Source organism: Megalops cyprinoides, chromosome 11 (assembly GCF_013368585.1).
Source record: "Megalops cyprinoides isolate fMegCyp1 chromosome 11, fMegCyp1.pri, whole genome shotgun sequence".
Classification (NCBI taxonomy): domain Eukaryota; kingdom Metazoa; phylum Chordata; class Actinopteri; order Elopiformes; family Megalopidae; genus Megalops; species Megalops cyprinoides.
Genome location: NC_050593.1, coordinates 32,934,116 through 32,999,675, shown reverse-complemented (window position 1 = coordinate 32,999,675; position 65,560 = coordinate 32,934,116). Strand labels below are relative to the sequence as shown.

Genomic DNA, 65,560 nt, shown 5'->3' with positions numbered 1-65,560 from the left:
ATGCACTAAAATGAAGATCCATCTGCGTGTCATATACATACTGTGAGATGCCTGCCGTAACACCCCACTTGTCCTGGCCTTTAGCCCACATGTCCGTCTTTTCTACATTTACTGCGATCACAGGCATACTGATCAACACAGCCATGTGGGTTTAAGAATTTCTGAAACTGATGGAATGTCTTCCTCGTAAAATCCGGAATGTCGGACTGGGAGAGAAAACTGATTTCCCCAGGGAGTCTCTTGACAGCCAATCCTTTAAATATCCCCAGCGTGAAGCAAACTGGATTCTGTTGTTTCCTGGGTAACCTGACATTCCTTCTCACCATCGTGCGAACGGCACGCACCCCTATTCCCCGCAAATTCCAGTCGTGATGGAGCTGTCTGGCCCATCAGGACGGGATTAACTACCAGCTGTCTGACGGCAGTGACACAGTCCTCACACACCAGGACCGGGGGAATGTGTGTGCATGGAGACTGGGAAAGAGCAAACGGGTCATTGTATGCAACAGTTCTCATCCCAGTAAATCCAACACTGTTCCACTTTCCCATCATCACTGCGGTACTCTTGAAAGATCGCACAACTTCATTCCTACTTTTTCTTACAACCCATTTTATATCTGAGACATTTTCACAGAATTAGTGGTTATTTGCACAACCCAGACAAAGGAGTATTGTAACTAAGCCAAGAGATGTGTCCCCTGTTCTCAATTCACTCTGTGCTTGAACCTCTACTCTATACATCTGCACTGAGCAAAATTTACATTTATTCATTTGGCAGACACTTTTATCCAAAGCGATTTACATAGGTTATAGTTCTTTACAATGTTATCCATTTATACAGCCGGATATTTACTGAGGCAACTGTGGGTTAAGTACCTTGCCCAAAGATACAGCAGCAATGTCCCAGCAGGGATAGAACCGGCAACCTTTTGGTTACAAGTCCTGCTCCTTAACCACTATGCTACACTGCCTCCCCCCAAAATGAATTCAAACTGAGCATGACCGCTTGCTATTCATTGTATTTACCTTACAAGAAGCAACTCCTGTCCAGTATCTTTTTAATCGTGTCAAAACCCATTTCTCCTGCCCCATATCTGTTTGCCAAACATTTAGCGTTGCTGTCTCCAACATTTACCTCAGTCTTGAAGGAGAGAGCCCGTAACCCTAAACTCTACTCTGTCCTAGAACTTGGGGAGACAAACAGGTACTTATGTGCCTCTATATTTTCATTTTAAAATGAGGGTACACAAACTATTTCAAAAATGAGCACTCCTCCTGTCTAAAAGCAGCGCATTCTCTTGTGTAAGGCACTGCATCTAAAAGCATGTAAATAGGCTAGAAGCTAGAAGCAGCGGCTCCAGCCTTGAGGTCATATTTCCGACACTGAGGCTGGAAGAAAGAGGGAGAACACTGCAGACACAAAGGGAGAACAGACCATGTAATCAATCTCACATGAGCGCGATAAACCCGGAGGGAGACAGTTACGTCAGAGCCGCCACACTGCTGCCTCTCAAACCCTCCGCCCTGCCTCCACCAGATGGCATATGTTGACAGTCGATAGTTGTGTACGTCTGTCTAAAAGTTTGTGGAACCAATGTACAACTGTACATATTTTCTGCTTCTTCTCAGAAGTAATTTCTTAACTGTTAGTGTGTCGGACAATCGCCCTACCACATGCAAAGTAAACTCACAGTAGTTTCTGTTTCCAGAGTGTCACCTTTTTAGGTGGTTCTGGCACAAAAGACTTGCTATTTGCAATACACAGGGGTAGCTCAATGACCATAGCAACAGTAACTATTTAACTTCAGGCAACATGTTTAAGCTGAACGATTTCCTCTAGCTGTGAGTATTTTGCAAACTCGGGGAAAGTTACTGCGCGATCTGTCAGAACAGAAGACAATGACCCTGTGGTGCATTTGGGGACGCTCCAAGGTCTTTGCACAAACTGTGTTGTGAGAGCGCCCTCTAAAGGAAGGACCCTATAATGCATGTAAATGTCTCTTTCCAGCATTGTATGACAGAACGAGGGGCAAATGAAAGGGCAGCCGAATGTAAGCTGTTTTTCATATTTAATATATTTGTGTATGGATGTGTGTCTGTGTGGTCAGACCAAATGCATGAGTGAGAATCATTTTCATGCACCCCAGAAAAAAATGTAATGAATACATAAATACTTTGATGTATTGGTCGCTGAATCAGCATGGAGACATTTGATTCTCGCCAAGTTTGCGAGGTACTAGCTATATAGCTGAGCTCAGCTTGCCACAGAAAAAAAACATATCTGTGCTCACTTCAGACACAAATTTATCTAATGTGATCACATCTGTCTTTCATTCCTGCTTCCCACCCTATCTGTAAAACTATACATCGTCCTGACACTCTAGCGTCAGATCGTTTGCTGGGGTGATGATTCACTGGTCACCTCCCTTAGTCTCCTCTACTGTACAGGCAGCAACAGACTAAGGAAACACTGCATATTTCCTGCTTTTTTTTTTCCAAATTTATCTACTTTAACTAAGAAGCATTTAGTTTTACTGTTAATCTCTTATCCCACTTTTCCCCCCACATTAGACTTTTGATTTGCAGAGCACCGAGGTATGTGTTCCATGTTCCCAGTGACTTCAGTCCAACAATGAGAGCAACCTGAGATTTCACAGCCCATAGGGAACTGCTGTATGGCTCAGCGTGCCATTATATAGGCAGGTAGACCTATTTTTACAGTACAGTTAATTTTACAGTACTTTTTAAAGTAACCCTTGCTCTTGCACAGTTGAGGACTGGCAGTATTAGGCTTTATGTCATTAAGGAGTGCTAACTAAAACCTGTTCAAAACTGAGCTAGATAAGTGAGTCAAAATGTAGACATCTGTGGTTTCCCAGGGTGTATCATCACTTGGTGAATAAAGTAAGACTTGCAGTGTTATATAGGACTCTTACGTCTTGATAACCTATGCAGGCAATGTCAGTAATGGCTCGGAATTGAGCAGGCATCCACGTTGTCACAAACAGGTTGGCAACATTTAGTTTGTATTCTTTCAGGTGTTGCTTTCTGTGTCATTTCACTGTACACATTATCCCCCAGGGGGAGGAAAAAGTACCTACAGTCCCTCCTGTTTAGGTGCAGTTCAAAACTGAGGCTCTAACTGCCTCTCAGCTGGACCAATGTGGATTCCTCTGTGGGCGTGAGCTGGAACCAATGAGAAAGTGGATTTGGTGTGGGTAGAGCCCTTGGTTGGCTCTAGCCTCACTGAGTGCAGCAGAACTCTGTGGAAAGGCCTCTTCAGTGAAGATGCATGATCAGACCAAGTCCCACTCTTAAATGAGCTAGGATCACTGGAGTCGCCAGGATCACTGTGTAGCCTACTCCTTTTGTGCTCTGAAATCATTATTCTCTGTGTCATTCCGAAGACACACTTCAATCAAAGAAAACATCAAAGTTCTATAAAATATACCTGTAAATATATTTTAATATTTGAAAGCTTCTTCATTTTTCTCTTCAATGCCATTTATTATAAAAAAATATATATATTCACTTTGACAAACGCATCACTCATCGGTATTGAAAAGTCATTTATCTGTTCAGGGGAGATAGGAGTAATGAATAGGGTGTCACTTAAGATAATACTCACTCAGATCATTTTTCTGGGAAGTCAGTGAATCAGGGATATCAGAAACAGCCCAAGCTTTCCAATGCCAGAATGTGGTAAAGGCCTTCTCACCCAGCATAACTACGAATGCATGAATTTCTCCCAAAGAGACAGGGCACAGCATTACTGGACAGCTCACTATTTGTGTAGGAGGTCTTGCTCTCAAAATGCACTGTACTGTTAACATACCTGTGAATGACGGGATTCATAGAAAGACTGAATTAACAACACAGTTCTGAATTTACTGCAAAAGCTACACATACAAAAATGTGTATGTGTGTATGAAGAGCAATGGGTTGAATCATGAACAACATCTGAACTTAATATAAGGCATTGTCTGAAACAGGACGGTGAATGAGTATGTTTCCTGATCAGTTTAACTATGATTAGTTCCACCTGTCTTATGCCAACCTCACCAATAACAGAAGAAACTCCATACGGAAGAATCACCGTTATGGCATAAGCATGTTTCCCAGCTCTCTCCTTCAGATCAGCCTGTCAGCTTATTAAACCACATATCCAGTCTACAACAGCATCACAGTATCCATGAAGATGCATATACAGGAGTATCACTGTACACCCTTCCAAGAAACTACAGGTGAGATATGGGGAGACATGCCTTCAACTCATGCCTTTGCTAATATTCATGCATGGACCTTAGAATGTTTTCTCATCTAGTATATTCTCTCTCCTTAGGATCAAGAAGCACCAGCCACCAGCCAAATCACCTTTTTGACTGACACTGTAATGCCCATTCCTGACCAACTGTTGATATGACGCAGGAGAAACTGAACATGTTTCTTTAGAACAGTAACAAATGCAAATGTATATTGATGTAAATGGAAATATTAGGTCTTGCCAGAATATATTGCCTTCAGAGTACTGTTCAAGGTTTATTTATTTATTTTGTCCCACGCAATTTCGTAGGAGTCGACAACTGCTGACAAAACACTACCCCTCAATCCAAAAACAGTATCATCATCACAGTTCGATATGTAGATAGTTTCTTCATACACCAATGAATATCCCCAATTCCCAACTGCGTTTATTCTGCTGAACATCGATGCCAGATTTCCTGTAGCAATTCCTCCATTACAGTTTTACAAGATTCCATTTCTGCAGAGACAGCGCCGTGTGTGCGCTCACTGATACCCACATCTTTCGGGCGTGTCAGAGATATTCTCCACTGGCCGTGTATTTATGCAAAAGTTTACATAATATGTTAGGTGTGAAGTCCAAGAGTTGGACTATGTTTCATTGTAATTATCAATCTAAACGATGTGCGTTCATCTGCATGAAACGCAAACTGACGTGGTGGTGTTATAATACCACCAGTTATATTAACGCGTGCCCCATATTATGGATCCCTAACTGGATCAAAAAATATTTCCCTGACTATAGTTCCGCGAATACCGTCCTGCGTTGCCTCACTCCAACTCTTTCCCTCATTCTTATGTTGCGGATCCGCACGTATGCCTAGCAGCTAAAGCGAATTTCTCTCGCGGCTCTGGTGGATGACGTAGCGGGTTACGTTTTCTGTGGATAAAAACTTTGTTGTTGTTCCGATTTCTTCCTAAAAAATCATGGAGCCTAGGAAACGGTATCGTTTTACTTTCTTGTGCACTATTATTGCTTTTGCGCTCTACTGTGAACATTGCTATGCAGGTGGTAAGTACCTCGTCGGTTGCTCGTCTTTATAAATAATATTCACAGATCTCGCTGCTGCGTTTGCAATATAACTACTGCTACCTTAGGTATAAAAGATAGGAATCCTCACTCGATCGAGTGCTTCCTATGTGTTGATTGCCAAATGTTCATCGGTGTGCATAGCTTTACGGCTACCATTTCAGTTCAAATGAGTATTTCGCTAAATAATGAATCTAGTTATAGTATTTGGAACAGTAGTTATGATTTTAGCGTGCTAACACCAGCTAGCTTTTAAAACGTCACGAGTGTTGTAACGCATCGTGTGTCAAGCGAAGAGTTTTGCATTTCGTAAACATGATAGGGAAGTTGATTAGCTGAAATTTCGTTTCATGTTTCACTTCTTAGCGTTGGATTATTGTGTAGTTTTGTTGTGTTTTGTGTCGATGTGAGGCATTTTCCGTCAAAACTTATAGTAAATACTACTTCCTCAGCAGGGGGAACATGTCCTGTTGCCCTTGGAGGTGGGGGGGTGTACATGGCTACGTTTGGAGAAGGAAAATGTTTTTTCCTCTTTTAATACAATACATTCTCCAACTATGATTTAGTTTTGATTGAACGAGATTGCAGACTGTAAATAGTAGTTCGACGGCGTGTTAAATTACTCAGTTGTTGGCTATGCGCAACAGGACCTACGCTAAAAAAGTTGGATTCGTGAATTTATGGCAAAGGCCAGCTACGTACTAAAATAAATAATGTAACCCAAATGTGCACACGCTGTTTTAAATGTATGGTTGTTAGGTACATCTTTGCCAGCTCTGATTTTTTTCATATGAAATACAGTCAGATTTTCTCAAAATCTGGTATACGATTCTGCCGCGAAATTGTACGTCTTTAGCGCTGGTAATACAGCTGTTTATATGTTGACAATATCCCTTACGTTTGTTTGTCGTGAAGATTAATTGAATTACAGTTTCCATTTTGGTAGGTTAATGTAGTCCTCAGTGATGTGGATTGGAGATTACATTTGTCAATGCGCAATGATTTTGAAACGGACGCACATTGACCAACAGAAATAATATTTTGTAACAAACCGTTTTATAAAGTTGCCTACTTTTGTGACAGCATTGCTGAGCAGTAATGGACAAGAAGAAACGCACCCACTGATTGGGGTTGGGAGTTGAGGGTTAGGGGTTGGGGGTTGTTGGGGGGTTACATTCTAGCCATATTTAATCCAAGTCACGTGATAATTTATTATTAGTCATATAGACATATTGACAGAGCCATAAAACATTTAATCATTGTATGGTTTTGCCAATCCATAATACAGTATACAGCTACAATCCAATATTACAGTATTTCGTGCTATGCCTTGCGATTACTGTGTTGAGCTTTAGAATAGCTCACACGTCAATACAATTTGTGAACTTTGGAAACATTGTGACCAGTTAAGTCGCCTTAGCATTTTTTTCCCCAGCTGAGTAGTGGTACTACCCAGTAGAGGTTTGTGTTTACCGCCTGATGCCATAATCTTGAACTACACGTTCGAGTTTTCTTCAGTTGTCCTTATTATCTCCTAATTATTCCAAACGCATGTGTAAGTGGAAACCTGGATAACCTGTTTCTACTCACTGTCTCTGTCTCTTCTTCCCTGGCGGTTGCGTTTAACAGACTGCCCCGCAGATGGACGCACATGGGTTCCGTTCGCCCAGAGCTGCTATCATTTCGTCCATGGAGAGGAGGATTTGGCGAAAAGCTACACATACGAGAGTGCGCGGGCCATGTGCCGGGGATATGGTACCGTGATGTTCCTAAAAGAGTTCTGAATTCATATGTTCACTCAGGCAGAGCATAATTTAATTAAGTAAAATAAGCTGATAGTTGTTACTGCACATTTATGTAATTTAAATGCACATTTCTTTTGCCCTGACTGGTTCTGCCGTTTCTGTATTTTCAAATAGGGGGTTTGAATTTTGAATGCAGTCGGTTTCTGGGTCAATCATTTTGTCTTGATACACTTAGCACTTTTGTGGTATCTATTTTTGAGGTTTTGAGTGACCTGTTCTAATTGTCTCCTTATTCTCCACAGAGCTTCTGAGCATTAGAAGTCCAGAAGAGAACAAATTCATTGTACAGTATAGCCCCCAGGTTTGGAAAGGCAACATTGATGTGTGGCTGGACATGTATTTTAATGCGGACAGTAAGTAAAATAGGATTTAAATAAACTCTAAAACCAACTTAGCGGTTTGTATGCATGTTGCTTTTTCAGTTACTTTATTGGTAAATGATATAAGTGGATTGCCCAGCCAGCTTCACAGTTTTTATTCTTGTTTAAATCATCTTTGTCCAAGTAAATGTCCCTTCCTCTGCTGGTGTATTGCTGTTGATAATCTCTAGGATGCCGGCCTGGTGAATAATGTTGATTAAAATGCATGTTGAAATGCACTGAAGGTCATTAACAGATTTATTCTGTAAATGCGTAAGAAATGGGCCAGGTCTCTGACACACTGCAGAGTGCGCCTGACAGTGTGGTGATTCACTGTGACTGAATGGAGTTGTGCTTGGAAAGAGGTACCAGCAGATTCAGTGGAACTTTTCCGTGACTGAAATAATGCAGCTTCCTTTTTCAAGCTTTACAACATCAGCATATCCTGTTTTTTTATAGGCAGTCAGGGTAGAGGAAGAGAAAATGTGGAGGTTAAAGTTTTGTAAATGGTGCCTGGCCACAATCTACTATCATGAAGATATTTTAGACAAATTAAATCACTGCAGATTTTCTCCTAGTGGGATTTTCACTCTTATGGCTGTCCACTGCTTAACTGAACACGTATAATCTTCCAAACTATCATTTGGTTTTAGCTGCATCAGTAATGGTGACAGGTAAATGATGGCCAGCAAACTCCCTTTGTAAAAAGACCTATACAAGTAAAACACAAAAGAGAAAACAGCGATATGCTTCCATTTTGATTTGAGACCAGCCAATAGAAATAGGCCAAATGTAACGACTTTGTACTATTGTAATGAGCTCATGCTAAAATTGCCGTAATGTAAGACGTTGTGCGTGGTACTTCACTTATATGCTATTACTCTGCTAAAGGCATTCACAGCTAAAACCTTTGCCCCCGTTTCTGGTGCGCAACACTGATAAGCGAAGAATAGATAACATGCTGTTTTTGCACACACCGCTGCATTTTTCTTGTCATGGTATCCAGTGCGCGGAGCGGCAGCGAGTCTCACTCTGTGTGTTGTCCCCCTCTTGCGCCTTCTTCGCGCGGTCAGACGAGACTTTGCTGTGGCACGACGACACCCAGCTGGACTTCGCGAACTGGCAGGATGACTCCATGCCCGCGGACACGGCCAGCATGGACATCTGCGCAGCCATGCACTCCAGCACAGGGAAGTGGATGCAGGTCAGCTGCGCAGAGGACACCGAGAATGGGGTCGTCTGCAAAACCTCCCAGAGTAAGGATCCCTCCCTCCCTGGCACTACCGCCCCCCAGGGTCGCCGCCCAGAGAAAACACAGAGGGGGGGGGGGGGGTTGATGGGCACACAAAACATCATATCATATAAAAAACGTAAAAATACTGTGTAGACATCTGGATATATGGAGACAACTGGGGGTTCGCTGAGGTCCGTCTGGGGACCTCAGCACCCCCATCGCATCACAAAAGGCCACTGTGTGCTTTCAGTATAAGCAGTGTATAGTAGGGGTCATACATTCCATCATATTTATATTGGGATATGGTCTCCTCAACTATGTAGTACCCCAAACAGACTTATTTACTGATGGTGTTTTTTTTTTAAGATGAATGTTAGTTTTAAAGTCAAAGGATTCAAATAGTGAGGTATACTTACTGCAGGAATACTGATAAAGTTTAAGGGTGTGTAATAATAACATGTAATCTGTCAAATGTGTAAACAGGTCCAAAGAAGCAACATTTCATATTAATGTATACCCTGTATAATAAGAGAATAGTTTTGTAACCTAATTTATTTCATTAGGCAAAAACAGGCTATCAGCAGTTGCATTTTTCCACGTCCCAAATCCCATTCGGACCTGGACTGACTTTTAAATGGACATGGCTTAGTAATTAATATTTATTCATTCTGAGACAGTCTTGTTTAGAGATTGCAAACACTATTAGCTGATATGGTCTGGGGGGTCTACAGATGTGTAAATATGCAATCATAAATCATAAGAGTAATATTACAGTCTAAATCTGTTCACATGGACGTGCTATGTTACAATAATATGTTCCTTTTTTTCTTCCAGAGCCAGACAAGAAAGAAAGTGGCAGTAAGTGAACCTAGTATTTGCATGTCTGCATATAATTACATTTATGGTATTTAGCAGATCCAGTGAAACTTACGTTGGTTACCGTTTTTTTTTACACTGTTATCCATTTATACAGCTGGATATTTACTGAGGCTATTGTGGGTTAAGTACCTTGGCCAAGGGTACAGCAGCAGTGCTGAAGCTGGGAATTGAACCAGCAACCTTTTGCTTATAAGTCCTACGCCTTAACCGCTATGCTGCACTGCCGCTCTAATTAATGTAATTGTATTAATTTTTGCAACCCAGAGAACGCAGTTAATATTGTGCCGTTTCCCCTGGTGTTTTTGCCACTCTAGGTAACAGTCCGCTGCTGTCAGCGCTGGTCATACTGAGCGTGCTTGTTATCCTGGGGCTCTCCGCCGTCGTCTGGTTCCTGCACCAGAGGCACGGCTCCGGCGGCTCCATGTTCACATCGTTCGAGTACCACCCTCCGTTCCGATCCCCCCTGACAGACGAGGCGGCGCTGGTGGGCGCCGAGGAGACGGAGGAGTTGCCATAGCGATGCTCCCCCCCCTCAGGCTCCGGGGTGCGTCGGCCACGCCCGTGACATCACAGGAAGTGCGGCACCACGATTCCATCACAGCTTTTGCAGATCAAATTGTTCCCTTTTTTGGGGGGAGGGTGTACTCAACATGATTCTCACTGAGGAAAGTGAACAAGCTCATTTCGGGTAGTGGATATCCCACAGCGGCTGCCCCCAAACCCTTCCGTCCGGGTTTTTCCTCAAGTGCTCCTATTTGGTCTTTCTGGGCAGTTTCTGCCCCTGCTTCGAGTTCTGAGCCTTGCTTTGCTCTTTGTATCCTAATCATGTACATCTGCGGGCTATGCATGAACATGCTGTTTCTTCCATGTAGTGTGATTTTGAGTTTGTTTACTGTACTTTGTATGGGAGAAATTGTAACAATGGCTGGATGCCCAAGTTAATCTTCAAAAACAGGTCTTTCATCTAGATCTTGGTGGGCCCATAACTCTTAAAGTGGAGCTGGGGGGTGGACCACATAAGCTTGATTAATTTTGGAGGTTTAGATACTCCTACTTCAGAGATGTGAACCATATTTACTCTCATACTGTTTCTTTTTTCTGTAGATCACTGTGTAAACTTTGAAGATCTGTCCCCCTTAAGTTTTTTGTTTTCCTTATGTAAATGCCTAAGGTGACTGCCTATGTACTAAGAAAGACTGTGGCAGGATGCTTTAAAATTATTTTTTAAATGGATCAATTTCAGATGAATGTATAATTGTGGGAAAATAGACAATTTTGTAAAAATACACATTCTTATTTCCCAGTGATTCACAAACACATAATAAGGTATACCAACAGGCAAGGAGCACTGAAAAACCTGGAGTCCAAACTAAAGACATTGAGAGGGGAAAAAAGCTCATGAACCATCAAAGGCTGAGTTAGGAGTAGTACATTAAGATTGAGGCTAGCTGTGTGTGCTCCCAGGTGGCTCAGTCAGTAGAAGCCCTTGACGTTCAAGTGCAAGGCTGAGCAATACAGCCTGGGTTTGACCCCAGCCTGGTCACTGGCCAACAACGACCGAGAGCCCATAGCGGTTGAAGAGAAACAGGGAAAAAGCATTGGGCATTCCAGTTTGAAGAAATAAAAATGAAGGCAGGTTGGAGAAATTCACCTCCACCTTACTAGGACACCAGTGTTCTCTCGGTTCCATTCATATCCTCCAGTTATCTTACACTTTGCTCGAGGAAAACTTATCTTGCTGTATAAGGATCCTCATGGGTGCCCTGGGTACTGAAATTGATTTGAGTTGATTGAAGGGTAATAATTAGGACACACCGTGTTAAAACTGTCTCTGGAGGGTTGTGTGTAAAGCCATATACATCATATGCACTTTATCCATTAAAAAAAACCAATTTGAATTCTGAACATCCATTAGAAGCATCTTGCACTAAGCACACCAGGATATTACAAAAATGGCATGCATGTTAAGCGTAAGAGAGTTGCTTTCCCAAAACGGATCATTTTGGTTTACACAAATGATGGATGAAACTGACCTGCATCCAATGGTAAATAAATGTAATTTCCTGTAAATGTGCCACTTCACCTCATTTTAACCCCCCCCCCCCCCATCCTGCTCAGGAAATGCAAATTTTTTGGTCAACATAAATAAAATATAGAGCAGAATTTCTCCACCTAAAATACAAGAAACAGAGTGTGAACCACCTTGGTCCATTACTGCAATCAGAGTTCATTAACAGACTGTACATCAAAATCTTTATTATAATTATTAAACAATGAAAACAACTTGATAGGCCAAACAATATTTTTTTTTGTAATGCAACATAAATGCAGATGAAATGATCAGTTCATTGCTCTAAACTCATTCTCTTCCACATCATTTTTTTTTTTAAACCCATCACAGAACATCATACTTTCAAAACACACCTCAAAGCCAATACATTGCACCTTTTTCTTTTTAAAAAAATGGTAAAGGGAACGATTAGTAGCTTCTGCAGTGCCACCCTAGAAAGGAGCTTCGTCCCTCTCCTATACAGGCAGAAACAAACAAACGGAGTGCCTTGCGTGATTCCAGCAGGACGTGAGAATAAGCCAGTGTGTCAAAGTCTGTTTCTGTCGCCACAACTCTACCACACTGAGTTACTCCAGCGAATTCTGCTCGATCTGGTATTTAAAGCACTTGTGGTATAAAAGTTCGACAGAATTCATTATTAATTGACCGAATAAGCAAGAGCATTCAAATAAAACGATTTGACACAGTACGTAGGAGAGAAAAAGCATTCCCCACGAGAAGTGTATATCCATAAAACATCCCTTAAGGCGAAAGTGTTTTGTTAAATACATGTTTGCCGCTGTTTTCCACTTGCTTCGCAGCCGCTGTACTTGGCGTACAGTAAAGGCACTGCCTCCGAAAACGTCTCGATAACGGGAAACGGTGGCATTCCCAGGGTCGCTCAATCCTCCTCCTCTTCGTCATCGTCCAGGTCACAGAAATCGATGGACGGCCGGCTGTCCCGCACCTGACCCTCCTCCTCGGACTCCCCGTAGGAGCCTGCGTGTGGCGGAGAGAGAGAAAGGGAAAACGGTTCACGTCTGAACTCATTTCACCGCCGAGTTAACCATTAACCACCCAGCCTTCTGTAACAAGACATCCTGATCATTGATTTTTTTAAAAAACTAATTTACACATGCCACCATTGTGCTCATGCCTTCTCTATGATGTTTATAAATACATGCCCTGGGTACAGGCAGCTAAAACAAATTTTGCCCTTTATCACGGCTTGCTGTTTTGTATGTAGTACCATCTTTACTTAATTACTCACTACAGCGGAATTACTGGTAATTATTACAAAACTGCACTCTTGCTAAAATGTTGCAATTTCCTGTCAAGCTCCTATCAGATCTCTTAAAGGCACCTTTTCTGTTTTGCATAATTAAAAAAAAAAATCTCCAGCTCCATTTTCTATATTTTCACATCTTCACTTTCCGTTCCCGTTAGGTTTTTGACGAAGACAGTGGGCCGGTTGCAGCTTTCCCAGAGCTGGGCATTAACACCTGAACCCTGAATACCAAACCAAACACGTTTTCACATCCGTCAGCTGCCACAGGCCGTGCCAGTCTGCTACAGCAGTAACACAGACCTGAGTGTCCCTCACTTGGGAGATAAAAATCTCCATTGCAGCATTAGGATACCAACTGAAACCTACTAGTGGAGGGATTGTATTAATATAAACCTTGCATTTCCCTTAAGGGAAATCACTTGCAGAGTCACACTTTCAAAGTGTAAGAAATCAGAACATTCCAGCCCATTTCATATATAGCACATTTACTGGCAATGATCTTCAATGATGTCTTTTTATTTGGCAGCTAAACATGACAGCTTAAGCCATGCTTCCCCTCAGTACTGTACTCCCCTAAGTTCTGTGTTGATTTAAATTTAGTGAACATCCCTCAGTAACATACTGATGCAGTATGTTAAGTGTGCTGGCCGCGAATTAGCTGAAAATTAGCATTGCAACCCTTTCACTGCAGTTGGTTTTGACTCTGGCTGCACCTGAGGGTTAACAGGTTGTTTTGTGAAACACAGTTAATTCGCAGCTGCATGAGAAATCTCAGGTGTTTGCTGCAACCAAGCCAATGGGCTCTGGCTCTAATGGAAGCTGCGAGAATGTATCAGGAGCAATTTCCCCCTCAAGTGGCAAACTTAAAAACGTACATTTGAGCTGACTGCTGGCTCATACGACCTGACAGTGAGATTTTGACAGCACAAGATCAGCACCCAAAAGGAAATCAAAACGTACTTTCAAGATCGTCCATGTGCTCGTGAAGGGTTCTCGCCAGGCTGAGAAACTGGGCGGGAGAAGGGAGAATGTTTTAAGCCACATTTCTGCGTTAAAACATTTTACAATTCATGCATCGAGTCGATTTAAAAAAAAACTTAGAGTTTGCACGTGCACAAGTACTCTACGGAATGAAAGACTTAGTGCAGTTTCATGGCGTGAAACGGGCTTACCCCAGCGTCCGTGGCTGCTCCCAGCACGTCAGAGAACCTCTGCTCACACAGGTGGAGGAGCACCACCAGGTACAGGCCGCAGCTGATGAATTCATACTCCGACTGGGGGGGGGGGGGCGGGGGGGATGTGAACAAACCACCAAGATCGTTAACAGCTCACCTGAGGGAGCTCACTCCAACATCCCATCAGCCTGTGTAATCTAACCACGCTACCCTTAGCATGGTAATTACCACTGCAGGAGTAGCAGGTGTCATCAAGATTGAAATGCTAAACAAGGAAACATTCAAAAAATCTGATATTGCTCAAGGCCGTGGACTGTAAGGAGAATACCATGTGGGAGAGGTCATGCAAATACGCCTCAACTCTCTGCCTTTACCCATCCATTTCTGATCTCAACCTCAACTTTAGCACAACGCAGTACATGTTAAATTGTTCTATTGTGTTGGAAATCGCTCTGGATCCTGGAAGAGCGTCTGCTAAATGAACGTAATGTGATGTGATGTGATGTGATCTGACAGCTGCTCCTCACCCTTTCATGCGTCCTGTAGAGCTCATTGATATCAAAGTTTTCAATGTTGAGATGCAGCTTCTCCTTGCACATCTCGCAGGTGGTGACAGCTTCCAGGTTAGAACCTGAAAAGGACAGGACAAACGTACGTTAAGCTTTCAGTCTAACGGGAGAGGCAGAGCAGGGGAACATGTTTTGGAGCGGAGAATGAACCTGCCTGAGCTGATTTTGGAGCGCAGCCACTTCTTCATGCAGTCCTGGTGGACGTAGCGCAGGCTGCCGGTACACCTGCAGGGCTCCACCAGAGGGTTGGAGGGGGACTCCTCCTTCATCTGGCAAATTCGGCACAGGTCCCCCTCCTCCTCATCGGACTCCTCCAGCAGCAGGCTGAAGAGGAACAGCAAGCTCTTAGTTTTAAAGCTACTGAACTCCAAATAATGACAAATTTGGTCTTACTAAAATCACTGCCAATATCAATCAATCAATATACAAGTGGTAGTACATAAATCAGCATCTTACATCGTTAACCCTCAAAAACATGTAAATAACCCATTAAAGGAGTAGAACTGTTTTCTTGTGCTAAAAGTTGCTCTGGACAAGAGTGCCTGCTAAATGAATGTAATGTAAAGGAAGCCATCCCTCTAAGTTTACCTCTCCTGGATTTTCCTGAGTTTCTCTGGGTCCCTGGATGAGGCTTGTTTCTTCTCCTCCTGTCGTTCGGGTGCTCTCCCGGCGGCCATGATGTCCACGGTGATCATGACATTCTCCGGCAGGGAGTTGTCCAGGGTGGGGGGCACGGAGATCCGGAACAGAGAGTTGGAGGTTACCCCGGACAGCCTGCGCCCCCTCCCCGCCTGGGGGGCGTCCTGGACGGAGGCGCCGGACGCCGTGGCTCCGGCGGGACCCGCTGCCCTGGCGCCCTCGGACTCCTCCTCTTCGTCCTCCTCTTCCTCGTCCTCCCGGTCGCCGTCGGCGGCTCTGACTTCCAGGGAGCCCCTCCTCGCGAGCGGGAGCTGGCCGCCGTGGCGGGCGTCGGCCAGGTGTGCCGTCTCGTCGCGGCGCGCCGTCTCGTCGCGGCCCTCCCTCCTGCGCCGGGAGAACAGGGGCGGGCAGCGCCTGCGGAGGGAGGAGGACAGCCAGGCGCCGCCGGGTCTGCCCGGGTCGGCGTCCGGGTCGGGCTCGGCGCCGCCCGTCTCCAGCACGGGCGCCAGGCCCTGCCGCCGGCGCCGCAGGAAGGCGAAGCCCTGGGCCGGTTCGGCGCCGCCCCGCCTCTCTGACGCGTCCGGGCTGCTGTTGCGGCTGCTGCCGGCGCTCGCCGAGGAGCCCTCCTCCCGCCGGAGCTCGGAGGAGTCGTCGGAGGACTCGAAGGACCGGGAGGCGGAGCTGGAGCCGGTGCTGGAGTCCTGGCTGGACCTCCGGGAGAAGAGGGAGGAGGACATGCTGCTGGCCAGCCGGGAGAGCAGCTGCCGGGTGCTGCGTCGGCCGTCGGGCTCCCCGCTCTCCCCCGCCTGCCGGGTCGGGGGGGTGGACGCGGTGCTGCTGCTCCTCTCCGACAGGGGCACATACCAGGAGCAGTCGCGGGACGGCCTGCCGCGGGGCTCCGGGTCCAGGGACGACTCCGCAGCCCTGAGGGAGGCAGAGGTGGAGGAGGAGATCCTGGAGGTGCTTCTGCAGGAGTCTCGGGAGGACAGGGGCTGGTAATCTGAGGAGGGGTGGTGCCCAGCGGAGCTGGTCCCCCGGCTGGAGGAGGAGGAGGAGTAGAGGCTCTCCTTCGGCCTTGCACCTTGCGCGTAAGAGGAAGTGACACGGTCTGCACAATCTGAAACAGCAAAACAAACACAGGAATGACCTTCTGCCTCATTCCACGAAACGAATGCAGCAGCAGAAAAACAGCCCTTGAGTGACACACGCTTTGTTTCTCAAACAAGCTTTCCTCCAGTACAAGCTTGCAGCATGACTTCCTGAAACTCCACACAGTTTAGCTTTTTCTCTTTTTTGAGTTAAGGTTTTGTCCAAAAAGAAAAAAAAATGTGGGAAAAAATCCTATATTACGCAAGCTGTGACCTTTCACTCAATCGAATGTGGTAACACATACCAGACATTTAGAAATCTGCCAAGTCTTTTATCAAATGTATACATTGCTCAATTCTACAATAAAAATCAACTGTAGTATCATGGTGGCCATGTTTATGACACAGAAAAGTTCAATGTAAACTCAATATGCAGCTCGTTAAACATTAGATGCTAAAACAAGAACAAACACGTTAGTCATGAAAATGAGGCCAGAGTAAAGCTATCTACTATTGTTTAGTCATACAAAGGGTTAAATCCGCTCTGAACTGTTAAATACTAGCCGAATTTGCTCATTTGAATACAGTTACAAATAAAGTCATCTGTTTGGCTTATGGCTGCCATATTGTTTCACCCAAAATCAATTTAACAAATCCAAAAGATGACATTATATGTATTATTTACCTTTCATACAAATCAGGTCACCGGTTCTTGAGTTAAAGGTGTTTAAGCATGGCCAAACAATGTTAAATGGCTGAAACACCACATGTAATTTCAAATATGCAGAGTAGTGGGGAAAAGAAAGCAAATAAGGAGCAAACTCTGAATTGTCTGGAGTGACCATTTGTGCAAACTCAAAGATTGCTTGTGGAGCCTGAAATGCATTGGACACACCTGATCACAGGTGCACGCATAGCCACCATGTTATGTAGCAAAACCCTTAAGCATTTCTAAATTCTCCAAAAATATACATCTCTGCGTCTCTTATTTACACCCCAGGGCAATGCTGTTTCCATGAAACAGAAATACACTTTCAAGGAAACTGCAAAAAGTAAGTGTCCTTGAGTTCTCTGCATTGAAAAGACCTCAACTGTCATTGGCTCATAATGTGGGCCTGTATACAGTTTTGTTTTCTACACGCATCTCTCTCTCTCACACACTCGCACGATGTATGCATGAATGATCTGTGTTTCTCATGGGTCCGGGTGCACTTACAGAGAGAGGACAGCCCAGCACTTCTGTGGCCTGAGAGGGTGGACTCGCTTCTGTTCTCTGCCTCCCTGCGAGACCGCAGGCCTTCCGAGGAGACTGAGGACGACGATCTGGACAGGGGACTGTAGGTCTTCCACGAGGAATCTAAACAGAAGGTGTCAGTTTATTATTCCCCTGCGTGTTAAAAAAAAAATACAAATTACAAAAAAAAGGTTATTTATCTGTCAAAGACTCCACAAATTGAGAAAAAAAATTTCAGGAAAACCTAAAGTTGTGTTGATGCGATACATTCCAGGGACACACTCTGTAGCTCTCTGAGCACTTCAGTACTCGTTTCTCTTAGTCAAATACATTTTTTTTCTTGCAAAGACTGTTTGTGAAATACCTGAAACACTGCCAATGCTGGAGCTGGTGCTGCCCAGCACAGAGGAAGAGGGACTTCTGGAATACGAGGCTCTGTTGGCATAGGACAGCTTGGGCCTTTTGGAATCGCCGTCTTGTGTTGCGCTGAGAAGTCCTGAATATGTCCCCAGCCGCCTCTCAGAATCCCCCTGATAATTAAACTGGAACACGCATTCTTACTTTAGGCTGATGCCGAGTGTAAATCGCGCTCCGACACAGCAGGTAAAGTTGCTAGCGGTTCAGGTTTTGGAGCGGTTGGCGCATTGGACACGGGTGCATAAACAGGCTACAGATTGAGCAAACTCAACAGCGCTGCCAGTCACCCCTGGATAAAGCCACCTTATAAGCGAAGCGTGTGGGAAGGGGGGGCGGGGGGGCAGGGTTCTGTTTCTGCGAGAGAACATTACCATTTTACTGCTGCTTCCCACAGTGTCGGTCCAGGAGCGGTCACGCGACACGGGGGCTGGGGTCACAGGGGAGGGCAGTTTCCAGCTTGAGTGACGGCTCTCGGGGATGCAGTAGTCTCTTGGCGAGCTTTGGAACCTGGGGCCCTGGGACAGCGAGCGCAAACCGAGACACTGGAATTACAGACAGCGCTAGCAGTACCGTGCTACATGCTCGCTAACAAATAAATCAATCAGTGGCAGCAGCCAATACCGCACGCCCGCCCGGCTTCACGCGGCTCTGAAGTTCTGGAAACGAGATGCTGAGAATGGAGCACTGATAGATAGAATCAGGCTAAATTGATGGTACTGGCACAGTGTTCTCGGGAGTCTGGGAACATACAGTACGTCTTATTCCAGGGGTGAAATTATTGATCTTTTCCGTTCCGTTTCTAAAACCTGAAAGAAGCCGTGCAGAGCGCGCATAGCTGAGGCCCACACACAGCTCATGGGGTCACTCTCTGCTGAGAAGCTCTTCTCAGCAGGCTGATCATCAGCTGAGCTGTGGTAACACTGCACTGTACTACTTTCCTACTCCGGTTCACAATACGATAAAGCAAGGCTGCCTTTCATTTTAACATTGGGGCACTATGACTTTTGGGCAGGTTGTTCCTCTTTTTTTTGTTTTAAAGAGAGAATTTGTGTTGCTGCAGCCAGTTTTGTTTTTATCCCATTTCTATGCAGCTGAAGCCACTTAAAATACTTCAGCCAGTCAAGTCAGACAAGTCTAGTCAGGTTGCAAAAATGATGCATATCAAAAGCAACGGCGAATTTAAAAAAAAAAAAAAAAACCCCATCATTGGCTGAAGCGGAACAGAACAAACAGATTTATCTTGGAAACAGAAATGGAAAAACACCTCAGTGAAAAACGGGAGGTGTGACATTCAATGGTAACCTAAACCTATGCAGACCATTCAAAATTATTTTCAAGAGCATGGACAATGTCTCACTTCTTAGCATTTCAGGTTATAACCTGCAAATTCTACTCATCATTAAAATGGGAACTCCTGTTAGAGAATTTAGGCAAGAACAATCAATGCGAGTTTTCAAATGAAGGCTTTGATGTAGCTATTACAGTTACTATTTTAATAAGAATATCAAGGTTTTGCAGGTGGAATTTTTTTTTACATCTCACCATGTTACTGCAGTCCAACTTCAGATTTAACTTTCATCTTAAATACACAGCTGTTCTGCTGTTAATATGGTCATTTCTATTTGTCTGTGAAAGCGAAACCCAGCCTTGCATAATAAAATGAAACACAAACTTCTGGCTCGTCCTGGACATTAGTTGACTACTGTCCTGGAGGTGTCACAAAAACAACTCCTAACGCTAATGTAACTTAATCTCCCAAGTCAGTGACAAGCAGGCTGGAAGATACGATTCCAGGAAGACAAGCAAGCCTATAAAAAGCCATGCTAATATGGTGGTGGTTGTAACATGAACACTTTGCACATAAGATAGTTGGAAAAGAAGGAGCTCAGTGTGGAGAGGACATGCTCTCGCATATTCCCACACCCACGGTTTAGAAAAGGGAGGAGGGCATTAATGCGAAAATTACATCATGTTTCTCAACTCGCATAAACTTGAAATCATAACTACAGTATTTCATAAGACAAGGACTAAAAACTCCATGGAAAATGACCCCAAATGCATAGTGTACAACGAGATGAGGAGCACAGATGAATAAATAAAGTTAAAATTTCTCCTTCTACCAAACCCCACTGCTAACGTGATGAGCAAAGACGAATAATCCACAACTTTGAGAATGCCACCCAAGGCTGTTTGTGTGCACTTTCCTACTGCACCTCTGAAATGAGCTTGAAACAAGGCCCTGAAATAACCAACCTGACACTCCTCTCCCTGCTGTTCTGTGGAGATGGGACACCTGATGCAAGGGCAGCCAGATTAAGTAGGCTACACAAAGTCTATGAGTCTATTTTGAGTTTTAGGCAGAAAGAGATAATGTTGTATATGCATGGCTGCCAGCTAGATATCTATAGCCATCTCCATTCAGTTAACTCACTTGATGCAATTAGTTACATCCATCTCACAAGTTAGCAAGCAAATGTACAGTAGCTCCCATTTACAAATTTAAGCAAGCTGGAAAGCCATGCACTGCACAGCATGGAATGGAAGAGTTAGCTAAATATAATGTTTGCTACACTTCTGTTTCGAGTGATTTTTTTGTTTTGACAAAACTGCTGCTTTTCAGACCACAATGTGTCCATGGTTTGACCACTAAAAGGAAAACAAAAAAGGGTAAAAGGACAAGTGTGATGGTCCTTTTAATTTCACACGAGGTTTGCATCTGTGTATTTTTAGAGAGGCTGATTAATTGCAGTCATAAATTCAGCTCCTCTGAAATACTTCTGTGCACCATTAGATACGACAGCTCACTTCAGTTTTTGGAGCAGGAGAGGAAAAAAAAAAATGTGGAGCTCGGACTATGGGCAATACCGCCATTTTTTTAACTTACAAGGCATGTACAAGACAGCACTGACACTTAGTACCAGTTACCAATGACTGATCTAGTACAAGTGAGTATAAAAGGTCTTTTATTCATTTTTACTATTAGAATGATGTAATAAACATAACTGATGACAAGACACCCACCAACACAAATTCATAAACAACTCGACACCCGACTCAACACATAAGGGGGGGTTAAACTTGCAGCAGAATAAAAAAAGTCTAGTCATGGTTTGCAACATACGCGTGCAAACCCATACCGACTCTGTCTACAGTCACAGAATGGTATGCCTGTTCGAGTACACACAAAAAATTTTAAAGTAAACATACATACAAAAGAATACATTTTAGTCTGCTAGGCACATTATCTGGCCTGCCAGAAGTGTACCTCTGTCTAACTGGCCATCCTAATGATTTGTCGAGTTGGTAAACTAACTCACAGTAGTTTCTGCTTTGTTTCATGCAGGGCTTTGAGTGAAGCTGACACAAATCTGAATAGCTAACACTGGTAGTTTGGTAGCTACTTACTTGGGTCCTACACATTACAGGTGAACGTGTTACAAGTGTGTTGGATACATAAACCTCCAGGCAGGATTGCACTTGATTTTGATTGGACTTTTGCATCATGAGATTCAGTGCATTTATGGATCTTTTTTTTTTTTTTTTCCGGACCACAACAAACCACCACTATCGCAGCTGAAACACTGCGACAGCACTGGTGGATGACCTTATTTGTGCTTTTAATATCTAGTGGGAAAAAAAACAAGGGTACGGCCATTACCTTGAGGGAGCTGTCAACACCGAGGGACAAAACAGCACGCCTCAGTCAAAGCCAACAGACAAGAACCCGAGTGAACATCACAGCCCTGACACTGCAGAGCGCAGAGAGAGAGAGACCTGCTCTGCATGCCTGTGGAAGCAGGGCAGTACCTGGTGCTCCGAGTCCAGTTTGACGGAGGTCCCTCTGGTGTATCGGTCACTGCTCAGCACCGTCCCTCGGCCATAGAGCCGACTTGTGCCCAAGGGTGAGGAAGAGGAGAACGACGAAGAGGAGGACAACGACGACGCAGAGCTCGAGCCCATGAACGGCAGCCTACGGGACTTGGACTCCATCTCTGCTCTTCTCTGAGGAACAGGAGAAAGATTTTTGCTAAATAATAGGGCAACAGTATGCAGTGGGTCAATCTAAACTGGTAAACACAAGACTATGGGTTTGAAATCACAGATGGGGCACGCATAACAAGGGGCTTTTCTTCTGAATTGTTTCGCAATTGTTCTATATGCAGTTGCATTCAATTTTTTAAAACCCGAAACAGAACAACTTGGATGCATGATGTAGCACCAGTGGTTCCAAAGTAAAAACACGCAAGCCAGAAGCATGTGGTGAGCGCAGAACCCTACATGCTCTTGAACCAAAGGACTATTTGTTTATTGATGTTTTCAGGGAAATGGCAGTCTCTAGCACCACTGCTTGAACACCACAGAGGAATTTGATGAAATATGTTCTGCTTTTGACAGAAGAGAGATAGGACCAAGAGGAAGCTAAGGGTAACTGCTGCAACAGAAACCTAACAATCTAACAGAAACAAACCGTCATGCATTTTCAACACTCATCTCTGATTTTCAATAACACTATTCTCATACTAATAGCACATAAATAATACAGCCACCTAAAAATACTGTTCTGCCACAAAAATAACTTGCTACATGGCGGGAGAGGTGAATGCATGTAGGTGATTTTTATTGTTCTTTTTCACCACAGTGTCACACATAGGTTGGACAAATTATCTAAACTTACAGGTATGAAGGGGGTACTAGCACAGCACTGTACTGTACTCTCCTAGCTGGTGCTTTGTGCCAAATCATTACAAGCTTCCCAAACTGAGTACTGGCGTACCCAACTGCCCAGACTATGTATTCATGGACTGTAGCCCCACTCAAACCGATTACATAATTAGACACCCTTTACAAAAGATCAGTGTTTTGTCAGGCAAAACAAGTCATCACCTTTGTAGAGTAACAGAGCAGAAACACCCTTTCCCACCCATGTATTGTACCTATTGTACCAAAAGGCTTGTTCTGTATGGACTGGATCTGGGCGTAGAAAAGTTGCTCACACACCCAACGTGGTATTGCATCAGACTTAATCGGAATTTGAGATATTTCAAAATACCACGGTTGACTCGTTTGTGGCAGACACAGTTTAAGAAACCTGTTATACCTTAGCGTTTGCTGCTGTAACGTGTCCCTTTGAAATATATTCCCATTATGATTTAATGTTTGCAACTACTGTACAGTTTGATGGAAATAAACACCTATTTACCACAAAGCGATCTACCCTTAAACACTCTTGTTTTTCACCATCTACGTTTCATGCTAGCCTCCATTAGCCAACTGAGAGGCGACTCAAGTGACTTAACTTAGGTGCATGACATTTCAAAATGTCTGGCTCTGCAAAACAAAAACCACGAGTACCAGCAGGCTAGCTAGGTCTTGTGTTGCAGGACCATTAGAGATCTAGTTAACCAGCAAGCTAAACAGACAGCCAGCTAACTAGATCCCTACAATTTCTACGCTACCGGCAGAGATTCGTATGAAATGTTTACCAGCAGTACGACTAACTTATAAAAACCACACCCAAAGGGGCGCAAGCTATTAAACAGAGGTGGAATGCTAGCTAACCGCATTTCATCGGAGAGGTATTCCTCCAAGCTAACTAACAACAGTTTGCAACAAGTGCGTTGTAGATTGCTGTCACAGGGACGACACGTTCCCAGCTGATTTGTGAACCTACCAGAGCTATAAAAAGAGCTGGACAGGCAAGTTGGCTAGCTTGCTCTGTCCACATTTTTTATTTTCAGCTACTGGACTTGCTAGCCTGCTTGCTGTCTAACGGCGAGCGAGCACAGGCTTCTGTGCCAGCTGGCAAACGCTACGAAACAGATCAGCCTGCAAAACTGCACTCGCTGAACCAGACTTTCTGTGTATCAACAACTGACATGCAGTTTTTAGCAACGTGGCTAGTTAGCAATTAAGGTCGGTAGCACGATTAGCTAGCTATGTACGTAGCTAGTGTACTCAAAGGCGAAAACGGCTGGTTAGCTAGCTAGTTAGCCAACTAGCGAACAGCCAGCTTGCTAGCAGGGCCTTGTTTTTAACAAGGGCTAACAAGCGGTTTTAAAACTAGACGGATAAATCATTTTGGTAGACATCTTCTAAAGCCATGCACTGTTGAGTTAGTGTGTGATTAAATATGTCTAGGCATTACTGGTGGTTAGCTAGCGAAGCACAATAGCTGCATTGCAACCTACTTCCTGAGAGAGAAGCAGCGCCGTCTCACCTTTGCTTTGCTCTTTCACTTCTCTCCCTTTTACAATGGCGACCGTGTGTTTATATTCTGCGGTCACGTGATTTGCACTGCGCCCAGGGGCCCAATGACAAGTCAGATGTTCCTGACAACGGTGATTGATGGAGTGCAGAGCCAATCAGCATCAGTAATTGGTGCGGCGTGACCCACTGTCTACTTGTCCTGTCCTTGAAATGGGCAAAACAATCGCAACGAAGACTTAACAAAAATGTAGAAGTATGAAATGTCGCAGTACGCCAACTGTAAAGATGATGATGATGATGACGCCGGCGATGGTGATTATTATCATTACTATTAAGGAAACTAATCACTGCCTATAAAACCCCACAGAATAGAAAAAAGGTCTACATAAGGTCTAAGGTCATAACAGACAGAAACATGTCTAAATTACTCTACACCTTGAATTATGACTGACTACTCCTACAAAACTGAGAGGCTAACATGAAGCAGGAAGAAAACGACTTGAAAATGTGGATGAGCCACGACTGCACTCTGATTATGACAGAAGTGAGACTTATTATAAACTGTAAACAGTTGGTCAACTTGGTTGTAAACATGGTCAACTTGTTGCTCCAACGGAAACTTCTGTGTCTTCTCAGTTCCGAGGGCAGCAGCAGGTTTTTTTTTTAATCAGCGTCAGAGAAAAACGCATTTGTTGATCTTTTGCATGCATATGGCTATGTAATGTTTCACAGGTGACCTTGTTCAGAGAGGGATTTCTCGTCTGCTGTAATTCAGTATTTTCATACAGGACAGTGAAATACACGATGTTGCCCTATAACCCTTCACTCAGGGCAAGAAGTGAATCAATGTAAAATAAAGATATATAGAAGTGGTGCACAGTACTGTTATATTTTTATTTGTTTATAATTTATCATACTTTTCATACAGTCAAAATGCTTGCAGCTGTAGAAAGCCTTGTAGCATAATCTTAAATTTATAAACATTATTTATGGTATGATATCTTTCTCTTTTATTATTTGAGTCTTTCTCTTTTCAGTTTACCAGCAAATAAATCCATTTTCTTATAACACTGTGAAATGGATCCTAGCTCATTTTAACAGATTTTGTGATGAGTGTGTAAACTGCTGTGAACAATAATCATAGAAAATGAACTGTATGAATGAACTGTTTTTGTACATTTAACATTTTCATTATTCATTATTCGGACCACTTCATTCCACTCAACAGTAACTCTGTTTAAATGGTGCTTGGTTTCAGCCTAGTAGGGCAGATTTGATTGGATAGATACAGTCCATCTTAAGTTTGACTTATTGCTTATTGTTCATGGGCATCGGTTTATAGCAGACACTGCACTAATCATCACATCACACAGATTTGGCAATGTATTAATCTGTGCCACTCTCAGCCCATCCTGACTGCATAAAGATCAGTTTATCTGCGCAAGCCCTGCTTTGAAGTTGTGCTAGCAGGCAAGTACTTTGCACTACAGACCTTGGGCTGTTGAGTTAATTGGCTTCCACCTGTGTGAATCAGACATTAACTGTTACAGGTCATGTATGAGAAGGATTAAAGGTCCAGTTAGTTGCTGTACTTTTAGTGTTATAATTCTAGTGCCAATGGCTGCCATTTTTATTACAGATACACATATGCTATTAAAACTGCCATTTATGCTGTTGTTTATAAAGCAACAGCTAGATGATATCCAGCGAGTACACCTAGCAAAAATCAGTTGTAACAACAGCAATGTTATATTTGCTTCCCATGCAAAAATGAAATATATTGTAATATATTGGGAAATATGCTGCTCATTGCATGATTATATTGTGAATGCACTCAAAATATATTATTACAAAACAGAAATATATTGCAACATAGCAAAACAACAATATATTACATATTTCTATATATTTATTGAGCTAAAATATGTTCTCTATATTCTCAAATTTTTTTGTAGGGGTTATAGGTTGATTATTAGTAAAAATCTTTTTATCCACTATATTTCCTTTGGCAACGCATAAGTGTTCTAAGAACAGTATGGTTAATTCATTCTGAAAGGTTCAAAATGCATCCCTGTACTGTTCATGAACTCCAAATTACAAAGACATTAGTGAGCTAAAATTATGAAAACACTTACCCTCAATTTTTCTAGAGGAGCTCTGAATGTCAGTATTTTGAACGATGACCATTACAGATGTGGCAAGGCAAACTGCTTCTTGCTTGTTGGTAATTGTCATATGTGAACATGTGGTGAACTTGTTTTCAAGATCATCATGCCAACGCATACTGGGACATGGAATTTCAGATAAACAGGCCCAGTTAAGTTATTTATTCCCTTGGATGAGTTTCATTTTAAAGTGCTGTTATGCTTCCAGAAGATGTCTGCAATTTAATATTTACTGGAGTGAATAATGAAGTTTAACTACCATTTGTATGTATGTAGGTACATATGTATGTATGTACATATGTAACTACAGCATATTCCGCAGCTGTGTTTGATTGGTTTTCAGAGCATTTAATTTGGTTTGTGTAATATCTCCTGCACTCATGTTCGATATTTTTGGCAGGTAAGCTTTCAGAGTGATGATTAAATGTGTCATTGCATGTTATCCCAAAGGCTCATATACACTTGATCAGACTGCCTCAGCTTTGGTCCCAGGAGTTCCCTTCATGGCCACTAGGGGGGACAGTGACTTGTGTTTTGCCAATTGTAGAGCACTCCTTTTGTCTCTTTATAAACAGGTTGCAATGTTTCCTTATTAGCGTGTTTGTGCTACATGTTTCATATGGCGGGCTAATTAAAATAGCTGTAAACACTGCTAATTAGACACTAATTTGAATAATAGATATCAAAGGCAGCTCAAACCATTTTACATACAGAAACCTGACAAAAGGGTATTCCAAATAAACACTCCCCCATGTATTATGTTTCAAAGTTAATTACCTTCATCCATTGTTTTATATTTTAAACGTTAACAAATATCAGTTTAAAATGAATACATAATTTATCCTTATGTAGACTTGGTTGTACTGAGTCCCACTACTTCAGCAATAATGCATAGATTTGTGGAAATAGCATCATTCTGCTTCCACTTTTCCTCTTTAATTTCATTTGATTTAACCACTTTGATGTCTGGGTCCATTACAAGTTTGTTTGTTGTTTTGGTGTCCAATGGTGAGAGTGGTACCTTGAGTGTTTTTTTTCTTTCCACTACTGTGTTTCATTTACAATTCATAGATCTGAATAGGGAGGGCTTTGAACTAGGAATAATGTTTGTTCTGCAGCAGACAGAGCAGAGGTGTCAAAGGTTATGCCCAAACCCCTGTGGGCTTGTCTTTGTGTAATGCTGTTTTCATCAGTTATGCGTGGTGTTGTCCTCATATCTTACACATATAAAAGTTACAATACTGGGCATGAAAACTACTTGGTTTGAAGTGTCGGGTGCAGCAGTACAGACCCCAGCAAGACTTGCCACACAACTCAGATGACGTCAAAAACAATGAAATGACGAGGTCAGGCCAAATACCGGGACAAGGGAACCCTCCTCCGGTTTTGGCCTGTTTCTCTGGTCATGTGATCTCTGCTGTTTCCATGGGGTTTCTTATTGCATGCAGAGTGAGCATTTTGATTTCATATTGAAACATATCATGTTTGAATAGATACCAAAAATAAGGTAGGGGCACATGTTCAAACAGGAAATGTATCTGAATGTGGTTAAACCGCTGGTCTAAATGTGGACGTGAACACAATCAACATGCTTCAGTGTAATAAAGGAAAAGAGAAGGTACAAAGTTTGGCATAAACAGCTGTGTGTCAATCCATAGGCGTCATTTACACTGGGGACACTGGGGACATGTCCATACCTCTTTTTATCGTGGCCCATTTCATCCCCACCACTTTAAAAAGTTGTGAACGCGTTGAACCCGTCATTGTCCCCAGCACTTTTCAAAACAAACTGATGCCCATGTGTCAATCAATATCGGATCTCATTTTCTGACTTGAAACCTCCATGTTTTCCAGCACACGTAACCATGCCACTTTTTTTTGTCTTGCTACTTTGGAGTAAAAGCTGAAGTTGCAGTAGAACAATCGCAAACTAAGCACGCGTTCTTTTGTGCCTTTCGTACGAGAATCGAGTTTTATTAAACAATGCGGTACACTAGAAATAAACATCCCTCAAATAGAGCAGTGGAATGGCCTCCTGTCTGGACTTCTCCAGATGTGTAATCACTAAGGAATGCTTTGTGACAGTTGCCTGCGTTCAGCAGTCCGACTTTCCCAAAACTTTCCCAGGCTCCGGGGCTCTGTCTCAACCCTCGTCTCCCTTGACTTGGGAGGAATGAATATGCAACAAAGAATAATTTATTAGATAGGAACACAATAGCATCTCACTGGGAACGCACCGCAGCCAGCACAAAGAATGCACATCTTAAATCCTGTGTGTAAATGTGTAAAATATAATGCACAACGAATGTCAATGCATATGCCTTAGCCCGGATCACTTATAAACATTTTGGAATGGTTGTATTTTGCTAAAGTGATGCACCTTTTCTTTTAATGATTCTGCAGTTCTGTATGCATTTGCACCAGTGCCTTTATTCTGAACTCAGCTGTAAATAAATTAACGCAGATTCAGAGTCAGATCAGCCATCTTAAAGTCCAGGCACATTGTTGGCCCAGGTTCACTGTGTGCTTCCTTACCACATGGTTGATTTCATTTAATGTTACAACAGTATTCAAAGGCATCATTTTTTGCTGCATTTGCAACAAGGTTATGTTCATGGACAAGCATTCACATGTTTCTGCGTCATGCTGGCATCAGCCTGTTGACTTCCAGTTTCAATTTATGCAAACCAGAGGGTGATCCTTCAATTATTAGTGATGATATTTACATTATTATTGTGGATATAAAAAATGTGGTAGGCAACAGCATGATGATATTAACAGTCCAATATTTCCACCCTCAAAATCAACACATTAATCTGTGAGATTGCGAAGGGAAAGATATTTTTAAACGGATGTTTGTTTCGTGCGCGGAGGTGATGATCATAATTAATTGACTGTTAATATGGAAACAAAAGCCTCGCCTGATATTCCTCAAAATGATTGCATCCGTTTACATTATAATTACATTGTCTGGCAAAGCTTTTCATTTTTCAGACAGAAAAAGACATTTTTCTTGGCACTTGTGTTCCATTATGCTTTCCGTCAGCTTTCCCGACTCCTTCCTGCTGTTTTAATCCAAGATGGATTGTTTCTGAAGAGCATACATTAGGCAAGGTTGCTGTCATTAGGGGTGTAGCTGTAATGGCCTATTTATGATCAAATAACGCTGAAGGCATTTCACACGTCTGCTTCTCCGCTGCCTGTAGGAGCACCGAGTTTGCAGTGACCTGATATTGCTAATTAAACCGGACAGTGTTTTGCATGAGTAAGCTGTGACACAGAGTGACAGTTGGCATAGAAATGTGCAGAACCTTTGCTGTTTGCCTTATGCATGACTAACAATGGATCGCAATTTTTAAAAAAGCAGAGGGACAGCAATTGTAAACAAAGATGCTGGTAACATAATTATGTGTAGTAATTTCACAATTTGATCTGGATTATTATTTTTAAGATTTGTGAGTATACAACTCAGGAGTCCAAGCTATGTTGCTTGTGATTAAGCAAGTACACCAGGCACCTTAATTCCTGCAGTGCGTGAATAGCAGTTCTCATCTGACAAAATTCACAGTCAAACAGAAATAAAGTGGTGGTCATTTGAAACGACTGATTTTCAAACAATGGTTTAATACACACTTAACATATCATAGCCTCTCTGGCTTATACAGAGCACATATGCAAATATTTTATCGTCTGCAGGCAACAGATACGTGTTTATCAGAAGCATTTGGGATATTTACCTCTCTTTAAAACATGATGGAGATGAACTGGTGGGTAATCAAAACTTCCGTGACCCAAAGGATTCAACTTTCAACTCAACAAATGCAACAGAAAAGCGCATTGAGATTTTTATGAACAGATAATTTATCACATGTGACCGTTACCTAACAGCAAAACAATACTGCTGGCCAAACCAGTATTTCCCCCCCACATTAAATTCAGGTTTCTTTTCAACCTCATTGTTTCATTAGACACGAATCCTCTTCTCTCTTTGTTCTTCTACCCCCCCCAACCTTTTCAAATGTAGGTGCAGTTGAACAAGAGTGTGGAGCATCTGTTTCCCATGTTCTACACTTCTCATGTTACCTTCTCGTTCTCTGTCCTGGAACATGCTCAAATTAACAGAACAAAAACAATGGCCACCATTAACATAGCCACCCATTCAAAGAGGTCAGGAAAGCAAGGTTATATTGAGTCAGGACGAGAACCCTGTAACACAAGTCTTGCGATGTAGACCCAATTCATCACCTGAAATAAATGCCATATAAACTGCCACACAAGCAGGGGGCTTTGTGTCTAGTCAATAGTGCATTCCGCTTAATGTCTTTACATTGCGTGATATGAGGTCCTGGGTCATATTGTAATGCTTTTCACTTCTGGCAGGAACTTATGTCTGTGTTCAAACACAGTTGAAAGGTATTCCTTTCTTCTCCCAGGCTATTCCTCTCCCTGTTTAGAGACCTGTCTGTGGAAACTTTTGTTCAGTTCACAACCTGTGACAGTTATCTTCGCCTTCCATGTGATGGAATACCTGCACCACTGCAGTTTAGGAAGGGCTGAGTCTTAAGGAGAGTATAAAGCAATGAAATGGTAATAGTATACTGACGCCAAAACCCCATTGTCACATTTCTTTCTTTTAGGGAAGAATGGGTATTTACACACTCAAAGGACAGAACAAATATTGCTTGAGAACCAAGGGAAATGTAACATCCTCAAAGCTTAGCTGTTGATACGGATAGCGGAAGTGGAGAATTTGCCAGTATCGGAGATGATGTTTGCTGCTGTTCTCTGGTGCCTTCACCAGGTAACATTATAGGTCATAGATGAAGTATAGCCTTGTTACTGTGATCCTGCTCATCACATTTTAGACCAGGTTTACAAAGGAATTTGGACAATGCGGACATGTTAGGGAGCTTATGAAGTTGTATTTTGAAATCAGTGCGCGATATTATGTTTTCCGTTCTGTTTATTTTACCACAAAATTACAGTAATTTCTCCGTATTCTATTTTGAACATAATGTTTGGAGAATGTCAATTTTTATCAGATATAAATATTTTCATTCCAGGGTAGATTCCAGTACCTCTTGTTCTATTTCTTCTTCTTTCTCTTCTCTAGCTGCCTAGTGGTGGATTGAACTGTCTGCCAGCATTGAAACTATGCAGTCTCCTATTGCCTGTATGACTCTACATAAGACACCCCTGTAAGCAGCACCTCCCTATGTGCCCCACTGTTAAATGTCTTCCTGTTTGTGTGATTATGTTTTTGTATTCAGTGATGACCTTAAATTCACATTGATCATATATCTACCTTTGCCCCCAAATCATTTTATTTACTCCTATCAGGTTTTACTCTTTGACATGCCTTTAATTTCAGCTACGGTAAATCTTTTCATGTTAATTGAATTTAACATTGCTAAATGAATTGTATGAATTGTGAATTGTAACATTTTTGTATAATAACAATATAGTGGAGTTTTTTTTCCACTCATGATGGTAATGTGCACCTCTGTTATTGTATTACATGAATTGCTGTCCCCATCAACCAAGAAGCTGCTGTTTCCTCTTTCAATTGTATTGCCATTTGAAATGGTTTATTTTTAAAATGTAGGACACAACTCAAAGAAAGGGTAAGGTATTGCTCTAGTGTAGTTCCAGAACCAAGACTCTCAATGTTTAGGTATTCTGTTAAATGCAGAGGCAATATGACTCGTTCACACATTAAATGATTTTGAACATTGTGGAGTGAGTGGATCCAAAATATCTTCATTAGAACACACATTAATTGGCCCAATAATTTAAAGACTTTTTTCACAGCAGTTTTTAATGAAATTATCTTTACAAACCGTTGCAGAGGCTGAGGCAGAAAGCCATTTGAGCAAATTGAACTGCTCAAATTCTGGGGAGGGGTCTTTTGTGTGTGATTTTTTTTTTCTTCTGTTGAAATAGTGCAGGGCCTAATTGACAGACCCTATTTTACTGATCTTGGTAAAACCAGATCTATATTCCACCAATGCACTCCTCACTCCTGTATTAATCCTGCTAATGTTTTTCCCTTTTTTTACCACAGATGATAATGCATGCTTTGATTTATTATATCTGAAGACGTCTGAAACTGGGGGAAAGGCCATTGTATTTGCTAATGAACAAATTCAGCCTTTGCTAAAATGTTTGAATCTTCCTAATACATTGTGCATCTAGTCGTAGCTGGAAAATAATTTTAATGAGAGCAAGCCGTTTAGAGAGACAATCACCCAGTCTGCACCAGGATTAGTGTACAATTTCCATTGCAGGCAGGAGTGTTGTCAACCATTGTTCCAAATGGTGCAGACTGGTGACTGATAAGACACATTGTGTGTGGATTTAATTAAATGATGTCCGAATATTTGTATTTCCCAAGGTGAAAGTAGTAATTTATGAATACACTCTCCAGCTAGAACATTTGCTGACATTAGATATATAAATTTCTTAATAAAGATGCATTTTAGATTTTATCCTGAGGCATCTGTTTGGCAGAAGAGGCAGCAGGATCTGACTGCAAAATGAGTGGTGTCTCATTTTCTAAAGAAATACATTATGTGAGTATGACTTGTGTCCCCATTTTCTGGCCACTGATGACTCTGTTTCCCAGAAAAAGGGTCCACCAAAGTCAGTGTGTTTGTGTGTCACGCAGGCGAGTCACTGCCTTGATGTCACCAGAGTTTGTCATCACGTTGCACTGACATTGCTATATCTGTGAGCATCACACCATGAATCTAACCAGCTATATCATATTCGACCTTCAGATTCTCTGCCTGCAATCCAGTAGCAGGCAGTGTGACAGACGACTAAAGAGCCCACGTTACCAAACCTGGCCAGGACAGGCAAGAATCTCATCTTCAACCCCCCCTTGACCTACCTTCAGTGGATTGCCTTGTGCTGCAGTCAAAGGTTAATACATTCTTCATTGTCAATTAATTCCCACGGGACTCGTGTGATCAAATAGCTCCTAAGCGTCAAATCCTGAAGTAATATTACAGATAGCTATAAATGCCATTACTCTTATTGCAATGCTTTTGTAAATCTGATGGATAGCGCTGATCCTAGCATTGTCTCGTTGCTGAACATGGAACATGTTACAACCTCAATGACATCTATAACAATATGAAAGATTCAGGAATATGATTTTTTAAAGATATCTGCTCAAATTCAAATTATTACTGTTGTAGATTGTGCATGATTAGTTGTGATGATAACCAATATTTACAATGATATTTTAAAAAGGGGGGGGGGGGGGGGGGGGGTGAGGGTGTTTAACATGAAATATCCAGCCCCCTAACCCTCTCAGTTTTAATCAAGATCTATGAAATAAGTGATCATGGAGTGCTATTTAGCGACCATGGTCATGTTTCCAGACAGGAATTAGCATATAATCAATATCAAATTATTAAAAGGCACCCATTGTTTGATTGTGTTAAATTTTGTGGTGGCCTTTTGTTTTAAGATCTGCCAGCAACGTGCAGTAAAAAAGCCGAACTATTTCAGACATCTGAACATGTTTCACGCAGGTTGAGGCATTGAGAACACAAGAAACTGTCAGCATGACAACCACTTCCAGCAGCTAGCATTCTGTAACTTTGATCCATAATCAAGATCACAACACTTTCATTTCCTTTCAAATATATTAAGAATTAATGTGCATGCATAAATCATGCAATAATTTAGAGGGCATTTTTTATTTATAAATACAAATAGCAACGCTGACAGAGAAACAAACAGTTTGAATGCTTAACAAATATATTCCTCACAGTGGTAGCCATGTATTCGTTTTACGACAAGTCTACAATTGCCACAGCATTCAAATGATTTGAATAATTTGTAGAAAATGACAGTAATATATTCACAGCCTACAGTTTTCTAATAATAGGGTCATTATTTGTAATTTCAGAGGTTATTTAAAACACTGAAACAACCACTCGGCTTAATTTGTTTTTAATTCAATACAGGTTAATAACATAACATTAGGAGACCATTGTCTTTATTACAGTTATTAGCTACTTACTTAAAGCTTTTTCAGAGAAGCATAGCATGAAGAACTCTGAATTCAATTATGGGGAATAAAAAAACCTTAGGCCACTTTTACTGTGAAGACACTGTTTGCAGCTCTGAGAGAAATTTGTGTCATTGAAATTAAATGCTTTTGTGGCGCTGGAAGGTTCTTGTTTTTAATGGAATTACAGAGTGTGCAATGAGTGTGGTGTACTGAGATGATTAAAATCTGTATTCCCCAAATGTGTCAGGCAAAAAATCAATAACTGCAAGCACAGCTCCTTCGCCTGATGGGTATCCTAGGCTTGCCATGAACTAATAGAAAAATAATAATTAAAACCAAATCACCAACATTAATTTGTTTTCCATCAGTCTCGGGAGAGATCATCTTTACTAGTTCTTTTGGTAGCTCATTATACTTTCTAATCAAGACTCTTTAAAAATCCCTTTAAAAGAGACAGGCTGCGTGCCCTTCCCCCCAATGCGCTTGCATTGCAGTCATTGTACTAGCACTTATTATGTTACAAATGACCGAGGTAAGGTTGACATTCTCATTGCATGGAAAAAGGCCCAGCCTGCTAAGCTTCCTCTAATGAAGCAGCGCTGAGCACTCCCCCAATGTGTTATTACTAATGAAGATTCTCCGATGCAATAAGAAAAAAAAAAAAACACAGCATCCAGCCACTGCTGTGACAAATATGTCGAATAATTTTCCCTCTCCTGCCATTTCTGTTTGCCCAGTGAAGCTTGTTCCTGCCCCCTTCTGAAAGCAATGTCTTATTCTCCGATCTGACCCCCATCTCCTCACTTTAAAAGAGGCGGAAGGAAAAAAAAAATCAATGAACACACAAGTGAACAAGCATATAAACCTGTTTTAAATTCCAAAAGCTGAACAAGGATTTTTCCTCTCCTCTTTAATTCTGCAGTGACTTTATTTCGAAATTACGCTATCCAATTACCTATAGTATGTGTGCAATTTGGTTTGGAGAGAACAACAGTTTATTGCAATTAAAGAGCAATTGCTTTCTTAAACATCGAACTGATTAGGAGGGGATTTTCAATGTTTTGGTAAGTAAGAAATTAAGATAATGTCCTCAGACCTTAAGATCTTATTGAAAGTATCACATTAAACAATTCCAACTAATAGTCTGGTAAGTAAGCTGTTAATTACATTTCCTTTCATTTGGTAGGCTAACAAATGACCCTCTGGATCAAATTTGTTTTGTTTCTTTTTCTTGTAAACGGGTGAACTAAATCATGCCCCCCCCCCCCCCCCCCCCCAGGTCTTGCACTTAGTTGATCGATTTAGACATCAGCTGACACACCAATCCCACAATTCCAGCCATTTTCACTGTGATATTTCACTGCGTGCTGCACCCACCATCCGCTGCTTGGTCCGAGTGCAACTTTGCAGCTCTGCCTGTCTTCATGCTTTCTGCCGGTGATTGTTCAGCATGTTGCTCTCTTGTTGTTTGTTGTTTGAATGCAATGATCTGCACCCCCGTCTCAACCCAGACTGGGTCACAGGGTCCCCACTCAGCCTGTTGCCGATTGTTCTCGCAGAGAGAGGAAAAAAACACACAATTAGGCACAGATGGTAGTCTTGCCTATCTGCAGTGGGCTTGCCGTTAGATAAAGGAGAATTCTAGAGTTTTTTTTTTTTAATTCTCTCAAATTGTACAAGTGTAATTCAATTGGAAGATCAATGAGTCGCCAACTCAAAGTAAATCTTCTGACTCTCTCTTCTCCTTTCCCCCTCCATTACAGAATATGGAAAGAGAGAAGGAAAAAAAGATTGAGGGTACATCTGTCTCTTCAGTACTAGAGGTTTATGGATGGTGTAAATACCTTGTTGGATTTAAGCATTATCACCCAGTCCACCAGTTTCATAGATTAAGAGGAAACACAGTCAGATTAACCTGTGTTATCTTTAATCTCAGCACTTCAAATCTACAGAAACAACTGCAATAATGGCAAATACAAATATTTCATATTGTATAATTTCCCTTTGACATACTTAATAGAATTATGCTTACTCTGTCCAATGGAACATTTTGCTGACAACGCACCACGTTTTCGTGTACAACCACCCTACGCAATGTATGTACAGTGTAAAAATGACCAAAGTAGAGTGATCCAGTCATGACGTTTATACCGAAAAGTCACATGTTAACGTAAAAAAAAAAAAAAAAAACCTGCAGTACATATGAACATCCTTCATTAAACAGCCCATTAGACTAACCCATTAAATCTAAACCCACCCTCTGGTCTACTCCTACTTCTCACCAGCCAAATGCTGTGTTGTTGGTGCCCCTCTTATTGTTCCATTGTATTTCTGTTGCAAATTCGCTGCCAGACAGTTGGATATCAATAAACGTCATTTCCACCATCTTTATCAATTATATTTCAACGATGTGTTTGCATCTATTTTGAAGACAGATCTTGGACTAGTTTTTAAAATTATTACTATTATTTCTGGCGTCACATGAATACATTGCTCCTAATCAATTCATTAATTGAGAAAATAAAGACCTAGCTGTTAGGCTACTGTCGAAGAACGCATATCAGTGTGCTGGCCTTGAGAGCAAATACATCACATTGATTTTTTAAGATCATTAATATAATTGTGTCCGTGACGTATTTTTAATAATAGTGTAATATGAAACCATCTTACCATTGCATTTGTAGTATTTTCCGTTAACAGTACCTACCACGTTTTATGCTTTACAGTTTTGAACAATGCACGCACTTACTAACTTGATCAGTGCAGATAGGTGAAAACATCCTATAATCGAGAAAGCCTGCGAACGTTAAGATGATGTTGCTAGCTAACACGATATCGGTCTGCGTTCAAAGTACAAAAAAGCGAGTCAGATAAATTGCACACATTCAGAACGTATCGATCGGTCACTTGCCGTTGTGTGTAATATTTTAGTATCGCCGTTTATTAGTCGTAAATATAACTTTTCATTAGACGGCTCGCAAGCTGACGTCACTTTTGTTCCTTGAAGTGAAGCGGAATAAACCTTGAGAAAGAGTCTCCTTCAATCTGCTGTTAGTAACTAACACACACACTCACTCACACCGAGACTCAATTACTGCCCAATTCCCTTCTTTATCATCTCTTGCTACCGGCCTCCAACAACAACGCCAAATCGAGAAGGAAAAAAAGAAATATTACTTGAAATAATACTTGAAGCTGAGTCGAGCGGGGAAATACGTAGAAGTGTCCCAACTAAGGTAAGTTTTGATTTGGGCATGTTAGCTAGCTGTGTATCATAAGGCGTTTCAGTTATTTCTTTGGAGATTCAGCGCTATGTATATTTCTTTGGCTAGATAGCAAGCTAGCTAAGGCAGTTTATTTTCTTGAGCTCCTTAGCGTGTACTGCAAGGTTGATACAAACTTGTCAAAACGATAACACGGTCGTAAACGTGTCGATAGCCCTACGGATCTTATTATTGTAGCACAGAATTAAATGATTAACTTCCATATTTTAAGGAAATCGGTCCTGTTGTGTCGCTTTTGATCAGGCTGGTTAAGACTTGGGGGGTTAGAGAGTCAGGACGAATCCTCGTCTTTGTGTCCTCACTCCGTGCGGTTAAACTGTTCTTTTAAAAAACTGTTTCAAATCATATGTTCAGAATGTAAACAATTTAGCGATCGGTCGCGATTCCCGGCTGTTTGTCGGTTTATTTGTGTATGGGTGCTTTTGTTTTAGATTAAAATGTGTTAAAACAACGACACGGAGTCAGTGGGAAGGTAAGGGAGCTGAGTACCTTTGGTCTGTTTAGCTAATATGTCTGTCTTAGAAATGATGGGAAAAATCTAACACAGCTCCTCACGAGCAAACATTACTAAACCACAAATTACATATTATATATTAAATCGTTTGGTCAGGGTCGTAGATGTGCTTTTAAGACCATTTTTTTCGTATTGTGAAGGAAATCCCCTCTCTTTAGAGAGAAGTCCGCTGTTTGAGTTGCAGGCTTTCTGTTTCTCTTATCTTTTGTGTTGCTTCCCTGTAAAGAGAAGCAGCTGCAGCCCGGCTGAGTTGTTGAAATTTATCCCTTTGTGTATATTACAATATCCTCCATTTTTCTGCCCTCTAAACAACAAGCCTCTCGCCATCTTGGGTAATTGTAATTTCTTGATGTTTTTACTTTTTCAAGAAACGAATCCATGCTCGCAAAGACTGAAAGTTATGAAATGTTTCAAGGGGAGACGATGACGTCATGTGAAGTTTAAGTAAAATTTATTCTTGAGAGCATTTGTATTACATTTTATGAACTTTGTCATGCCAGACTATCAGTTGGCATTATAGGTGAATAATACCTGATGAATTTAACTGAAAAGGCGAGATATTGAGAAATACGTGGGTATGATTAACATTATTATTTTATCGGGTGACAGGTGGGGGAGCGACACCCCAAAAGCATGTAGCTAGCTGTTCTGTGATTATCTAGCACTAGGAATTCAAATTGTGGTGTTTTTAAGTAGAACTTGCAAAAAACGACATTTTAATTAATCAATTCTTTCTGATAAGATAACATTAATGAATTATAGTATTCGGTGTTAGGATCATTTCATATCTGAACTTGTGGAGGTAAACGTGTTGAGCGGCTCTTTTTTTAAATTAAACTAATTTAAACATTCTTTTAATATTTTAAGCTTCATGTTTGCGGAGAGTATGCAGTATGTTTATGGGTAGATGTATTAACAGTAGCAGTAAATATTAATGCCATTGATGATGTAATTGTCAAATAAAGAAAAATATGTAATAAGGATATTATTGAAATAGAATGTGTGCTCTCTTTTGATGGATCATATGCTATGAGGGATTAGGGAAGTATATTTTTAAATTTAAAAGAAAAACTGATTTTAAAAATCCTTAACCTTTTAGCAAAGCATCTTGCACTAGTCCATCACAGGATATGCAAGAGTCGAGAATTTTTCCTCTGTGTCACCTATGAACAATATCCACATTTCATAAAAAGGTCACTTGGTAAAGTTAATGAGGTGTGGGAGTCTTGTGAGACCTGATATTCAGTTATGCAGTCGGATGGAAAAAATATGTGTGTATGTTTGTGTGTATTTGTGGACCTCCTTCTGTGTTCTATTTTTTTTTTTTTACATCTAGGAGAGCAGGCTTGTTTGTAATAACACATTTAAGAGACATATTTCTTACACAGCCTCTGATGGATTTTAGGGAATCCTGAGGCAAAAGCCTTTTATAGTGTTTCCTCCCTCCACTCTGGTCTGGTCTAGACAGGGATGTAAGAATCACCATTATTTCAATAGCATGGATCCATGTGATTGTGTGCTGACTGGAAGAGGAAAAAAACCATCTGAACTCCTGCACAAAATGACGGCTGTGTTTGAACTATGGATAAGGGGCAGGGAACACCCGCTACAAGTGCTCCCTTGCCTACGCATGGTTTATGACCATAAAATATCGGAAGGTTGACATGGTTTTTTGTTAAGTCTTTATTTAGGCGGACACATTTTGGTCAAGGCTGAATTGTTGTGCTGTGTTCATTGTAAGGCTTTATTTCAAGGTTACAGGTTTTTTTTATAATGTATGTGTTTTAGCTCAACTGAGACATAGTTTAAGTCAAAGAAGGGCAAGCTCTGTTTATTGTTTTCCAAGCTTTTTAAACCCCTGACATTGTGGCTCATAGGATCCCTGACATGGGTGGGAAAGTAATGTCATGGTAGTTTGCAGTAAAACCCATATTTAGGTAATGGGTCTGGACAGGGACCTTCCATTGAGTGTTTCTTTTTCCAGTGGTATGTCCTGTAGAATGTTCCACATAACAATAATATCTCCTTTTCCTCAAATTGGTTTTACCAATGACTGCTTTGCCTATTGATATTAAAGTTAATAGTTAACCTGAATATAATTCCCTGATGGTTTGTGGGTCATTTTTATTGACATCCCTGCAGTCTTTCAAAACACAACAGTTAAGGAAGCATTTGTACGTTCTTTTCAACTGAAGCTGCATCATGGCCAAATCTTGCTTGAGTTTATATATATGTACAAAGAGGGCCTTACCTTTTTCATTTCCAGTCTTAGTATGGGTCAGGGTGACTGCTGTTATGTAAAATACTAATGATCAAGGCTTCACAGGAGTTAGTTGGTGTCAAAAATGTCAACTATAATGAAAAGCCGTACAGCCCCCCGCAAACAAGTGGTTGTGGAAATCATCGGTTTATTTGATGAATCTTGTGTAACACGCACCCACACGCTCATACGTACAGTAGTCTGTTTTTATTCCGCAGAAAGCGAGGCGTAAATAGTCTTGTTGTTTTAGCAGAGTGCCTCTGATGGAGGTGCTAATCGCTCTACCCCCCATTTCTTTGTTTGGATATTTAATGGAAAGCTGTAATGTAAAGGAGCAGATGTTTTGCTAATGCATCCTGATGTGCAGCTTTCCTTTTGGGAGTCTGTTCCTCTTCTTTTTGACGCTTTGACTTGACAGCTGCTGGATTTCACAGAGCCACCAAGATGCCATTAACGCTATCAATAAATGTAATTTAGAACACCCTCCCCTTGTTTTTAACTGCTTTTACAAATGTCTGTGGTTGCTCTGTTGTAGTGCAGTTGAAGTCATTGAAGATGTCCTTTAATATACTTGTGTGTTGTTACCTTATCACAGTGGACAGAGAACGTATCTGTCAGAGCTCGTTTCTGATACTGTTTTTAAGAGGAAGGCGTACAGTACCTTCTCAAGCAAATTGAAATCAGAAATTACTGCATGCTAAGCCAAGAATAGTCTCATAAAATGTAGGCTTGCCTTAATAGAGTATTTCCTTTTTTGTGGGGATTGTGAAAACAATGTCCTTACAGGAAGTCGAGTGTTATCTTCAGCAGATACAAAAAAGACTTCCACATTGCTTGTATTCAGGAAATAAAGATGAGCACGTTAAGTCCTATTTGCATGTCTACCAAAGTTGCACCAAACGGCTGCCATTGACTAAGCTGATTATAAGAAATTAGGGTTTAGAAACCTTGTGTCTAGGGTTGCTGAAACTGATGAAACTCAGACAGCTTTTGTATAGACAATCCCATATGTATGGGTTGCCATGTTTAATCCACACCATTCAATTTGGGGATACAATAGACAAAAATCTGCATCTTTTATGTGTTAATAAACTTAAAATATAATGTTGTAACCTTTGAACTGGATATTTTTAAAATGCACAGAAAATTTGCTAATACCTCCAAAAAGGTTGAAATACTTAGTTTTTTCATCCTTTGATCATTTATGTAATCCTATAATGAAAACATTAAACATATTGAACTATTAATGTGATACATTAGATAAGGCAATTTTAGCCATGTTTTCACTGATCTGCCTTAGCTGTAGGTGAGCTATAGCTGTCCGTGAGTTAGTGGTGTTTCCACACACATTTGAGAGGTCCCACAGTATGTTCAGTAACCTCACATATGATAATAGGTTGGCTTGGAGCCAAGGCAAGGTAGCCTGAAGTAGGCATGTTTATCCTGTAAAATACCATGGACAGGTTTTTGTTTTAAATGCTTTCTGATAATGTAATAAGGCATATGGGTTTGTTCACATACAGTTCATTATGATTTATACAAGAAATTAAACAAACAATTTACCTGCAGAATTTAACTCCAGATCTACATGTAATCAGGATAATTTACTGAAACCTTTGCTTTGGTCTCTCCAAAACAGGAATAAAAAGCACAAGCATCGGGACTTGGTCCTCCACGAAAGGATAACTGGCAACTGCACAAAACTGGTAAGTTACTTTCATTTATTTGCAATGTAAAGTGTTATAGGCCACATTTGGCCGTACCTGAAATTTTGCCATAAAATGGTACTGGGTTATGTAGCCTTTCAGCACTAGGTGAAACTCCCCCAGTTGAAATGTAGATTGCCATACAGATTGGCATTAGATTGGCTAAATTCAGGTATGGTTTGTTAGTGTAAACCAGGCTCCTGCAATCAGTTGTACAATTCTGTCAGTACAAGTTCAATTAGTGAAGTGGTCTCTTCCATATTGATTTCACTGACATTTTGTCATCTGTACTTGAGCCAAATTGTACTAGTCAGGTTAAAAAAGATGGACATATTTTTTAAATCAGTCAATCAAATTTTATTTGTTGTAGCACGTTTTTACAGTCGACTCACAAAGCTCTGTATATGTAGCATAGTGAATTTTCCAGAGGGAACAAAAAAAAAACAGAAATCCCAGGCCAATTGGGAATACTCACTTTGCTGTCCCAGAAATGCCAAAGAGTAACTTTAGCAGTCGCTTGCCTACATGCCAGTTATTAGCATTTTACATGGACTTTGCGCAAGCATGTGACCTCCATATTGGAATGTGAGTTCTGTTTGTTTTGCAGTTGACTACCATACACACTGTAAAGGTGTTCTTAAAAAGGCATGTAGGGTGAAACCTACCAAACTTGGTCTTGCACTGTTTTTCTTTTCTCCCTAAATCCACTACCCCTACACCTAACATTGTCTGAGAAAGAGTTTCACAAATTTTAGTCTAACCATGTATCAGTGAGCATCCTAAAGGGCTAACATTGACCACTTACTGACTTAATCGATTCTTCTTAGTGATGTTCATTTGAACTGCTTCTAGGTCTGCATGTGTACAGTATTTACTTAATTGAGTTACTTCATCTGTTCACTTGCCCGGGAGATAGCTAACTTTGGAGATCAATTGATAATGCAAAAGGTATCTGCTAGCTACTGAACCAGCTAAGAGATTAGCTACTGGTACAATTGAGCAAGATTTATAATATGACTTTGTCTGTCAAACGTAACTTTTTTTGTTAATAAAATGATGCATGGCTCCTTCGTTTACACGTATCTAACAGTTTAAAACAAATATCAGCGTTATCTAACGACAACAAACCTTTTACATGCTGGACCAGGAGGCAACAATGAAATTATACAGTCTGTTGTCTGAGTCTGTTGCTAACATTTAATTCCAACAAGGTCATGTGAAAAATGCACTTCTCTTCCTTGCACATTTCCACAGTTACATCCAAAGTGAGGCAGATGGCAGGGTAGGTGGCTAGCATTACTCAGGGTTTCATCAACTATAAAGGTCCTTGGGATAAAACTACTACCGGTAACATGAGCATACAATGAGTACACAAGGATACAATTCCTCACAAGTTAAGTAGGACTTTTCATTTGATAACCAGTCTTCTGTGAGAACACATCTGACCCACAACTGTCCTTTTTTGGGGTAGGAAAGTGATAAAGGTATTTTCTGCTGTGGGATTGCCCAACAAAGATGGTATTTTTGTGGAATTCAGTGTTCTTATGGATAATTTTGAATGCTGGCCTTTTTTTTTTTTTTGCAATTTGTACTAGACAATACGTTTTATTTCAGAATGTGTTATGATAAGCTGTTCTATTTTTGAGTACATGTGAATAAAATATATATGTAACAAGCTGTCAAGTAACACACATGATGAGATGACTGAGATCTTGCTTCTAGTAAACAACTTTGCTAAATTAGCTACCTCTCTTAGCCTTGTGCCTTGGGCCTGCCTTTTAAGCCATACTCACATACACGTGACTGATAAGTGAGTATAGTGCTTACCATGACAAATTCAGACCTGGTTGAATGCATATCCAATATTGTGCTCTCCAATCCAAACTTTAAAAAAAGCAGGAGCTCTATTGGAAATGCCAGTTTTCCACTCATTGTATTCAGATTCTCCCTTCTTTTCTCTACTTATTCTGCCATGCACATTTTAGACACATCAACCATCAGCCAAGCATACATCCTTCTCCATGGTGATTTGCATAGCATCCATTTTTACATGTCATTCATTTGTACTCATCATCTTGCTCTATCAGTTCAGGTAAAGTACCTTGCCTAAGGATACAACCAAAGGTCCCCCAGCTGGGAGTCAAACCTGCAACTTAGTTACCAACTCAGTCCTTTAAAGACTCTGCCACACTACTTCCTGTATCCACCCAAGTTCACTTTCGACCACATATGTATGTTTGAGTAAGGGCAAGTGGCAGTGCCATGTGTCAGCTAAGATGTAGCTGGGGTCAGTCTAGTGGAAACACCACTTTTCATTTGAGTATGTCCTTCATTTGGCAGTGAGCAAGCAATTAAAATTTAATACAAGTAGGCCCAAACAATGGGGATCTTGAATGATTCTCAGAATCTAAGATAAGCTCATTAACGAGAAATGTCTGATGTTTTCTGTACACAAACTGGATAAAAAAGCTTAAACGGGATAGGCTATTGTTTACTTTTTGAAGCATGTGCTATCTTTGAGATGGTCTCTCTAGAAACACATCTGGTACATAAATTGTTTGTTTGGGGCATTGATCTCATGTTCACGTGACTTTTTTTTCCCCTGGCAGTGTTCAGCTTTGCACTGGTAGGGATAGAATTGATTTGTCTTCGTAAATAGTTAATTGATAATAATGAACTATTGCCCACAGTCTAAGTGTAGCTCTATAATAAAGCATTACTCTCCTAAAGGCCCATCATTTGAATGGCTTCCGCCATAGAGAAAGTGAGATAAATTAGATTACAGTCCCAATGTGTTATGCATGCATCCAGTAACTGCCAATGAATCAACTAATAACCAGATAGAAGGTCACTGAATTTCCCTCATATTCATGCAGCACTTAACGTCCTTGAGAATTGTCTCTGAATAAAGGGAACAGTGAAATGTTGCTACAGATGACAAACTTGTAGACTTGGTTATTTAACATTATGAAAAATAGCTGTGTCGCATTTGAATGCTTTAAATATCACTGTGTTGGTTTTCAAGGATGGAATAATATTGGCTCAAGGTTACACAAATACTGCTGGAAACAGCACTTTCAAATGCTGTCAGCCCTCAGTGGTCTGATGAATAACAGTTATTTTTAACAATTATTATTATCCTAAATTTTATTCGGTGAAGCTTTTGTCTTTTGCTATGTTGGTAATTGACCGCACTCTCACTCTGACCTCACGATTATTAGAAATTCTGCCTCTGTTCATTAACACAACGGAATATTGAATATATTCTGGTGTCAATAAAAGTGTATTGATTATGATGAATTTATAAGTAAGTCTTAGTCTTAATCTGCCAACGCTATCTTACTGTGGTATATTTTTACAGTAGACAATGTATCTGCTTTAGATCCATACCAAAAGATGATGAAAGTAGTGGAAAATAGTAATTCGTTAATAATCAAATCACCCCTCAGAAGCTGGTGGTTAATAGCTTGTTACTGACTAACAGGCTTCTCACTATTTATGTCTTGTTTAGATAATTTTGGTGATGTATCTTATCTGATGTAATTTATTCATGAATTCTCAGAGTTTTCTTTAGGTGTCGGGGTGAAAAAATAACCTTAGATATGGCATTGTTTTGAATGTTTGTGGTATGTTTGAAAGGGAAACCAATCTTGGTAGTTCAGCGCTTAACGTATCAGTCAAAATATAACCAGTTTAAGACTGGTGCCATTACGTGCGACTCAGATTTTTCTTGTTTTTGTTTTCATCTGTCTCCATTTCCTGGTGAGAGACGAGAAGTGTGTGTGTGGGGGGGTGGGGGGGGGGTGGGCTTGTGTGTTGGAGCTGTTGAAACAGAACAAACCTGACCCATCAGTAATTACGGCCAGCCTGATTGTGGCCTGGCAATAATTGTGTTTTCAACCATTTTTTTTTTATTCTCTCCCCTTCTGGTTCTTCTCTTTTCCACAAGCGTGCACCCATTAATCAAAGACGCTGAACTCCTGCTGAGGGCCAAGAGGTTCATCAAATTGGCAGCCGGTTCACTGTATAGACCGCGGCCGAGGCTGTTAACGCGCACACATAAATAAATCTGAGGTCTTTGTATGCAAACCCTGGAGGTTAATACTGTATAATTCAATGTCCTCTCTTTCTTATGATTGATGTTTTTAAACATTTTAAAGCTTGACGTGAATCCTTTAGTAGGTCAGGGTTGACGCGCCGTGATGGAGTGACAAGGAGAAGTATGAGGGCGGTGGTGTAGCCTAATAGGAATATGTTTGAGAGATTACACATGTGTATGTACATATACATATATATATATACACACACATATATATATATATATATACATATATATACACACACACACACACACATCCTCTTCTCAATCTGTTTTTTTTTCCCTTCTGGAGCAAGAGTGCTCCAACGATTCAAGTCTCCTGCTGTGATAATGGGACTGATGTTTGAAATGCCAATAGTTTGGCCTATATGCTTTTCCTGCTTACCGCTATTTGTATCCTTGACCAAAATAACCGCGCTCGCCGCGTGCTGAGGCTGCTGGGTTCTCAGAGCTGAAATCATATTGGGACGCGGCTGTGACATGAATTGGTTGCATATTCATAATTCAGGGACAGCTGGTTGCAGGGAGAAGCGCCGATTCTCGGTGGCCATTATAAACTATTCCGCTCACACAGCTGAGATTGTGCTTCTGCAGGCCCCTTTTATTTATTGATCTTCCTGCATTTAAAATCTGGTCACTGCTGCCACAAAGCCTTTTCATTTTAGCTGTGCTAGCAGCCTACTGCAGCCCCCAATTTTAAATATTTAATTTCAACTGAATGCTGTGCGAAATGACAAGGAAGGAGGGGGGGGGGGGGGAGAAGAGTGAATCCGTCCTTCAAAGAATGTGTGTGGGTCAGCAAAAGCCGCAAATCTGACGCATCACGTTTTGTTTATTTAAACCATGCAGCTCACATGTGTCTCAGTGGGCAGGAATCAGAGAGAAAGGTAAGATTTTGCCATGTGAAGGGGAACGCCCATGCACTGCTGATAGCTGTCAGCAGCTGTTTGTCTTTAAGACAGATGTGATTTGTGCTTCTGAAGAGAGGTCTGATGCCACTCTAAACCCATAAGCTAAATGGATTTCTTTTTCACAGAATGTTAAACTAAAGCAAGAGTTGAAAACCTTTTCTTTTTTTCCCTGAATCAAAAGCACTCCACATTTCCATGATGGGAGTTGTTTGTGAAATGAGAGAATCCTAGGAGTATCCTGAGATAAAGTTTGAGGGGGTTGAATGCAGTTCTTTTTCTTTACAGGAAAATAATGCACTGAAATGCAAACAAATTACCTGCGTTTTTCGTTGAATTCTATTTTGTTAGAATGAGAATATTCTTTACGTATTACCTGTTTATTACCTTACCATAGCTGCACATTTCGTTGGATTATTATTATTCTATCAAGTCTTAGCCCCTTTTAGCAGTATGGTTTGGGAAGGATCTGTATCTTGTGTGTGTGTGTGTGTGTATGTGTGTGTGTGGTGGGGGGGGGGGGGGGGGGGGGTGGATGGAGTGGATGCTCCATGATCTTTGTAGTTCTGATGTTTTAAAATCAGCCTGTAGATCTGAGAGTTGACACAATATCTTGTAATGGAGATTATGGAATTATCTGAATATAGGACGTGTAGTACCGTTTCAGACAAGCTTGTTACCTGTTCCCTCTGTTAAAGTGTGACTTTATGAATGGTCCTGTTAAAGCAGATGCTGAGTCTTTTCATTGCCATGAAGAGAACATCAGAAAAAAGTGCTTTTAGGAACTATAAACTAAAGCTCAGGATTCTTGGAGGAAATGACGGTTTTTGCATGATTTCATTGTAACCGGTTTATTTACAATAAAATAAAATAAACAGTATTCACTCCTTTAAAATTACACACTTAAAAAAGATAGTAAAATCAGTTCATATGCACAAGCTCATAAATTGACACAATTATGTTTATCTGATATACAGCTATACAATGTCATGTCATGTAGTATAGCTACATTTCAACAGTTTTCCCTGTGAAAAGTGTCCATTAATTAATTAATTAATTTTGATGTTTACCGTTTTAAAATGTTGTGAATGAAAAACCATCAGAGAACGAATCAAGGTAACCTTCAGCCACTAACTTATGTTCATATAGTTAAATTGGCTTGTATGTTGTCATAACATGTCAAGAACACTTTTGTCAAAATATTTTACTTGATTATTTGAGATAATTATGTATGTGTAACTGCTTGAGATGTGTATCACTTACATAATGCTTTAGACATGTAGTGTGCACTTAACTGATGTATTTTATTTTCATTCAGAAGTAAGGGTCTTAGGGTCTTATATATGAAGTGTTATATTATTGAAGTTATTCTGGGGAATAATGTCAGCTTCTGTTGACTTCCCTATGTGGGTGAATGTATGGCTAATATTATTTGTTGTTTATTTGAGACCAAAGAGTGGATCCATTAGTGTTTGAGCTATGATGACAGTTGAACAACATTGGTAAGGCTGTGTGAGGAAGTGTGAACCAAATGAAAATTTTAAGCAGCAGGTTTGGCAGACAGAATGGTTGTTCACTGAATTCGCCAGGGAATGATGAAATTTGGTAATACATCACAGCTGTTAGAGGATGTAAAATGCTGGAGTAGAGAAACATTGCTTAGCATTGCCATCTTTCATATCTCATTTATCCTGGGGAGGGACTCCATCACAGGACGTTTAAGGAAGTATTTTAGTGATTCTTACACGATTGTTTTTTTTTTTTGCTAATCTCGATAATTCATGGATCCATGATGATATATGACAAACCAAACACCAAAGCATTGATTTAACACACACACACACACACACACACACACACACACACACACACTCACACTCACACTCACACTCACACATTCACACACACACAGTGTATGGTTTTCTCTTAAGGCCTTTTTCTTTAAATGATGACATGGAAAGACAGCTGTAACATGAGAAGGCCCTGCCTAAGGAGAAGTTCAAAGAGCTATGGGGGGGAAAGACTTTTATCTGAGGCTGGGGGGGGAGTGACCTTTTTTGTTTCCATTGCATGAAACACACAGCATAAAAGAAAATAACTTCCCCCCCAATTAATGTCCTCTCCACAAAATGGCAGCGTGTGGAGCGTAAACTGTGTTCTTTGCGCTTTTGCTCAGGTTGCTATTGATGTGTGAGCACTGCATGGATAGAAATATCCACAGCTCCTCCAGGCTACAGCAAATCCTCTGTGAGAGCTCCCCCGTGTAATCCAAATATTTAGAGCTAATTTGAGCATGCAGCAGAAGCAACGGTGTCTTTTAGGAAGCTACACATTTTTCCTCGCAACGTTCAGTGCTCCGGGATATGAAAGAACCGAATCGCTTGCTGAACGCGTCTCAGGATTCCACAAGTGGATTTGATAGGATTTGGACCGTATACCGACTCGGTGATTGAGATTCATAATGGGATTCCCATAATGGGAACTCCAAACATATATCCTTCCCTCTGTGTATTGCTGTCAAGAGTTAAGATACAGTGATAATGTGCGTTTTAAAAAGACGTAATTGAAGAGTTGCACATTTGCCGTACTTAATAATTACTACTTTAAGGAATAACTCGCTGAGAGGAAGCTGTGTGAGAAACATTGTTTTCACTGTGTGAAAGCCATAACAGTGTTGTTGGCTGGTGTTTTGACCTTCATGTGGTACTAAAACTCCAAGGCCTTTTTAGTTACAGAGGTTCACAGCTTTGTCCACTGGCGCGTCTGTGAGATATTGTGAACCTTAGTCAGAAGACCAGTGTCCTTGGCATTTTTAGGCTGTGGAGAGTTGTTACGGTGCACTACTTTTCCAGCAGTCTTCATAGTGTAAAATATGAAGATTCACGGGCCTTTTTGAATAATGTCGTCTTTTTGACCTTATTATCTCTCTTAGCCTGCTCTTCTCTGCATTTCCATGTCATAAGTCTTTAGAAATGTCTCATGCCAGAGGTAGCCACACACCAGGAAGACTGAGTGCGCTGCATCAAAGTATGTTGTAGGTAAATCCGGGGTAAGTTGTAGCCTAATTAAATTTATATCCCAGGACGGGCTGTGCCAAATTAAACCAACAAGTCTTGGGTTACAAATGTATGCGGTAATTGTGAGTTTGTGCTGCAGAACTGAAAGTAGATATAGCTGCAGCCGTAAAACGAAATGATCACTCACTGTGATATCCTGTAGAGATGTGAAAGATAGGTTAACTGTCCAGCTGGGAGGGAAAGATGGCTCTGGGGTGCATTCTTAAATTTTTTGTAAAATACAAACTGCTAGTTTTGGTTTTCATTGTTAATTATGAGAAGGATAATTATACTGATCATTTAATGATGTTCTGCTAAGCTATGCTTTGCCAAATAGAATACATCGAGGAATGTGTTGCATAGAGAAAAGAATAATAGGATATTAGTTGTGCAGAAAACATTTCCACAAAGACAAATGAATAATGAATAATTGACTAGAAGCATTTGTAATATATGGAGATATTCTCCAGGAAGTACTCATTTTTGGGATACAATTGAAATACAAATTTTGGACAATGGAAACCAATGGAATTTTCATTATATTATAATATTATAATGAGAATGACTATACTGTGTTGATATTTGTTTGTGGTTTCAAGGCCTAGATTCAGAACGCCTTACATTAACTCGATTTCATGGTGTCTGGGTCAGAAGCTTTTTTTTGTGTGTGTGTTTTTTTCTTTTTGCGTTCTTCTCAGACATTTTCCTCATCTGTTCTTCATTTCCATTACATTTAAGTGGTAAAGAAAAACATACGGAATAACTCGATTTTTGCCAAGTGAAAACGATTTTAGCCCCTTTATTTTTCGACAGAATTTCCACGAGTTGTTGAACAGTGTTGCGTGATGCTTTGTCTGAAGGGCCCTCTTTGACGTTTCAGCTCCCTTAATCGGAGGGAGAAAGTGTCTTTGGCCTGTAGAAGCCTTCTGTTTTGTCAAAAGATGATTATGAACAGATCTATTACCCAGCCGAGGCAGGAGGCACGTTTCTCCAATTAGCGTGTGAATGATACCCATCCTTAAAGCCGATGAAGACGGAGACGCTCCTCAGATGCTATTAATTGGCCCGGAGCCATTTTGGGAGAAGCATTTCAACGGTTTGAGAAATGGCATACAGCAGGCATCATGAGACTGCGGTAACAGACGTGAGGCTCCTTTCTGCTGAACTGTACAGTCAAATGCGTTCCTCTCTTATATCTGCTCAGGACTTGAGGCAGATGTAAATATAAAAACGACAGTTGCGCTGTTCTTTTTGCCACACAAGCAGGACTGAAACTGGACTTATTCTAGGGTTGCTGCGTGCATTTACAATTTTAGAACATCTCACCAGAGGTCACTTCCTCAGTTTTCCGTGGAGGATAAACTAACAATAAAACTGACCTGAATGTAGCTTGTAAATGAGAATTAAAATAAAGCGGGGAAGAATCGGCACGGTCAGGGACGTGACAAAGCGTCTCATTGTGTACACGTATGACGATAAGATGAATCACAGGTATTTAGGGATCAGTTTCCTGAAAGCGATTGTGTGACGATTCTTTGAGGGCTAAATTGTCAAGACTTGCCTGTTTGTTCTGAAGGCTGCAGAAAGAGAGAGAGAGAGCGAGAGAGGAAAAAAACATCTGCGGTCCATCAAAGTTGTGCACTCTTTTAAGTGCTAAAAGCTGGCCTTGCTGAAGGAGGACATGTAGAAAAACGCTTCCTGTTTGCCATTTTAGCTTGAACACTGTATCTTTTAAATCCACAGCTGTTGGCTTTTCCAGTGGTGGAATGTAGTACATCCTATCCAGACAGTATACAGTACTTAATGCTCCTATTAGCCTTTCTCCAAAACACAGAAAAACTGATTTGGTACGGAAATGTGTCCAACATCTTTTACAGCTTTCAGCGAACAACCTCAACCTCAACTTCGCTGACCTTTTTTTTTTTTTTTTTTGGTGGAAGACAAACTCCCAGGCCAGCAATCTGTAATCAGCGGACAAGTGTTTAAAATGATAGCGGTAGTAATTGTCATTACATTGCTGTTGTCATTAGCATCGGCGCTGTTGTTATTGTTGCGGTAATTATGTGTCGTAACGCAGGCCCGAGTAATGTGTGTTTCCCTTGGCTCGGCGCGATGCCGCAGTTGTCCTGTAGATAGATGGCCTGGACACAGGGACTTTGAGCCGTAAATCACAGAGTGACACCAGAGCTGAACGCCGCCGCCACCCTCGGTCCCCGCGCATTCCAAACGAAACGAACCCAGATGGAAATGTTTAATGAAAATAATACAAACTTGCTGGCTCGCCAGAAATGTTTGGCGTGCTTATGCAAGCGCCGTTGTTTCCCGGCGATAAAATCTGGGAGGACGATACGTGCGTCGGTGGAGATGGGGGGTGGGGTGGTGGAGGTTTTGTGGAGAAGCTGAGGGATGAGGTGTCTCAGCGTTGGGCTCGGGATCAATGTGACATGACTCCTCATCGCAGCTTGGAAGTCTAGACAGCCTGGCACATTCGCGCCACGCAGTGAAAAATTCTGTTGCCGTTGCCGATGCGCTTCTCGAAGGCTTCTGACAGAAAAATGTTGGCTGTGAGAAAAACGAGGAAAAGGGTTTTGTCTTTGAGAGTTAACACCTTGCGTGGTTTGGAAAAATGTCAGCATCATTAGGCCTAATTTTTGCCTTTGATGCCAACAGGTTTAGCAAGGGGAAAAACACTGTGTGTGTGTGTGTGTGTGTGTGTGTGGGACAGGTGGTTGTATTGCAAACATCATGTTTGACAGAGACACCTTGTTCCGTTTGATCTTTGTCAGCATTGTTGCTGTTGGGTTTGCCAGTCAGTGCTGGAAATGAATGTCTGTTCACCCTCAGGGTCTAAACAGTACCAAATTGGCCATTTAATACCATTTTAATTTTTTGTGCAGGTTTCAGTGAGGAATAAATCAAATAAATCAATTAACCTGCCTCTTGTCTTTTGTTTCAGTTTGCCGAGCAGTGATGTCACAGAGCTGAATACACTCTTGAGCGGTAAGTGTTTGGTCACATTGACTGCCTTTCAATCTGTCGCTAATGTTTACAATTTGCTGCTGCTGTTCGAAACCGTTGTTGTGATTTCTCGTTGCGGCAATTGCAGTTTTGACATCGTCTGTCATCAGTCTGAACAGAAATGCTTGTGTTTGTTTCTGCATTGAAACCAGAACCTGAAGGGAGAACATTCAGGTTCAGGAAATAAACCGTTCAGCTTTCAATAGAAGGAGATCTTGGGAGAAAGGGTCTTTTTTTCCAATTAAACATAACAAGTTCTCCTTCATGACATCAGATTGTGCAACATCAAACAAAAGTCATCTCCTTCAGTTTTCAGTGTGTGATTCTGTGATATTAGAACCAGTACGTCCTCTCACCTACAGATTTCATGTCAGTGTTGCAAGAAGATATTAATGGACAAAAATGAAACGTCGCCTTTTCTCTTAATTTTCACAGCAGTGAATATTTGGAAGTAAGTTATTGCCCACCGAAGTGGGGTAATTGGTGCCCCCCTTGGTTTTGAGGCTGAAAGAGACCCGTTTTGCATACAGTGGCTTTGAACACTGTTTGCATGGGTGACTCGGTAAATTGTGGTCCCCCCTCTGTCAATTTCAGAAGGACCCTTTAAACACTGGATCTGCTCTATCAGAGGCTCTGATTTACAGTTTGATTCCTCCTTCTATTAATACCACATGGCTTGAGCCGCGCTTGTCAGAACAACTTGAAGTGCTTCACAAGTATGTAAAACACATGTTTATTCCAGGCAACCCTGAGATAAATTCTTCAGCACCAGCATCACGCAAACCCTCAGACAGAATTTAAGTGTTCTGTCAGTAGCCAGCGTGGCTTGTTTCTCAGCAAGATCTTCAACTGAAGTATGTAGAGTCCTTTTGAGGTGGAATACGAAAAGCCTGGAATCCCCCAACACGCGTGCACACTCACGCTAGCTGCATTTCACCGTTTTAAATATTTGAAACTGGCAAACACTCTACATGCATTAACTTCTGTGTTTTATTTAGAGTTGGAGATCATGTTGTGGTACTCACCATTTTCTCTTTTCTGAGTAATCAATAATGAAAAATTACCAAGCATTTTCAGATCTGTGTAAATCTGAAGGTTGGAATGCTGGTAATGATATTGTTTCAGGTGAAGTGCCAGAATGTCCATTTGAGAAATCCACCAGCCTAATAAGATATATGATAGGCTGTCTGTCCTGTGATTTTGTATCAGTCCAAGGGAAGCAGGTGGAAAGCTGGCAAACATGAAAGAAACCAAACCTAATTACTTGTCATTAAAAAATACATTTACAGTTATAAACAGCAATGGGAGGATAGAGAATTTAAAACGTAACTTTCAAGAGAGAATGAAATGTCTGTATCCTGAGAATAGGCTTATACTGTAGCCATTTTGTTTAAAGAACAGAGGTGAGAAGAAGTAATTTCCCATGTCACAATCTTATTTTAGATTAGTTTTGAAATCTGCATGTGTCAGCCAGACTGGTGGTATTTTTTTTTTTTTTTTTTTGTAGTTACTGGTTATCAGGCATCTGTGGTTGCAGAAGATGTCACCAATAGCTGGAGATAACCTAACGTTATTGCTGTACTTCCCTTCTCCAGTTGGCAGCCGTGCTGGGAAGGGCTAGCCGGGGTTCATTAGTATTCATTGCTAAGTTCTTCAAAGGAAATCCATCTGCTTCCAACAGAAATAAATACCGCATAATAAACGTGTTTTAAGTTCAGATGCCTTTTTAAAGGCCACCAGCTCCAAGGTTGTTTTTACTTTTACTAGCAGTGAAATATGGACACGGAAATCTAATTTCCATCATCTAATGGGGGAGGGGAAAAAAGGTCTTAAAAATCTTTGTTTTAGTTCCCTCTGAAAGCTTATTTTAAAACCTGAGATTTGGTGAAACACGCTAGAGGCTGGCTGCAAACCTTTTACATTAGAAGAACTACAAAAAGCCATTTCTGAGCGGATGTTAAATACCAGTTGGAGCGAAATGCATTGGTTTAAGGAGGGGAGGACTCTCAGGCTCTTTGTGCTGCTGACCCCTGTGAGGGACGGGTCACGGCACTGTGAGGTCTCCTGGCACACGGCGGTAATGACTGTGGCCGGAAGAATGCCATCATCTGTGATCCAGCGCAAATCACATGCACTGCCCCCCTGCCACTGCTCCTACAGCGGAAGCCTCCCAGGGCTTCTAACAGCCATTCGCCGTCCTCCATCTTGGCCCACGGAGCTTGATTATCCTTGAGGTGGTACTGCGGAGGGACGCTGGAGAGAGGGAGGGAGAGAGGGAGAGAGGGAAGGGGGGGGCGGGGCCTATTGACTGATGCCTTTCACTGCGATCACCTTCCTGCGAGGGGCTGCCTCTGAAACGCCCGCATCATTTTTCTGTCTCTCCTTTTTTAAATATTTATGCGCTCCTACAGTTAATGGCGTGGCTTCAAAGAGCGGATTCTGTGGCCAGCGCTCAATGGCTCACAGATTGCCGTGGCTGTTTAAGACTGCTTGGTGGTAAACACTCGAGTCCACTCTCGGCCCTGCGTTCAGCTCAGAGGGAGGGGGGGTGTGTGTGTGTGGGGGGGGGGGGGGGGTAAGCCCACGTCTCTCGTCTCATGAAAGCATTCTGTCATGAAGGAATTATAACGGCAAACTTGTGGGTGGCTGTGTGTGTTGTTCTGTTTACATGTGTACAAAATATTGTTGCACATGTCTTAATGTTTCTCTCAGTCAACATACTCTACCGGAAAAAAAATATGTTCAGCACTTGGCATCGGTAAGGGTTGCACCTCAGATATTCTGACAAACTGTTGATGACTCATTTGTAATACCGTCACGTAATTAAAACGAGCCAAATTGCCATAACTGTCCAACAAAGGGCAGCCATACGTTTTCCACTTCGCAAATCCTATTAGATTACCGTTAGGATCCACAGAAGGCTTTTTAGAAAAGTGCAGCTGGGCGTTTAGGAGCAGGAAAGGAGGCGTGTTAGAGAGCCGCTCCGGATGCTGAATAGCTGTTCTCCAGCGAAGGTGCTGCGTAAGGGCGCAGTAATGCTTATGCGGACAGATCGGCTTTATTTCCTTTTCCGAATGTGATGTGTTTTAATGACAAATGCCCGGGTGCAGCAAAGCGCGGAGAGAGGAGGCGAGAGGAGAGAGGAGAGAGGAGCAGAGCAGAGCACATCCCGAAGGTCAGAAGCAGCGGGCGGCCAGGGAGACACTGGAGAGCTTCAGATTGGATTGCGTCAGTCCTGCAGGCTGTCAGGGACAGGGCCAGCATTACTGCTCCTTTTAAGCCGGATCTCTCCTTACAGGCAGAGGCAGGGACAGCTTGCCGGGGGGGGGGGGGGTTGGGGGGTTGGGGGGGGGTCAAATGTATGACTTCACCGTGTTCAAAAGAAGGAGCTCATTACTATCTCATAAATACTTTCTCCCTCTCCTGCGAAATAAGACGCCACAAATAAGATGAAAGTGAAAGTTGTTCAGTTTACGTCGAAATTGAGGAAGATATGAATGGCTGTCATTAGCTGAGTATTTTATCAGCGGAGCAGATTGTGTGTTGTGCATTAACAGCTAGTATTCGTGCAGCATTTTTGTCCTCTGTATTTGGCATTTAGCATTAGTGAACTGTACTCTGTTCTCTCCTCTGTGTTAGAACCCTTATCAGTGCAAAGTTAAACTTTACAACCAGTCACTGTATCTTCTGCAAAGTTATTTGATTTAGCTGAAGATCTTTGCCTTGTGTTAAACAAGGATGCTGGCAAGCAGTAATTTTTGATTACACAAGCTTTTCAGAGTTCCTGTGAAGTATCTCTGCAGCAGGCGGCACCCACTACGTGCTGTTCAAAGAGTAATTTCTCTGCTGGGTTTGTCAGGCACGCAGCTAAGGCTCTAACACGGCTCTGTCTGCCATTGCTTTCCTTCATGCCCATTTTAAAAGCAGATGACAGTGCTTGCTCATTAGAGACTATCAGAGCTGCATTGTGAAGACTTTCCTTTTTTTTTTTTTTCCTCTCACACACTTCCAGTGCATTTTTTTTAGGAAGTTATTAATTTATTAATTTCAGAAAGGGGAAGATGAACGGAGAGGTGGGCGCGGGCCCGTCTGTAACGCCTGCCCTCCCTGCGCCTCTCCGGTGTGAGGCTCAGGACTGTGCACCCGTCGCTAATTTGCGCACAGAGTCGATTATTTATGTCCCTCTGAAGGGCAAATATAGAGGGTAATGTTGGGCTTTAATGAATCCGCGGTTTCACAGTCGCGCCTCAATTTGCCAAGTGATGGCAGGTCACGTGAAACTAGCCCGGAGATCAGCGTTTGGAAAAAAGGGGGGAACTTATTTAAGAAATGAGGCCCTTGCGCCTTTTAAAAGCCCGGAGACAGCTGGGAGTTTTACAAGGTGGGGTGGGGAGAGAGGCAGGGGATTTGTCACTGGGCTGCGGTGGAGGTGCTGGGGCCAGCCGGGGTCAGGGGTTTCCAGCTCCTGCAGGATAAAGGCTTGAGGAGGTCAGGCGGGGCCTGCAGAAGAACGGATGTAAGATGGATCCTCCCTAGCGTCGCTGTTAAACAGCACCCACCTTTCTGAGCAGAGCAGCTCTTACCCAGATCCACTTCACTCTCCACTCTCACCCAATCCTAGTGCTCTGCAGTGGGGCTGATTCCACTCTGTCAGTGGATCATCTGTGGATCGTAAGGAAAAGGCTGTGGCCTCTCTGGATCCAGTTGGAAACGAACGCGGTACTCTGGCCCTGCAGGACCTAGGAGATGGGGGAATCTAGAGAAGCTATTAGACGTGTCTGGGGATTTCCATACCCAGAAACCCCTCTTCTGATCATTCTGTCTGCACGTATTTTATTCACACTCCTCTCAAAGATTGCAGTGAGAGATCTCTTAAAAAACAGTGTTGAGACATAACTGAACCTCGGGGAAGTAATTACTAAATCTGGATTTTTTTTTTTTTTTTTTTTTTGTAGCTGAAAGAGGAACTCGGCCCAGCTGCATTGGCAGGAACTAATTTGCTATCAATAACTAGAAGTAATCATGCTGTTTCCCCTGCAGGGTGAAAGGTTATGGAGGACGGGGGTCTCAGGACAGCACTGGCATGGTCTAGATGGGACTTGTATGAATAGAGGCAGAAGCAGATAGAATAGATGCCTCTTTGTGGTTTGGTGTGCAGATGGTCAGGGAGAAAATTGAATTTTCTTCAGTATCATTTCGTTGTTAGGCCAGCTGCTTGCGTCCCCTTAATGTTGGCAGAGAGAATTTTGCAGGGGCTGGGGGATTTTTTTTTTTCTATGTCCGGCTCCATCGCCTCGGAGGGTTTGCAAATGCGCGCCATCCACTTTGCAAAACCGAAAGGAAATATCTGGCTTGCCGCGCACGCCCCGAGGCCACGTTAATTGCAGGTAAAATTCTTCTCCCTCGTTAAAATCGCATCTTTCCTTGCGCATCGCCTGAAATACCCCCCCAACCCCCCCATCGACTGTGAAGTCTAACATGCTAAAATCCTGCAAAGCCTCCGAACACATGCTTTAAACGGTTCCAATAATATCAATACTAATAAAAAGCCTTCCTTCCAGGAGCTGCATAAATGGCACTTAGCTGGATGAAGGCAGCCAGTGGCTTCTTGCAGCACCCGCAGAGAGAATATCTGTGCCGTCAGCTCTCAGACGCTCGCAGAGGTGACACCAAGGTGAACGCAGACTTGCAGAATGGTTGGAAATCATTGATATTCTGACTCGGAGGCTGCAAATGGCTCAGTGGCAGATGGAGTCTTTGTCAAGGAAGAAAAATGGCAGCTCGGGAGCATCAGAGCTGTTTTCACTATCAGCCCGGCTCGCGGGCGGTGACCTTCCTCCTCTCCGAGGGTTCCCTCGCACTTTGATCAATTATCCCTCTCCCATTGTTTACACAGAATGTGGAAAAGGATCAAAATGCCCATTTTAAGGGGGAGGGAAAAAATATATGTACAGGCAGGCTACCAGAACCGTGGCTGTGAAGTATATCTGAAGGGTGAATGCTGGTGCCTTTTCCTTACCCCGGAGAGACCTGGCTTGTCAGTGTGCTTGCATGAAGGCATAATCTGTTGCATTGTAATCATATAATATTTCTACAATATTTCTGATTAATGGTAATGGATATAAAATCCTCCAATATAAAAGTCCTCCAAGTAAGAAAGCAAGGTTTTATTTGTATAAATGTGCATTTACAGGCAGTGCAGTATATGCTGGAATTGCATATGTGAGTAGCCTTTTTTTTCTTGTGCTTATTTATTCCTGCTTTTGTTTTTTCCCCGTTCTGGGTGCATAATTTTATTTGCTTCACAGGTGCTGTGCCTCTGTTTGATGTTTTCTGTCCTTAGCTTTTCCACAGAAATTAACATTGCCTTAGCATTTTGGAATCTGAATGTTTAAATTCTTTAATTGTGGTGTATTTTTAATAATAAAAATTAGGCTGTTTCATCATGTTTTATATTGTCTTTCATAATGAAATAGAACAGAATTTTCCAGAGGTTTATTTTAATGTCTTTAAAACATAATCAATACATTATACAAAATTTAGTCCTTCTTGACTCAGCACTGATCTTTGTTGTTTGAGTTCAGTATATTCCTCTAGTTCATGTCCACCAAACCTAGTGTTTAAATGAAAACTAAATGTAAGCACAGGCATCTCCTTGCTGAATAGAAAGTGCAGCATTTGTGAGATATTTCACTGTATTTATCCTGTCTTGTATAACAATTAGGATAATTAATTTGACTGAACTCCCCTGATCGTTGAACAAGATTTGTAATAGATTATCTTTAATGGTTTAGACAGTCCATTATGGATGAAGTGAATGCCAGACGTTCCATTTTTTTAAGTGCAAAGGAAATGTTTAGTCTTGGAATAATAATTAAACAAGAATTGAGATAAATTAGAAAAGTGTTTAGTAATTAAAACTATATAATCCACATTTTAATTCTCTGTTCTACTACATTAGAGTTGGCATGTCTGTGGTGTTGTTTGCCAACCTGTTCTAAATGTTACCTAACAGCGATGTACTCAGTTCTCCTGGTGTTACGTACATTTCCAGAACAAAACAATAATGTGGACAAATAATTCTTGGCTTAAAGCGATAAAATTCATGTCAAGACAAAATACTGAAAGGTCAGGAGGGAAAAAAAGGAGAGCAAGAACAAACGGTGCGAAAAAGAAAATGACACCGAGGTCCTGGTTTAATATGTATGTATTGCAGGTTGATGGTTCATTTCATTAGCAAATCTCATTGTTATGCAACAACTGTTCTCCTGCAGCAAAATGAATATTGTATTCACACAGCCTGTATGTTCGGCAGAAATGTTTGGATTTAGATGGTACATACATATGGGGGGGAAAAAAGTCATTTTTTCTTCTCTCCATCTTGTGGTTTCAATTTAAAAAATGAAATAATTGTCATTTACTCCAGATGTAATTTAATTTTTTTTTTTTTCTGATTACATTAAATTGCTCTGGCCAGTGTCTTCAGTTTTCAGTGGAAGGATCTGAAAGTTTGTTTTTATCATGGCCAGATGAATGATGTTTTATGCTATGTGACAGGAAGGTTTATTCATTCAGTTGTTTGGACGGTGTCTGTATGTCGGTAGTGGGTTTGCCAGTCTGTGACACGAGCCAATGCGCACTGTGGGCTGTGGAGTGCCGCAGTGGGTTTAACTGGTTAGACTGGTGAGCTGCCTCCATGTTCCAGAACAAACTCAGCACCATAGTGGGACCTGGGAAAAACTTAATCACTCCTGTAGAAGACATATTATTAGCCCAGACGTGGTGAAACTGCAGTATTTTTCCATGGTTCCATGCAAGGCAAATGTCAAGTTGGATCATGTGTGAGATTGTAGCTTTTCTCCTTCACGGGCAGTTGGTAAACTACCTCAGTGCAGAATAACTGTACCAGCACACACTTTAACGCTCACACTGTAAGTATGAATTTTCACAGAGCCGTATCCTTCTGTTCTTTCGCCTTAATTCAGATTTCGTTCAGCGTTCTAAAAATACCTCGATCTGTTGAACATGAAAACATTAACTTGAGTGGATAGGCGTGCTCAAGGACAAGCAGGTCTTTAAAAATGCAAATGCGTCTAAAGAACGTTGTGGAGAAACCTGAGTGTTTATCATTCTCTGTGTGTTATTAACGCATGCTGCACATATGCGAATCCTCACGGTAATTCTGTAAACAGAGCTCAGGGCTGATGTGAAGGCCCGGTCCCCTCCACTGCTTGGGAGCGGTGACATGCTTCACCATTTCCATTTCCCTGCTGGTGAGATGCACTGTCTGTCGTTTCCAGGCTCAGTTTGCTTTCAGACTTACAGTTGTCCCTTTGCCTCCTTTGGCAAAAGTAATGTGCTGTAACCCCAGTTCTTGCCTTCTGTGTGCTGTGGAAAAGTTTAACCCGAGTTCAGGCAGCAGCATCCTTTAAGGAGAGATTATGTCCTCTGTTTTGCTGGTAGAAGAGATCAAGATTAACTTCAGGAGAAACAGGTGAAAATGGAGAGAACTAGGTTGGGCTGAGTTCATGTGATCTTTAGGAAATACTTGTTTTGGTTTTTGATGAACGTGGTAGTAACTTCTCTGGCACTTGTGCCTTGGTTTCAGTAGGTCTTACTAAGTGCTGAGTACCACCACCCATTAAAAAGATGGCACTTTATAGTTTTAGAGTGAGATTTTCCTCATCCATTTGCCCATGCGATGCCAAATGGTAATAATGTTGATTTGGACCTGAATAACAGTATGTTTAGGAGATACAGGTGGATGTGTTTGACCAGTCTGGGACCCCCCAGGATCGTCTTTGAAACAATTACCGTCCAGATATGCTCTAACTGAGCTAGGGTCTCAGATCAATTGATAGATTCATTCTAAATTAAAGGCAAAGAACCATCTTAGATTTTCTGAAACCAGGTAATAACCTCCTCATTATATGTGTTCTGTATTGTACTTAACCTAACACCTTGATTACAATAGAGAAGCAATTAAAGACTGCCATGTTATTCTAGGATTTCAATGGAACAAATGAGAGTATGTGGTCATTTTTTATTTTACACCGCATTTTACCTATTATCACATCAAGTTTGAGCTTTTGAGGGATGATGTTATAGTCTGTATTCTTTTAAATGTCTTGTCTGCAGACTAAATATACCCATTGTTGGTCGAGGTACAACAGGGACTTCGATGAAATGTCAGGTGAAACTTAAACTGTAATAAGCAGTCACTTTATGTTTGACTGTGTTTTACGGGTACAATATAAAATTCATACCTGAGTGTCTGGAATGCCAGTAGTTTTACTGGTACTTAGATTCAGTACTTCAGTTCGACAAAGCTCTGAATCTGCTGCATTAGAGAAGCTGAACACTAAAGTCTCCTCACCTGCTAGTTCTTTGGTTGCGTGCTTGTTGCAGTTAGTATTTTCACAATGTAACATCAGGTATGGCAGTGTGCTTGAAGTGTTTGATGAAGTGTTTTATATAACCATCAGAATAAATAGAGAAATAATGCTGTAATAATTTCAAGTAATAAAAAACAATATTTGTCATTTAATCACAATTGCAATTGGAAGGGTTTTGAGATAGAGAGACAGCTTGCTTGTGACTTTGGTATTGCATTTTACTTTCTGCTGGTGTACAATAAAACTGCAATCCAAAAACATAATTAATAACCATGTTTATGAGTATTATGCCATATCTCCAGCAATTTGCTGTATGTAATTGTTCTTGGCCTGCACGAAATGCCATCTGGCTCCTTCTGCACAAAGCTAGACTTGGAGATGTAAACTTAAAACTGTTAAATCTCATTCTAAATAGGGTATACTATCCTTACATGGAGAATCTAGTACTAATCATCTCTACCTTTAATACTTGAGACAGATTCCACCCCTAATGCTACCATTTTTATGAACACTAATGTGGGGAAGGTGCTTTGTAGCATTGTAAATAAGGCGCACAAATTTCGCTCATTATGTCAGATTTGCCTACTACAAAAACATCACACTTTTACACCCCACACACCCTAATTGATAATTTTGTCCATAAAATGAAAATGTCTGCTCGCTTTGTGGATTTTTAAAGGCCTTTGATTCAATGTAGTAAATGTTATTTTACACACTCTTGAAATTGGTATGGGGGAGGGTAAATCTATGTCAATAAAATTGATCTACACAGAATATTAATGTGGAGCTTCAACCTACAGTATGTCCAACTTTAAATACGCACATCAACAAATTTGCTACGATGCTGGTGTGATTTGTGATCTTTAGCCGCAAAGTGTTATGTGGGCTCTTTGAGAACTTTTTTAATTCCTATTAGATTTAGGCATACAGAACTACAGATGCATTCTTGTGTCAATCATTCAACTCTTTGCAAACTGTGGCACTGAAATTGCAAGACAGCAAAACAGAAGCCTGTTGTGTAAAATTTATTTTATTTGAAGAGCAACACACACCAAGACTGAATTAGGCAAATGCCACCTATTAATCAACATTTGAAAAAGAGCGATTAAGATTGTGGAACATAAAAACTATGACCCTGACTTTTGCCATTATAAAACATTGAAATGCCAAGAGCAGCACCCACAGACAAGTCCCCTCAGCTACTCCTGAGGCTTCCTGCAGTAACACCCACTAATACAAAGCAGCCTCAAGACACCAGGAAAAACAGAGAACTACAGTAAACCAAAGTAAATTGCAACAACAGATGCATTTTATCACTTAGCAGAACACCCAGCAGTGCACAGAGCAACTATGATCACTGTTGGGCCCTGAAAAGACTGCAGTCTTCGCCAGGTTACCTGAGCAAAAAGAATATCAAAAATCATGACTTAGGGGTCCAGTGAACATGTTGTCCGTTGAGACTGGCTGACACAGGCAGGTCCATCTCCCCAAAGCTGTGCTGGATGTGGCATCTCAGTGAGGTCAGTGAGTCAGAGTAGAGAAGGAATATATTTCCACAAAACACAAGGAGGAACACTAAAGATTTAATGGTAGCGTTTTTGTTGTCTTATCATAGTGTTGTCTGAATGTATAGTATGTGGTAGTTGTATGTCATGCCATTAGATGGATTTGAATTGAAATTGTGGTAGATGTATGTGTGGAGAGGTTCATTTACTTTTGAGATACCCTTAAGGGAAAATCCCTTTGTTTGTAGTCTCATTTGCAGAACAGAAAATATAATGCCAAAATCGCAAAACCTCGGGTTTTTTTTTTTTCTTTTTGCTCCACTACATTTATTTGCTCATGGAAATTTCTCTATGTGACAGTCAGTGGCATTAAACTTAAACCTACACATTCTGAACGTTAAGTTAATATATGTTGTTTGTTCAGTAAATATACTGAAACAACTCTTTGTTTTCCATTGATAGAATTATTCTTTTTTTCTTAAATGTCAAGTTAAGAAGTGCTTATACAAAAGGTCATTTTAAATACAACGTTGTTGTTGTTCAATACATTTTTAAGTTGACAGGAGTGTGTGGAAAATAAATATTAGCAGTCAACATTTGGTTGTGTCTGCCTTAATGCATTGTATTAAGGGCATATAGAGTATATCTGTATGACACAGTCAGGGGAATGCAGTTAAACAAATACCAATTAAATAATTACTTGTGGAATAATGATGGAATACAGAACATGCTGTGTGGTTCCACGTCGTGGTTGTTACACCTTATATAGCGTTGCAGCTCTTCCACCACCATTTGCTTTTTTTATCCATAGTTGTTTCATAGGGTAGTTAAATGCATGATTTAAGTTTACAGATACCTTACAGAGCTGTGAACAGGAGATGAATGGTTTTCATCAGCACTCCAAAATAATATTACTCCAAGTCTAAAAAATGCTAAAAAAAAAAAAAAAAAAAAAATCCCACAAGGTTAAACATTATACTTAAGCTCTCATTTTGTGAACATGAATTGGGGAATGATTTGACTGGCCTTGTTAGCCCTGTTTATTACACTGAAAATGGATGAGATCATTTGACAATTTACTCCATGTATAATGACGGGCGGGGAGGTTTCGAGTGCGAGTGAGCGGAGGGGTCGTGTGGGATTGCAAGGTGATAACCGCTGGCAGGAATATACCTCTTTATGGCCCAGGTAGGAGAGAGTTAATTTTTTTTCACTGTATTGGAGGTGAGATTATCCTGCGATACCAGGCATCTGTCCTCCCTGTTCAGGCCCTGCTGCACACAGCTTTCAAAGGGCATTTGTTAGGTGCTGTAACAGGAGCTTGGCGGAGGGGCATTTTCCATTAGCG

The 65,560-nt window shown here is 41.3% G+C and overlaps 2 protein-coding genes and 1 long non-coding RNA gene across 3 annotated transcripts; 2 read left to right on the top strand and 1 right to left on the bottom strand.

Annotated features, from left to right (window-relative positions):
* The first annotated feature begins 5,092 nt into the window (after positions 1 to 5,092).
* On the top strand, positions 5,093 to 11,732 carry cd302 (CD302 molecule). Its single transcript, XM_036540202.1, has 6 exons — positions 5,093 to 5,314; positions 6,962 to 7,087; positions 7,380 to 7,490; positions 8,570 to 8,752; positions 9,565 to 9,588; positions 9,924 to 11,732. The coding sequence occupies exons 1-6, from the start codon at positions 5,230 to 5,232 to the stop codon at positions 10,124 to 10,126; spliced, it is 732 nt and encodes a 243-aa protein (XP_036396095.1). The 5' UTR covers positions 5,093 to 5,229; the 3' UTR covers positions 10,127 to 11,732.
* Positions 11,733 to 11,760: 28 nt separating this feature from the next.
* marchf7 (membrane-associated ring finger (C3HC4) 7) lies at positions 11,761 to 24,312 on the bottom strand. The gene is made up of 11 exons (XM_036540201.1): positions 24,287 to 24,312; positions 21,877 to 22,071; positions 18,441 to 18,584; positions 18,017 to 18,194; positions 17,635 to 17,775; positions 15,280 to 16,447; positions 14,846 to 15,015; positions 14,650 to 14,753; positions 14,120 to 14,221; positions 13,908 to 13,956; positions 11,761 to 12,658 (listed from the first exon to the last, which is right to left on the bottom strand). The coding sequence occupies exons 2-11, from the start codon at positions 22,057 to 22,059 to the stop codon at positions 12,561 to 12,563; spliced, it is 2,337 nt and encodes a 778-aa protein (XP_036396094.1). The 5' UTR covers positions 22,060 to 22,071; positions 24,287 to 24,312; the 3' UTR covers positions 11,761 to 12,560.
* A 13,056-nt stretch (positions 24,313 to 37,368) lies between these two features.
* LOC118785362 lies at positions 37,369 to 53,285 on the top strand. The gene is made up of 3 exons (XR_005005289.1): positions 37,369 to 37,703; positions 42,165 to 42,231; positions 53,251 to 53,285. It is a non-coding gene; the product is annotated as an uncharacterized LOC118785362 (long non-coding RNA).
* Positions 53,286 to 65,560: the final 12,275 nt, after the last annotated feature.

What these genes read in the sequence shown, in the direction of transcription:
- cd302 (XM_036540202.1), top strand. Translation starts at nt 5,230, where the DNA reads ATGGAGCCTAGGAAACGGTATCGTTTTACTTTCTTGTGCACTATTATT. An exon ending in CGTCTGCAAAACCTCCCAGA is followed by an intron (nt 8,753 to 9,564) that starts GTAAGGATCCCT and finishes TTTTTCTTCCAG; the next exon opens with AGCCAGACAAGAAAGAAAGT. An exon ending in AGACAAGAAAGAAAGTGGCA is followed by an intron (nt 9,589 to 9,923) that starts GTAAGTGAACCT and finishes TTGCCACTCTAG; the next exon opens with GTAACAGTCCGCTGCTGTCA.
- marchf7 (XM_036540201.1), bottom strand. Translation starts at nt 22,059, where the DNA reads ATGGAGTCCAAGTCCCGTAGGCTGCCGTTCATGGGCTCGAGCTCTGCG. An exon ending in TGGGAAGCAGCAGTAAAATG is followed by an intron (nt 18,195 to 18,440) that starts GTAATGTTCTCT and finishes TGCGTGTTCCAG; the next exon opens with TTTAATTATCAGGGGGATTC. An exon ending in GAGCAGCCACGGACGCTGGG is followed by an intron (nt 13,957 to 14,119) that starts GTAAGCCCGTTT and finishes TCTCCCGCCCAG; the next exon opens with TTTCTCAGCCTGGCGAGAAC.